We start from the raw sequence: 72,089 nt of genomic DNA, 5'->3' as shown, positions 1-72,089 counted from the left end.
TCTGAGTAAAAAACTTACCCCTCATATTCCCTTTTGAATCCACCTCCTTTCACCTCAATGCATGCCCTTTATTATTAGACATTTCAACCATGGGAAACAGATACCGCATGTCTACTCTGTCTATGCCTCTCATAATCTTATAGACCTTTATCAGATCTCCCTTCAGCCTCCGCTGTTCCAAAGAAAACAACTCAATTTATTGAGCCTCTCATTATAGCACATGCCCTCTAAACCAGGTAGCATCCTGTTAAACTTCCTCTGCACCCTCTCCAAAGCCTGAACATCCATAGTTGGACACAAGGTTACAAATTTAATTAGATTTTCACAACATTTTACCAAATTGGAATGACAGCACAAAAATAAATAAGTAAATCAAAGATTACATCTATTTTCAGTGATAGTAACTGTAAAACTATTAGATAGATGTATCAGACAAAAACATTTGGTTCACTATATTTTTAAGAAAAGCTGTCTGCCTCCATAACCCATTCAGGTTGCTGTATGACCTCAAGCCTTTTTCTTCTTCATCTTTTTCTTCTTCTGAAGCTTTTTGGTGGTTTGCAAACAACCATCACTATCGTTACCATCACCGTCAGAACTGGAGTGGGGTCAGGATATCTATATATTTATTTTTGTGTCAAATTCTCTTAAAAAATGACCTGTATTTTTAAGGAACTGCACTATATATTTAAAACAATAGTCCTCTGATCCTTTCTGCAAAATATTGTTAATGTTAAACTATATTTTATTCTGTGATAACTTTAAAATCAACACTCTCCTCTCTTGATTATATCTTGGACACCTCACCAGTACATGCTTAACCATTCCTTGTTGATTACAATACTCTCTCCTCCCATTATTGTGGTTCTTTGTTAAAACAATGTACTATTTAACCCCGTGTGCCCAAACCTCAATCTCAAACTCAAGCCTACCCATATGGTTGACTTTGAATTACCTCCTCAATTCAAGGGCAATTAGGGATGGCCAATGAATGCTGTTGTTGCTAATGAGGTCCACATTATGTGATCAAATGCTCAGTACAATCTGTGGTGACGTCACAGGACTGAGTGAAGAGCTATTGATCTGGATTGATTTTGAAGGCAGCCTCTCTGCCTGAATCCCATCTCAGGGTAAGCTGTTTTTTAACAGCAGCAGGCAGGATAATGAAAAGATGATGCCCAGGCCTTTGAAGGAGAAGAGAAGGACAATGCCCCAATTCAGAGGCATGAGGCTGAACCATGAACTGAAGCATTGTTTCACTGCACTGCCTCATTTTCAAAGTTGTCCCTTTTTGGAACAGAAGTATGGCAAAGTAGTGCAGTAGAGTTTGTGGATTCATGGACTGTAAAATCTGATGGTGGAGGGGAGTCATTGATATTCCTAACTCATCAAGTGTGGGCCTTACTGGGACAACTTTGATGAGCTATTGTCCAGGTCCACAACATTTACAATAACAACTTTCGAAAAGGCATTTGGACAGGTTAGAGAGATATGGGCAAAGGGGATTAGTTTGAAAGGATGCCTCAGTCAGCCTGGACCAGTTGGGCCATAGAGCCTGTTTCCATCATGACTGACTCTATCCTTCAATCGGTTGAGTTAGATTACTGTATCTGGTTATTATCATATTCTCCCGTTGACCAGTTTCCTAGGTAACAACATAAGCATATCTACAAACTACTTCTTAGTGTTTTGAGTTGTCCTGAAACTGTGAAAGTTTTTTTTAAAATAAATGTAAGTCTGTCCCTTCAGCCATTAGCCATTAACCTAGCACTGATACCTCCTGTGGCTCTAGCACCAAGGAACTACATGTGCTGCATACAATATTCCCTCTAAGGTGTGCCCCCCGCACACAATATTTGCTACTAGCACACAAAGGAATTCAAACTGCGCACAAAAGGTTGTCACTCTCTACTTCATAGGCATGTGAAGTATATTTCATGATTGTACACGATTACTTTTACTTTTCCAGTTTCTGATGCAGATGGTGTTGACGGTGCAGAGTTTGCGAAGATTTATTTGGAGATTTTAGAACTGGCTTATTTTTACTATTTTAATAATGAAATTATTGACCCACTATGTCGCATTCCAAAGAAGCAAAGGGTGTGAAGGGCAAAAGAACTGCAAATTCATTTAAAGCAGAATGCCTTAATGAAACAGCTGAAACTGCTACACCAAAAGCTCATGAGGTCAGGTACGTGCAGCTTGGAGAAATATTTATGTACAATCCGGAAACTGGTGTTACCTGCGTGTGTCGTTGCGATGCAAAAGTTGCTGGAGAATTTGCAAGTGGGAAGAAGTGGAGTGATATTTGGAAACTGGACTTCTTAAAGCATCATTTAGTAAGCGAATCAGAATCAGGTTTATTATCACTAGCATGCGATGTGAAATTTGTTAGCTTAGCAGCAGCAGTTCAATGCAATACAAAAATATAGAAGAGAAAAAAATAATAAATAAAATAATAATAATAATAAATAAGTAAATCAATTACAGTATATGTATATTGAATAGATTAAAATCAGGCAATAAACAGAAGTAATTTATATTACAAAAAGTAAGGTAGTCTCCAAGGGTTCAATGTCCATTTAGGAATCAGATAGCAGAAGAGAAGAAGCTGTCCTGAATCGCTGAGTGTGTGCCTTCAGGTTTCTGTACCTCCTACCTGATGGTAACAGTGAGAAAAGGGCATGCCCTGGATGCTAGAGATCCTTAATAATGGAAACTGCCTTTCTGAGACACCACTCCCTGAAGATGTCCTGGGTACTTTGTAGGCTAGTACCCAAGATGAAGCTGACTAGATTTACAACCTTCTGCAGCTTCTTTCAGTCCTGTGCAGTAGCCTCTCCATACCAGACAGTGATGCAACCTGTCAGAATGCTCTCTGCAGTACAACTATAGAAGTTTTTGAGTGTATTTGTTGATAAGCCAAATCTCTTCAAACACCTAATGAAGTATAGCCTCTATCTTGCCTCCTTTATAACTGCATCGATATGTTGGGACCACGTTAGGTCCTTAGAGATCTTGACACTGAGGAACTTGAAGCTGCTCAGTCTCTCCACTTCTGATCCCTCTATGAGGATTGGTAAGTGTTCCTTCGTCTTACCCTTCCAGAAGTCCACAATCAGCCCTTTCGTCTTATTGACATTGAGCGCCAGGTTGTTGCTGTGGCACCACTCCACTAGTTGGCATATCTCACTCCTATATGCCCTCTCGTCACCACCTGGTTGTATCGTCAGCAAATGTATAGATGGTATTTGAGCTATGCCTAGCCACACAGTCATGTGTATATAGAGAGTAGAGCAGTGGGCTGAGCACACATCCCTGAGGTGTGCCAGCGTTGATAGTCAGCGAGGAGGATACATTATCACCAATCCACACAGATTGTAGTCTTCCAGTTAGGAAGCTGAGGATCCAATTGCAGAGGGAGGTACAGACCTGATAAGAAAATCCTTCATTACTTGTTGCAGCCTGCTACATATGCTGAGTGAGAGTGCAGATGAATGAGAGCAAAAGCGATCAAACCCAAAGGAGATCAAAGTTCTTATTGGCAGTGTTTTGCTAGCTGTTAAAATGAATACTTCTATATATAAAATTCAGTGCTGTTGTCACTGGGCAAAAAAATTGCTCAGCACAAGATTTTTGAGCACTCTGGTCATAACAAATTAGAGGGAACATTGGTTGCATAATAGGAGCAATGTATTGTACTGTGGCTCCAATAACAGTGTGGAGAGAGCCTGCTCACTGACTTAAATCACTATTCTCTCTGCCATGTTTTGGTGGAGCTAATAAACATTTAAGACAATTAGCAAAAGAGATCAATACGTCACAAGGACAAACTGTTTTCAGATTCAATTACAGCTCTAAAAATGCTTGGGTAAGTATTGTAAAGGAGAAAGGTGCGTTTGGGAATACTGAATTAATTGGAAAAACCCTTCAAGGATACGCTGAACAGATTGCCAAGTTCTTATAAGAATCTGAGATAGTTTCCACCTCTAGTGAAGAAGCTACATCCAAGTGTCATAAGTTATAAAACAAAATCAGCTTGTTATTAAATAATAGTGTGGCGACCCACTTCCCAGCACACTCGAACCGGCTCACAAAGTGGCGCGCGCCGGCATTGAGGCCGGTTCCAAAGAGGGCACAAAGGGGAAAAGCCCGCGCGCGGGACTGAACTGTGAATACGCGTCCCCTACAGTATTCCCGCCCGGGGAGGGCGGGATCAGGAAGGCTTTAAAGCGAGGCTGCGAAGTTTGAATAAATCTCTTTTGCAACTGCAGCTCACCGACTATGTGTCGTTATTTCAGCGCTGCATGTAGCACACCGTTACAACTGGTGACCCCGATGGCCCAAACGATATTTGGGCCAAAGATGAACAACGCTGCATCTGTTCATGCAGTTTTGTTAAAACTGCCAAGCTTCTGGACGCTGCGACCTCACCTATGGTTCCAGCAAGCAGAAGCCCAATTCCACGTTCGGACTGGACATTGGGGGGAAAGAGGAGGTTTTCACGGTGGACCGGCTCAAACCGGCCCATGTGGACATGGCGCAGCCAGTCAAGATTCCGGCACCGCGGCGCAGAGGCAGACCTCCCAAACAGTGTCCAACCCAGACTGTGGACATTGGGGGGTGTATCGCCGGTCCTGGGGGGGGGGGGGGTATGTGGCGACCCACTTCCCAGCGTACTCAAACTGGCTCACAAAGTGGCGCGCACCGGCATAGAGGCCGGTTCCAAAGAGGGCGCCAAGTCTGCTTCACCAGCAAGGAGAAAAGCCCGTGCGCGGGACGGGACTGTGAATACGTGCTCCCTACCGTATTCCTGCCCGGGGAGGGTGGGATCAGGAAGGCTTTAAAGCAAGGCCGCGAAGTTTGAATAAATCTCTTTTGCGACTGCAGCTCACCGACTGCGTGTCGTTATTTCAGCGCTGCATGTAGCACACCGCTACAATAGTATTATTAGCTTTTTTCAGTTTGTTACATTATCAAATCAAATGTTACGTTATTTCTTTTCATCTCATTAATATTCCCAGGAAGGAAGTGAATAACTGAAGACCCACACTCAAACGTTTGAAAAACAGCTTCTTCCCATCCACCACCAGGTTTCTGACTGCTCCATGCACCCATGAAAATTACCTCATTATTCTTCTTTTCTGTAATGCAAATTTTTATTATTATTTATTCTTATTTTACAAAGCAGCACAGCATATCATAGAGCAGATACAGTACAGCATATTTACACAACCATCCCATGACAGGAAAACATATAAAACTAAGAAACAGAAAAAAACTTTAATTTATTTTATAGTTTATTGGAATTTTGATGTCTTTGCACTGTACTATTTTCACAGAACAACAGATTTCATGTCCTGTAAGTAAGTGAAAATGAACCTGATTTTGATTCTAATTTGGGGCAGCATGGTGCATAATGGCTAGTGGAAAGCTAATACAGTGTCAGCGACCGGGGTTCAATTCTGCTGCTCTCTATATGGAGTTTGTACATTCTCCCTGTGTCCATGCAGGCTTGCTCCTACTTTCCAAAGGGTTAATTGCTCACATTGGTGTAATTGGGCATCACGAGCATCTTAGGCTAGAAGGGCAAGTTGCCATTGCTGTATCTCTCCAGAAAAAATAATAATAATTTTCACACAGCCACAAACGGCTACTAGTTCAAACTCCATTTCGACATCGAGTTCTCTTTTCTGTCACACCCCACACTGACCTGGTGTACCCTCCTTGGCGTTTGATTGCAGTTCTACATATCCCCACCCAGCACTCGGAGACGGTTCACACGCAGAAAGCAGTAATTGAGCAGGAGCACTCAACACCACTTTTTCAAGGAAAACTAGGGATGGGCAGCATGTACTGAATTTGCCATTAACACCCACATAGTACATAAGATACCTTTTTTAAAAAATCAGCCAGCTAAGCATTTTTCACTTCTCATCTGTATCTGACTAAATTAATATTCAGAGACAGAAGGTTATACTCTCCAGCCTATATTAGTCATAACAGAGTGTTTATAAGCAAAAGCTAAACCAAAAGAAATTACTGAAATAAACATTGCTTCAGTAAATGAGTTTAATGTTTATTGGACTTTCCTTGCAATAGGAGGAATGACTGCGCAGGTTTTGTTAATGCAAGGTGTCATGGAACTGTGTTTATGAACGGGAGCATATTTCCATTTGATTTGTAAATTCAAACATGCTTTAGACGAACTTGTAAAGCCTGCAGGAGCTGCACAGAAGGTAAAATTACAAAGTGTAATTTGGCTGGTTAAGTGCCTGACCGATCTGTCTGGAGTTGTTTTGCTCAGTTTTAGTAGGGATACGACATCAGGACAGAATGGAATGTGACAACCTGTAGAACATTGCACAGTGACCAGAGATCCAGGTTCATTTTTGTCTGTGTGAAATGTACACGTTCTTCCCGTCACTGCGTGGATCTCCTCCAGGTGTTCCGCTTTCCTTACACATCCCAAAGATGTGCCAGTTGGTAGGCTAGTTTGACTAATGTAAGTTGCCCTATCTGTAGGCAGAAACAGATGAGGGTGGGGGAGGATGTGGACCGATGCGAATGTGGGGAGAATAATATAATAGAGGTGAGTTACGATCTTTAAAACTTTTAACTAGCTGTGTGAAACTATGTTTTGTCGATTGTATATATTTTTTATTAAATTATAATGCAGCAGTTGAGAAAATTGATTGCCAAGTACTGCTTATTTTCAACATAATTTGTATAAATAGTGAGTGTTCCCAGAGTAGTAAATGATTATGAAGGCTCCCTGGTTAAATTGTCATTAGGGAAAACACAACCAAAGTGTTCACAGGAGCTGATTACTTCTCTTAGCCAGTGTCAATGAACTTCAAGGTTTCTTCTTAAGAGAAACATAAGTTAGCAGCTCAATTGTAATTAGGAGTCATAGCACATAGAGGGGAATGGGCACTATTTTGAACGATGTTCTTCCAATAAAAATTCTAAGTTGACTCTGGAATTAACCATACGCTCAAGAATTACCTCCACCCATAGCAATCAGTACTTTGCTTATGATTTTAATTACTTGTCAAGTGTTCAAAGTCTATAGGTCAAGTTATGGTAAATGGGATTGGTATAGATCGATACCTGATGCTCAGTGTGGTCATGGTGGATCAAAGGGTCTTCAAAAATTTATGGGTCTAAAATAAATATTTCATTTGCAAAGAATGTTCAGTATTTGAACTAAATCTATAATTTATGAAAATAAACAGAATTTATTTAAATTCATGTTAATTAAAATTTCAAATGAAGGGCACAGCCATCTCCATTAACTTTTGGTCCCTGTTTAGAATCAGTTGTTGATCTAGTTGCATGTTGTCCTCACAAGAACAGAGTTAAAGAGGAAAAGAAGAAAGAAAAGAGTAATTTTGATTGTTTTTTTTGTGTTCTGAACTTTCTCAAATACTTCCATTCATTTCCTGTAGAATTAATTACTGTACTTCAAGGGGCAATGATTGTTAATTTATAAACAACTGAAGAAGTCATTTTGCCAGATATTATGGAGGATCCCAATCTGAACAACCAATTGAATCATTGATGGTGACATTGGTTGAAGAGGTAATGTTTGTTAGGACACTGGAAAAAAGCAACTGTTCTTTCTTGAGGAGTGAGATATGACATATTAGCTGACCTAATCATGGTACAGATGAACAGGACTTTACTTTCATAATATGTGAAATATTGACCAGAGATTGACCTACTGTAAATGTTTCAATTTTGATTTCCATACGTAAGGCAGCATATGCTATAACTGGTGCAATTCCAGGGTATATTTGCTGGATTTGGTCTCTAAATAATGGGAGGTTCTATAAGGAAGGGTTAAAGACCATTATGCAATGCTTGGCAGAATGTGAGTTGATCTGATTGAAAATGACAGGATTATGAGATTGACGGGTAATTACTGAGATCTGAGAGTGGAAGGGAGTTTAGTGCAGGTGAACAATGAGAAATCAGCTATTTAATACTGAGGTTGAATGAAGCTTCTTTATTCAGAGGCTTGAATATGTTTGGAATCACTCCCAGAGAGAGGAGGAGATACTAACCTAGTACACACATTCAAGGAAAGGGTTAATAGATTGAAGATGCAGGGATGATGCAGCTGATTGAACTTTATGAATTTAAGCTCAGTGGCCATTTTTTCAGGTACCTCCAGTAAATAAAGCAGCTGCTGAGTGTATCTTTGTGGTCTTCTGCTCCTGCAGCCCATTCACTTCAAGGTTTGAAATGCTGTGCATTCGGCGATGCTCTTTTTCAAACCACCGTTGTAACCTGTGGTTATTTGAGTTACTGGCACCTTCATGTCATCTTGAACCAGTATGGCCTGACCTCTCTGACCTCTCATTAACAAAACATTTTCGCCCACAGACCTGCCATTCACCGGATTTTTTTTTTGTTTCTCGCACCATTCTCTGTAAATTTGAGAGAATATTCTGCACAGAAGTCCTAGGATATCTGCAACTCTGAGATAGTCAAACCACCCTGCCTGGCATCAACAACCATTCCATAGTCAAAGTCACTTAGATCACATTTCTTCCCCATTTTGCTATTTGGTCTAAACAACAACTGGACCCCTTGACCACATCTACATGTTTTTTTCTCTCATTATGTTGCTGCCGCCTGATTGGCTGATTAGATATTTGAATTAACAAGCAGGTGCTAGGTTTGCCTAATAGTGGTCACCGACAGCAAGTGGAAAATACAGGAGACAATTAGAAGTGAAGGTTGATGTATGACGATCCATAATGAGCTTGGTTTATGACAAGTGAAGGAAACCTTACCATCCATCTGGCCTGGGTGCTGCTTCCCTAGAAGGCCAGGCAAATATTGGTGCAACAATTATGAAATGTCAGAATGATGAACAGCAGAAGTCAATGCACTGCCTTTTTGTCATTTCAAAACATTGTTGACATACAAGGTATTATGTAGGATTTTTCCATAACATAAGAGAAGAAAAATCCCCTTTGAAAATGGTCTCGCTGAATTGTTATTGAACCCCCCCCCCCCATCCACCAGAACTATTACTGTCACCGCTTGTCAGTCTGTGTCCTTCCCCAATGAATGCTCTAAATTATGTATTGTGAGAGTGTAATCACTCCCCATTTCTGAGCTAAGTTAGTTTATTCTTTTGCTAGACGTTCATTAGCCTTCTAACCATTCAATGTGTACTGAAGGCAAATCAGTCATCTTGTATCCTTAACCAAAACAAGTGGGCCAACCAGTAGCTTTTAACACTGTTTACAGTTGGCTTTCCTCTGGTCTATTCAATGATTAATTTGGGATACGCCGCTTGGTAAACACAGAGCTATTAAAACGTTGCTTCCTGATTCCAATGTATACTTGTGCCCTTGCAAAGTCTGAGACACAATATCCATTAAACCACTATGGTCTGGCCATTTAACTCTTCAAGAGTGACCTGGGGTGCACTTTAGGTAGACAGCAACTCAGTATTCTCAGGAATAAACCTTTTTAAGTTTACAGAGATATGGGAGCTCTTTCCATGAACATTATGCAGCCTCCCTGTGTCATTGGATTCTAATGGATTGTAAAGAAGCTCGAAAACTATAAAAGGACCTTCGTTAAAACAACCTCTGCATCAACAGAAGACATATTCGGTGGTTAACTGCGATTTTCTGAAATGGTCTGCCAGTCCATTTGCAGATTAAGCCAGGCGGTTTACTTGTAAACAGCATAACTTGGTTAAGTGAGTTGGTGATAGATTGATAACAAAATAGATGTAATCATGGAAGATGCACTTTAAATGAACAAACTTACAAAATGTGGTGTGGTGCATCTTAGATTTTTGACTCTGATACATAGCAAAAGGTATCAGTGGCAAAAATCTAAGATGTATTCTATTCAAGATGTCTTACAGTTAGCAACAGGCAATAGGGACTCAAATACACTAATCATACAATGATGACTCTAGGCCTGTACTCGCTGGAGTTTAGAAAAATGAGGTCTCAATGAAATCTATTGAATATCGAGAGGCTTAGATAAAGTAGATGTGGAGAAGGTGTGTCCTATAGTGGGGGAGTATAGGACCAGAGGGCACCGAATTGAAGGATGTCCATTTAGAGCACAAATGAGGAGGAATTTCTCAGATAGAGAGTGGTGAATCTGTGGAGTTCATTACTGAAGATGGCTACAGGGTCCATATTTATGCAGCATAAGTCTATGACCATGAGATAGAAAGTTAACATGATTGGAAACAAAAATATTTTATATACACTCAGTGGCCATTTTATTAGGTACCTCCTGTCCTTGAAGTAGCCACTGAGTTTATGTTCATGATCTTCTCCTACTGTTGCCTATCCACCATTCACTGTAAACTCTAGAGACTGTTGTGCACAAAAATCCCAGGAAATCAGCAGTTTCTGAGATATTCAAAGCACCCCGTCTGCCACCAACAAACATTCCACAGTCATGGTTACTGAGATCATATTTCTTTCCTGTTCTGATGCTTGGTCTGAACACAACTGAAAATCTTGACCATGTCTGCATGATTTTATGCAACAAGTTGCTCCCACATGATTGGCAGATTTGATATTTGCATTAATGAGTAGTACAGGTGTACCTAATAAAGTGGCCACTGAGTTTTTAGCAGATGGTAAGGTTGGGATACACTCCAAACGGGAATTATGATGGCCGATTGACCTGTAACAGTTAAAGAGCAATATATAGCTATCTAAAAAAAAAACTTGCAGGAAAGGGATGCAGGATTATTTTTATGTTGATAGCAGGATGGACTTGGTAGGTATAATGGCCTCATTCTGTGCTGTAATTATTGTATGATTCAATGTTTCTACACGTGAATCTTATGGAGTTAGATGAAAAAATAAGGGAGGTGGCCATCAGCACAACTTCACAGATAATTACCTTTATACCTTAATTATTACCTTAATAATTACCTTTATTTGTCATGTACGTGGAAACATACAGGGAAATGCATTGTAGGAGGCCAGGAAGCCCCCTAATGCTTAACAACTTAAAATTACAGTGAAATCAGAAACACTTGTAGCTTGTAACAATGTAATTTCTAACTAAATATTAAACAAACTATTAGGTGTATATGACACATGGCAGGAAATGGTGGAGGGAATAAAGAAAATTTCAATTCAGTTTATATTTTGGGACTTTTGAATTCATAGCATTCTGCTTTCAATATTAAAAGTGCAAAATCCAGAAGAATTTCACATCAATACCTTTCCCCTAAAGGTAGGGGGTTTCCCTTACGTGCTGTGAGGTTGGAGGTTGATAAAATTATCTTTCTCCTTGTCAGCTTTGTCAATCAATAAGGGAAGTTTATGCACTTCTTTTGTAGCATTGCTATGATTTTAATCTAATCTCTTCTTTAGATTCCAGTGTAATACATAGGGTATTTGGAATAACCCTGATAAATTTTAATCTAAAAATATATTTTAATAAACTAAGAGAGGTATTTTCATAATGGTAGTAGTTTTATTACATAACTCACACAACATTCACAAATGCTGTAAAACTTCGTATTGAGTGCTCAATACCTGTCTAAACTTGCATGATAGGACATTTCCCTTTGTATGTGGATGCCACTGAATTTCATGATGATTTCTGAGCACTGTTACGTATGTGCAGTAGGGAGCAGTAGGATTAAACTTTTTACTGAGATTAGTTAGTAGCGCTCCACACTGGGCAACTTACAGTGCGGGAGCTATGAACTAAGTCTGCCGAGACAAACATGTGGGCACACTTAAAAGCCCATTTCCAAAAGAGAGAGCCCTCCATGCATAGGAAGCCCAATCGATTCGCTGCAGGATCAGTCGGCCAAAATCGATGCATTATGATTCAAGGACTAGTTAAGAGGAAAAAATATTTCACTAAATATTTAGATTGCTGTCTTGCTGCTGCCATCAGGAAGGAAGTACAGGCGGCTCAGGACTCAAACTATCAGGTTCAAATCAGTTATTACCCTACAACCATTAGGCTCCTGAACCAGAGTAGATAACTTCACTCAACCTCACCAGCCCCGTCACTGAACTATTCCCACAACCTTCGGGCACGCTGTCACCTCTTCATCTCATGTTCTTGATATTTATTGCTTATTCTTCATTATTATTATTATTATTATTATTATTACTTTATTTTCTTTAGTATTTGCACAGATTGCTGTCTTTTGCACACTGCTTGTCTGCCCTAGATGTAGTCTTTCAGTGATTCTACTGTGGTTTTTGGATTTATTGAGTAAGCCCACAAGAAAACAAATCTCAGGGTTGTATAGGGTGACATGTGTACTTTGATAATAGATTTACTTTGAACGTGCCCTCTTCTCATTGCTACCATCGAGGAGGAGGTACCGGCTCGCTTTCAATGATGCAGTAACAACTTCTTTCCCTCCGCCATCAGATTTCTGAAAGGTCCATGAGCACTACCTCATCATCCCTTTCTTTTGTACTATTTATTTATGTATTTCATAAGTTATTGCAATTTAATGTCTTTGGACAGTACTGCTACCACAAAAGTGCAAATTTTACGTCGTATAAGGCAGTGCTAATAAACCTGAGGAACACACGCAAAATGCTGGAGGAACTCAGCAGATCAGGCAGCATCTATGGGGGGGGGAATAACATACAGTCCACGTTTCACCCCAATACTCTTCATCAAGACAATCTCTCCCTATAACTCAAGACCTCTAGTCCAGCATAATGCGGACTTCTTCATCTGCCCCTTTTGATTAAGACGTTCTTCTCCAATGCATCTTCTGATCTTGAAATAATCGAGGAGAACTATTGCCCAGGTCCTGGTTGGTAATTATACCTGAATTAGTATCACTGATTATCTAAGCTTTATAGTATCATCCTGAAACTTTGATAGTGGAATTGGTTATCATCGCTCCTACACTGCTATTATTGGATACTTCTCAGTTACTTATTGATTGCAAGCTATTTTGAAAAGAATGTGAAAGGCAGCATATAAGTGCAAGCCTTTCTCCCAATGTTTCCTTCTTGTTTCCTTCACACTGCTTAACATTTTTGAGCCATAAAGTCATACAGCAAGCCCTTCAATCTGCTATGACTATCAACTAAAAAGGGGGAAAAAAACAGCTAAAGGCACTTTACATCAAATCAAATCTGCAAGGACTGTGCAGAGGGCAGCCTGCAAGTGTCACCATGCTTCTGGTGCTGAAATAGCACACCCACAACTTACTAACCCTAGCCCACCCGTCTTTGGGATGTGGGAGGAATCCAGAGCACCCTCAGGAAACCCATGCAGCATTCGGAAGAACGTACAAACTCGTTATACACGATAGCAGGAATTACACCATCCTCAGTGTTTCCTGGGGCTATAAAGCAATTGAGCTAACCACTATAATACCATGGCACAACTACCTGTCTTTCCTGTTCCAATTTACCAGCACTCAGTCCATATGAAGCTCTCCTTCCCATGACATTCGCCTCATATTCTTCTGACTGCTGACTCAGATGTTGTTTGCTGCCCTACTGCTATTATTATTTATCACTGCACGAGGCCAACACTCCACTCCCATTCACTGACTCTAAGAACATAGAACCGTAGAGAACAGTACAGCCCATTTGGCAGGTAAAAGAACAGACTCAAACCGTTGATGCTTTCTCATCTATCTCATTCCTTTAGTGATCCATTATATTGTTTTTAAAATTCAAATGTCAGCCTTTAAGAATTAATGCTAATTAGAATGTGTCAAGTCAAAGTAAATTTATTATCAAAGTTTTTTTTTAAACTTTTTTTTTATTTTTATTGAAAGCAAACAAAAACAGAAACACTAAACATATGCTAACAAAGCCAGGGAATCACACATAAGCAGCAACAAATATATAACTATTAACTTTAAATATACAAATAAACAAGAAAATCCACTCTAAATACTATCAGACAGAAGGAACTAAATCTAAAAGGAGTCACAAAACAGAACCATTTACATAGAAAACCTGAAACATTGACAGATTTGTACAGTCTTTACAGCTTTCTGGTTATGGGAAGTTTTCAGAGTATTAACGTATAGTTTGAAGTCTGATGTAAAAAAATATGAATGAAAGTTTCTTATTGCTGTATTTGCATTTATGGATATAAAATTTGCGGTAAATTAACAAAAGATTTATAATAAATGGATGATCCCAATGAGATTATCAAAGTACACCATACACTATATACTACATTGAGTTTCATATTCTTGCTGATATTCACAGGAAAATAAATAATTCAATGAAATTCCTAAGCAACCAATGTGGAAGAGAAGACAATATCAAGTATAAATATACAGTAAATAGAAATATATGCCTTATATACATTTTCTCTGATAGATCAGAGAGAGAATGGCCAGAAGGGTTCAAGTTGACTGGATGGTATCAGTGATGTTCAGAAGAGGATCTCTGAAAGCAGAACACGTCAGACCTTGAAGTGGATGGATCACAGCAGCAGAGAACTACAAATATACACTTAGTGGCATTTTGTTAGGTACAGGAGGTATATATAATATTTGAGAACATAAGGTTTCTTCTGACTGCTGGCTCAGATGTTATTTGTTACCCTGGCGCTGTTGTAGGTTGAAGAATCAGGTCAGAGTTGACCTGAGTGAAGAGAAGTTATCTAGACCAGTTCAGGAGCTTTCACTGATACTGTAATTGAGTATATCCACAAGAAAATGAATCTCAGGGTGGTGTGTGGTGACATATATGTACTTTGATCATAAATTCACTTTGAACTTTAAGCATAATAGGTGTAGGATTATTTCGTTTCTTGAACCTGGTGGTTCGGGGGCCTAGCGCTCCTGTACCTCCTGCCTGATGCTAGTAGTGAGACGGCAAGGTGACTTGGATGGCAGGGGTACTTGAAAATGGATGCTTCTTTCTTGTGACAGCACTCCATGTAAATATGCTCAATGGTGGAAAGGCCTTTGCCTGTGATGGACTGGGCTGCATCCACCAGTTTCTATAGACCTTTCCGTTCCTGAGTATTGGTGTGGCCATAAGGCAACAGTTAGGATACTCTCTACTCTTTTCCTATAGAAGTTTGTCAAAGTTTTAGATGACATGCAGAAATTATACAAGCTTCTAAGAAGGTAGAGGCACTGTTGTTCCTTCTTTGCAATGGCAATTCCCAGGACAGATCTGTGCCTTTCAATCTATCTTTCCATGTGTCTGATTCTTGCAAATAATTGGACTTTCCCCCACCCCACAGTGTAATGCCATTATAATGTCCTTTAGATGTCATTGAACAAAATGCTGCCAAGTTAATCTGCTGACTTCAAAATTTAACCTGTTTTATTTTAATTGATCTTTCAGCATAAAGAATGGTGCACACTGTTTCCTTGACCCACCATATCTTGGTCAGCATCTCTCCTTCTCTCTTTGTTAACTTCTCAAGATTACAGAACTTATAGAACAAGAAAAGTACAACAGGGGTTTAATCCCCCCTGAGAAACACAAATATACACCCGCACGCAGCCTTTCAATGTTAAATATATTGTGCTACGTAATCTTCACCTGAATGAGGCCTTTGAAACTTTGACTTTTCTTTAGGTTACTTTTAAACTATCTAAAAGTAAAGGAAAATGGTATTAATGCAATTTCATAGAGTTACAATCCAAATTGTCACAGCATTATAGGACTATTAATATTAAATGCAAATCATTTTGGAGAGACTGTGATTCAAATAAAGCCTTAACCAAAATATTTAATGCTCAAAAAGCATTTCCATGTATCTAAAAGTTATTGTAAAAAGGTATTTTATGCAACTTCTTGAATTTTAAAAAAGCTTTATATTAGACCTATGTATCAACTATTGGATCAAAAATCTTAAATGATGCCTTTCTCCGGATGTATTTTCGTGGTTTTATGGGAAAATGATAACACAGTGTTACTCACTAGGCTGGTTATGCATTCCAAGTTTCTGTACAATAGATGGCTTCCATTTTAAATGTTGATATTAATATTTACAAGAGAAGAAAGTGCAGCCCCCTCATTGGGCTCATAAGGAAACTTGGCTTGTTGTCAGCACCGCTAACGGACATGGATTCAGGGTGAGAAGGCAACCTTTCATAAACAATAGGCATCTAAGCTTGGTATGATTTGGGTTCAAACAGACAGGAACATCATGATGTTCCGATCAAAGAAACTTTGATTTGAGCGAATGCTGCATAAATACTGCCCACACACAATTGTCGGTTGACAAGAAATAACAAGTCGTACACTGCATAAAATTACAAAGGAAGTATATTTACTTTCAGCTTTATCGAAGTTAGTAGGGAAAAGAAAAAAAAGGAAAATAAATAAAAGGGCCCATTACAGTTAAAATCAGTCTAACTGTGCACATCACTAGAGCTCATGCTGAACTTGTTTTTTTTTTCTCACACACTGGACCCACGTTCTGCATGAAAGCACACACCACATTCTGAACTTTGCTTGAAATCCAGCTCGAAGCAATGGGCTCTTCCTCTGGAGTATCGGCCCTTTCTCCTTGGAGCCATTCATCTGCACAAAACACCTTGTTCAATAGGGATGCTTCTTCCCATGGCATCTTCAGCCATCTTCCCTTCTGTCCTCTCTGCAGCTCCCAACAAAAGGACCACCAACCCCACCAGTGTCCATCACAAATCCCTCTCCACCCAGCTTTCCTTGGAACATTCTCCCAACTCTACCATCCTGATTGGTTGACACAACATTCCTAAGTTGAACGTCATAGCCCCTAATCTTTAACCAAAGACCCAAACATGATAAAAGCAGAATACACTGCTTTTACAGAGCTGCTAAAATGAAATACCTGAAGCATAGTAGTACAAATCTTAACCAGGGCATACGTCACAAGTTGGGAGATAAAAAGGAGTAATGTTTGGCCAATCAAAAATAAATAGTCAGAATTGTATTAACAACTAATCACACCTCGTGTAATTCCACTTAGCCACAACGGCAAAGATATATGGAAGTCTGTGATGTAACCATGTCATTATATCCAGGTATCCATTTTTTGTTTTATAATCCAGAGAGCCCAGTGACAAAACAAAGGCACTCTGATGAGAGTGTTTGGACGCACAAGGCTTCAGACACCCCAGTCCTCTGCCAGGGAGGCCTGAATTGCAAGGAAGATCCCATTCACTTGCACCAGCCCTGCTGAAAAGGTTGTGCACCAATAAATGTGTGTTATTTTACTTCATTCTGGTTTTTGTAATTGTTTATTAATATTTTGATGTTTGTAATTATATCTTTGAATGATTTAAATTGCTTTTATTATTCCCTTCACTATCAGAATCACAGGTATAGATTGTGCTGATAGTTAATCAGGGATTGCATTAGTAAGGTTTGGACTACCACCTCTGTCTGTTTCATTCCTGCACTCTCCACTGTATCCAGAGTCACTTCCTGGAAATACCGAACCAAGGATGTACTTCACACCTGGCCCTTTAGCTTTAAACCAGTTGGTACATCAGGCATAGTTCCATTCCGTTCAGTGAGTTACCAAATTTTAACAATAAAAAAGGTAAATTAAGATGATTGTTTGAAAAGCTAAGAGGAATAAATTTAATTCATTTACAAATGGTGGAAGTATTTGAAATAATATTTTAAGTAGCTTTTAATTTGTTTAATTACATTCAGTTTCGTTCATTTATAGCATGTACATTGAAAAATACAAATAAATGCGTTATTTGTGTTAACAATCAACACAACCTAAAAATGTGCTGGGAGCAGCCCAAATGTGGTGCCTCACATTCTGGTAGCAATGTAGCATGCCCACAATGTTCAGCTGAAGTACATAATCAACAACACAACTGAACAACAGTAACAAAACATCAACAGCAAGCCCATTTCCTCTCTCCCACCCACCAACTCATAGACATAGACAGTCCTCCAACCCCAAGACAGGCTGCCTCTGGGCTTTCAGCTGCCAATAGACTAGTGACCTCACAGACACTGAGCCTCTAACTTCCCCAGTATGCTCACAGACCCAAGGGCCTCAACTTACAGGCTTCCAATCGACCTTCAGGCTTCGGTATTGACACCACGCTTCACCAACGACGGCACATTTTTGTGCATATACGGGATTCTAAATGTTCTTGATATTTAGAAACACTGGTACACCACAAGTGAGCTGTGGGCCATCAGGACGTTTGGGAGACTGTGGACTATGGACCGAATGCTGAGGCATAGTCATCACCAGTAGACCACTTTGCCTTGTAGAGCGGTCAAGGACGTACAATCTCCATGATGCTGAACACTGCAGGGCCACAAGAGGGGATAAAGCCACTGAGAGTCCATGGGAGGTGAATACAAAATCTATCCTAGGTCCACAGCTATCCAGCCCAACCGAATAATCTTAATAAACATCTGACAGCTTACACATTCAGGATATGACACCTGAGGCCCAGTTGCAAATTGGAGCCTTCCTGGACTTGCTAAACACCTCTTGGATGCGGAGGTGGGGGATGATGGGACAGTCAGCGACCTTTAGCCCCCACCCCATCCACTTTCCTCAAATGTAATTGTTCAGCACTGGTGGTGGCAAATCTGCACAGTAAGTGGAGCTGAGGGCATTCTGACCCGAGGATTACTTTCTCCTCATGTATTAAATGGAAAATACACCCTCAATTAGAAATCCTTCCTAAAGAGAGAGTGAAAATCCTTTCCAATGTATTAGCAGTAATTTGAAATGTCAGTATCACTTTCCTGTATCTTTCTGTAGTGAATTGTTTTGTGTATGAGAAACTGTACTTCCACAATCTGAACAGTGAGCACAGGAATCCTCTCTTCTCCCTCAGAAGGTGATAGGTGGAGAGGACTAGAGAAGAAGAAACTGATAGGAGAGGAGAGTGGACATGGGAGAAAGGGAAGGAGGAGGAGGGGCACCAAGGGGAGGTGATAAACAGATGAGGAGAAGAGGTAAGAGGCCAGAATGTGGAAATGAAGAGGGAAAAGATACTACCAGACATTAGAGATATTGATGTTCATGCCTTCTGGTTGGAGGCTATCTAGATGGAATGTGAGGTGTTGCTTCTCCAACCCGCGAGTGGCCTCATCATGGCAGAAGAGGAGGCCATGGACCGGCATGTCAGAATGGGAACGGGGATAGGTATTAAAATGGTTGGCCACTGGGAAATCCCACTTCTTGCGGATGGAACAGAGGTGCTCAACAAACTTAGTTAGGTCTCACCATTGTAGAGGAGGCCGCACGGTACAGTATACATACCCAACTGATTCACAGGTGAAGTGAATGCCTCACCTAGAATGATTGGAGACCTGAATGGAGGTGAGTGAATGGGTAGGTGTAGCACTTCTGCCACTTGCAGAGATAAGTGCCAGGCAAGAGATAAGTGGGGAGGCATGAATTGACATAAGAATCACAGAGGGAGTGATCCTTGTAGAAAGGAGAGAGTGGAGGAGAGGTTAAGATGTATTTGGTGGTAAGGTGGACTATATCATAAAAATAAATATGTTTTAAATCTAAAAGCACAGCCAGAAGTTAAACTATTCCACATAGTGTCAGTATAGACAAGGAAAATTAGCAAAATGAAACCCATCCTCATTGAACATTCACACTGGAATACTGCACTGTAACACTTGTTCTGCATTCTGTTATTGTTTTCTCTTGTACTCCTCAGTGCATTACTGTAATAAATAGTCCTCTATGAATGACACACATTACTAGTTTTTCACTGTTGCCCAGTACATGTGGCAAAAATAAACCTTTTTACCAATTTACTGAGCAGTTATCCAGTGTATGCAGGATCTATTTCCTTCTCCAGAAGGGCTTTTTCTCCTAATACAAAATATCTGATGATGGGTCTTCAACCTTAAATTTTTACCGTTTCTTAGCATAGATGCTCCCTGGCCTGCAGAATATTTACAGCCTTTTCCATTTTCTTTTACTTTGTTTAGGGTCTGAAACGCATTGGCTGGAAAGATGGTGGAAGATTCTGATGTGATATTCATAAGAGAATTACAGAAATAAAGGAGTTAACGTTTTAGGTCAAATAATGTACCTTTAACGTGAAACATTTCAAGTTTCTCTTCCTACGGATGCTGTCTGTGTGGCTGAGTGCTTCCAATGTTTTCTGCATGACTTTAGATGTGGTATTGGTGTTGGTTCTTGGTTTATTATTGTCACATGCTCTGACATATAGATGAAAGCTTTTATTTGCATACCATCCAGACCGATCATTCCACGTATCAGTGCATTGAGGTATACAAATGAAAACGGATGCAGAATATGAATGAGCAGAGCAGATCGACAAATGTAGGGTGCAAAGGCAATGACAAGTTAGATAGGGAAATCCTGAGTTCAAATGTTTATCACTTATCATATGAGAGGTCTCATCAAGAATCTGATAACATTAAACAAGAGACTGTCCCAGCATCTGCAATTTATTTTTGATTTTCATTGTGCTGTTTCTAAGTTCTTCACTCCTGATAAAGGTGAAGAGAGAGTAACACATACAAAATGCTGGAAGAACTCAGGCAGCAACCGTTTTGTGTGTGTCACTATGGATTTCCAACATCTGCAGGATCTCTTGTAGCAATAAACTAAAAAGCAGGCACTTTTTTAAACTAAATAGAGTACATTTCCTTTTTCGTTGTAATTTTGTTGGAAAATATTCATATGAAAATATCTGTATAAAAAACTTGTAAAGAATCCACAGGCACCTATTAAACTGATGAAGCCTGATTCCATACTAATGCTGCAGGAATGCAAGAAACTGCAAAGAGTTGTGGAGTAGCCCAATGCCTCATGCGTTACATACATCCCTCCCCACCATCAGTACCACCTACATGAGGCAGTTCCTCAAGGAGACAACATCTATCATCAAATCCCCTCACCATCTGGGCCATGCCATCTTCTCACAGACGTTATCAGACAGGAGGTACAAAGGCCTGTAGACCCTCACTAATAGGTTTATGCACAGTTACATCCCTTCAACCATTCAGTATCTGAACCAATCTGCGCGGACTTAATCACTAGCTCCACATTGCAACATTATGACCACTTCAACCATTTTACCGCACAATGGTCCTAGTTTCTCTTTGGTTTTAATTGTATTCATTCTTTTTTTTAAATGAGTAAAATTTATGTTTAATATGTTTCCCAGTGAACATTGTCTATCAGATGCCATGTACCTGTGAACCAAGTAAGTTTTTCATTGCAGCTCTGCATACTGTACACGTACTGGTGGCTATGCCAATAAACTCAACTTTGAATTTGCCTTCATTCAAGAACAAACTTGTAGTTATACTGTATAAATTTTAAGTCTCAAGGGAATTAATTTGAAAATTGATTTGGTTAACCAAGCAGGTAAGCAATTAAGGTTAAGTGTAAACAGAACATGGAACATGTGGGCAGAAGAGTTTCGTGAGCTCATATTTATATTGAGTGAATCAAAGGAGAACAGCCAGGGGAGAACTGGAACAGTCAGAATCAAAATAAATTAGTTATCAAAGTACAGATATGTCACCATATACACTATCCTGAGACTCATTTTATTTCAGGCATTTGCAAGAAAATAAAGAAAAACGTGTGAAAAAATAGTGAAAATTATAGTATATTTCTAATATATATATATCACATACTGTTTATACTGAGAACTTGAGTCTGCAGGTTGCAAAATCAGTTCAGAGTTGAAATGACTAAAGTGATCCATGCCAATTCAGGATACTGATGGTTGCAGGGTAGTAACTATTCATGAGCCTGGTGGTGTGGGTCCTAATGCTCCTGAACCTCCCACCTGATGGTAGTTTTGAGAAGAGAGCACAGTCCTTGATGCTGGATGCTGCTTTCTTGTAGCAGCGCTCATTATAAGTGTGGTCAGTGGCAGGGAGAGCTTTCTTTGCCTGTAATGAATGGGTTGTATCCACCACTCTCTGTAGACATTTCCATTCCTGGGAATTGGTGTTTCCATACCAGTTGGTGATGTAACCTGTCGGGATACTCTCCACTGTGAATCTACAGAAGTTCGTCAAGTTTTGTGGGTGACAAACCGAACCTGCGCATACTTCTAAGGAGGCAAAGTTACCACTGTGCCTTCTTTGGGATGGCACTTGTGTGCGGGTCCCAGGACAAATCCCCTAACATGATAATGCCATGGAATGTAAACTTACTGGCTCTCTCCAGCTCCAGTCTTCTAATTAGGACAGGGTCATGGACCTGTAGCTTCTTCCTGCTGTAGTCGATAACCAAGTTTAAACATGAATGGTCACGTTTCATGTTAACAAAGGTATGATGAGTTTTATAGCAACAGATGCATTCAGGCCATAATTGGGAAATACCTTTTGGGGTAATTATAGGCAATTTTAATGATAATGATATTCAGTAAAAGAAACAACACTTGAGAGTGAGTATGCAACAGATGATGCAATATAACTCCCATATGCTTGTATAGTGGTTGTCACTGGACTAGCTTCTAAAGGCACAAGTTTAAATTCCACCATGGCAATTTACAAATTCAAAGTAGTTAAATAAATCTGAATTGAAAAAAATGAACATTCATAACCCAGGGAATGTTTTCTTCTCAATACACACCAAATACTGGAAGAACTCAGCAGGTCAGGTAGCATCTATGGAAATGAATTAATGGTCAACATTTGGGACTGAGATCCTTCTTCAGGCTTTCGTTTAATTTCTTCCATCAGACGGGAGTTACAGTTAATACTTTACAACCATCAGGCTTTTGAACTGGCATGAATCACTTCAATCACCATGACTCTGAACTGATTCCATGACCTACAGACTCAATTTCAAGGACTCAGCAACTCACATTCTCAACATTATTTTGCCTTTGCACATTTTGTCTTCTGTTACACATTGGTCATTTGTTAGTCTTTGTTAAAGCATTGTTTTCCCATAAATTCTATTTCTTTATTTTCCTATAAATGCGTGTAAGAAAACAAGTCTTAAGATAGTATAAGTAATAAATTTACTTTGAACTTTGAGCATAGAGCTACCAGATTATGGTAAAATACATCTGATTTTGTAATGCTCTTCCATCACTCACAGTCCATTCTTATCTGGTCAAGCCCAGTTGAGTCTTTCTGCCTCCTCAGTCAGACTGAACAATAAAATATTGCTATTGCCTCGAGACATTTACATCCTGAGAACAAAGTACAAAGTAGATTCACTATATAAAGGACAAAAACTGGGAAATGGTACTCCTACACTTTACAAAATATTAATAACTTTTCCTTTTATAGATTACAAATGAACCACAAGCACAATCCTTTTTCTGAATTATTTACTTATATTTGTAATTTATAGTAATTTTATATCTTTGCACTGTACTGTTACTGCTGAACAACAATTCTATGTCATACATGGCAGTGATAATAAATCTGATTCTGATTTTGAGATATTACTTTGCAGCCTTTTTTTAGCTATTCTCCGATGGAATTGGAACTGAAATGGGAATTGGTTTATTATCATAACAGATACCAAGGTACAGTGAAAACCTTGACTGGGATGCTGTTCATACAGATTAAGTTACTACACTGTGCATTGAGGTAGTGCAAGCTAAAACAATAACCGAATGCAGGATAGAGTGCAACAGCTGGTCGAAGTGCAGTGCAGATGGACAATAAGAATCAAGATCATAATGAGATAGATTGTGAGGATAAGAGTTCATTTTGTCACACAAAAGGTTCATTCAAGTCTTATAACAGTGGGGTAAAAGTTGTCCTTGAGCCCGGTGGTACATGCTTTAAGGCAATGGGAGAGAGAAGAAGAAAGAATGTCCAAGGTGGACAGCGTCTTTAATCTTGCTGGCTGCTCTACTGATGCAGTGATAAGTAGAGATGGAGTACATGGAAGAAGATCTAGTTCTTGGTTGTGCTGAGCTGTGTCCACGCCTCTGCAATTTCTTGTGGCCTTGGACGAAACAGTTACATGCGAAGCCATCATGCACCTGGATAGATGCTTTCTAAGGTGCATTACAGTGCCTATAAAAAGTATTCACTCTTCTTTTATTCATTTACAACATTGAATCATGATGGGTTGAATTTGTCTTCTTGACACTGATCAACAGAAAAATACTCTTTAATGTCAAAGTGAGAACAGATCTCTACAAAGTGATCTAAATTAATTACAAATACAAAACACAAAATTGATTGCTTAAGTATTCACCCCCTTTAATATGACACAACAAATCATCACTGGTGCAGACAATCAGTTTTAGAAGTCACATAATTAGTTAAATGGAGATAACATGTGTGTAGTCAAGGTGTTTCAATTGATTGTGGTAAAAATACACCTGTATCTGGAAGGTCCAACTGCTGGTGAGTCAGTATCCTGGCAAAAAATACAACATAAAGGCAAAAGAACATTCCAAGCAACTCCACGTTATTGAAAAGCACAGTCAGGAGATGGAAACAAGAACATTTTCAAGTCACTGAATGCCCTTTGGAGTACAATAAAGTCAATCATCAAGAAATTGAAAGAATATGACACAGCTGTAAATCTGCCTAGAACAGTCTGTCTTCAAAAACTGAGTGACTGTGCAAGAAGGGGACTAGTGAGGGAGGCCACCAAGAGACCTGTGATAACTCTGCAGGAGTTACAAGCTTCAGTGGCTGAGATGGCAGAAACTGCACATATGACAACTGCTGCCTGGGTGCTTCACCAGTCACAGCATTATGGGAGAGTGACAAAGAGAAAGCCTCTGTTGAAAAAAGTTCAGATGAACTCTCGGCTAGAGTTTGCCAGAAGGCACGTGGGAGACTTTGAAGTCAGCTGGAAGAAGGTTTTATGGCCTAATGTAACTAAAATCAAGCTTTTTGACCAGATCGAATGACATGTTTGACATAAGCAAAACACCGCACGTCAGAACCACATCCCTAACGTGAAGCATACTGGTGGTTCCATCACGCTGTGGGGATGCTTCACTGCAGCAGGCCCTGGAAGGCTTGAGAAGGTAGAGGGTAAAATGAATGCAGCAAAATACAAGGAAATCCTGGAGGAAAACCAGATGCAGTCTATAAGAGAACTGCAACTTGGTAGAAGATTTGTCTTCAAGCAAGACAATGACTCCAAGCATAAAACCAAAGTCGGAGTCCAGACCTCAATCTGATTGAGAATTTGTAGCTGGACTTGAACAGGGCTGTTCACTCACTATCTCCATGTAATATGATAGAGCCTGAGCAGTTTTGTAAAGAAGAATGGGGAAAAATTGCAGTGTCCAGATGTGCAAAGCTAATTGAGACCTATCTACACAGACTCAAGGCTGTCATTGCTGCCAAAGGTGAATCTACTAAATAACCATATAACCATATAACAATCACAGCACGGAAACAGGCCATCTCGGCCCTCCTAGTCAGTGCCGAACTCTTAATCTCAACTAGCCCCACCTACCCGCACTCAGCCCATAACCCTCCCCTCCTTTCCTGTCCATATACCTATCTAATTTTACCTTAAATGACACAACTGAACTGGCCTCTACTACTTCTACAGAAAGCTCATTCCACACAGCTATCACTCTCTGAGTAAAGAAATACCCCCTCGTGTTTCCCTTAAACTTCTGCCCCCTAACTCTCAAATCATGTCCTCTTGTTTGAATCTCCCCTACTCTCAATGGAAACAGCCTATTCATGTCAACTCTATCTATCCCTCTCAAAATTTTAAATACCTCGATCAAATCCCCCCTCAACCTTCTACGCTCCAATGAATAGAGACCTAACTTGTTCAACCTTTCTCTGTAACTTAATTGCTGAAACCCAGGTAACATCCTAGTAAATCGTCTGCACTCTCTCTAATTTATTGATATCTTTCCTGTAATTCGGTGACCAGAACTGCACACAATATTCTAAATTTGGCCTTACCAATGCCTTGTACAATTTTAACATTGCATCCCAACTTCTGTACTCAATGCTTTGATTTATAAAGGCCAGCATTCCAAAAGCCTTCTTCACCACCCTATCTACATGAGACTCCACCTTCAGGGAACTATGCACTGTTATTCCTAGATCTCTCTGTTCCTCTGCATTCCACAATACCCTGCCATTTACCCTGTATGTCCTATTTGGATTATTCCTGCCAAAATGTAGAACCTCACACTTCTCAGCATTAAACTCCATCTGCCAACGTTCAGCCCATTCTTCTAACTGGCATAAATCTCCCTGCAAGCTTTGAAAACCCACCTCATTATCCACAACACCTCCTACCTTAGTATCATCGGCATACTTACTAATCCAATTTACCACCCCATCATCCAGATCATTTATGTATATTACAAACAACATTGGGCCCAAAACAGATCCCTGAGGCACCCTGCTAGTCACCGGCCTCCATCCCAATAAACAATTATCCACCACTACTCTCTGGCATCTCCCATCTAGCCACTGTTGAATCCATTTTATTACTCCAGCATTAATACCTAACGATTTCACCCTTAATCTATGACCTCAAGTTCCAGACTCACCCACCTTCAATGGAAGAGGCCTGCTTGATTTTACCCTATCTATATCCTTCATAATTTTGTACACTTCTACCAAATCACCCCTCATACTTCTACATTCCAGGGTAAAAAGTCCTAAACTTTCCCTATTTTGCAGGCCCTCAAGTCCTGACAACAGCCTTGCAACTTTTCTCTGTACTCTTCCAATCCTATTGATAACTCTATTATGCTTTTTAGTGAAAGGAGCAAGTTAAAGGTGAAGAAAACAAAATAAATATCAACCTGTAATTATTTTAAATTAGTATCATTCCTGCGCTGTACTTAATGAACAATAAAAGCTCTTATTTTCTTGGAGTGTAGGGTAACAAACATATTATTGTAACCAGCCTCCACAAATCAGAAGGTGCAGTAAGTTTTTCTTTTCCTGAGAAATGCTCTGTTTAATGATTACTACATCGTGGAATGCTGTGAAACAGCTTTTGGCTGCTGAGTGAAAATAATCAGCTTACAGGAATGGCAAGGTCTTCCCACAATCACGGAGTAAGTTCAGCATGTGGCACACCCATGTACCCTGCTCATCAGCTCGGTCCAGAACTGATGACAAGCTAGCCAAAAGCAGCTACAATTGCTTTGACTTATGCACCCATACTTAGTGTTACCCAAGTGCTTCACAGTGAGGTTTCAAGGACAGAATCCCTTTTGCCCATGTCAGCTTTATTATAGACCTTTTCAGGGGCATGGCTGTTTTAAGCCAATCTTTCAAAATGTTTACTTTATAATTTAATGAACAAATGGGAGGTTTGTTCAGAAAAGCTGCAATGGACCTTAACTGATTCAAGATTAGAGTTTATTTATCACGTAGAGATCGAAACAAACAGTGAAATGTGTCATCTGTGTTAACAACCAACATACCCAAGGCATTCCACAAGTGCTGCCTCACATTCTGGCACCAATATTGCATGGCTACAATGCTTGGTAGAACAACAGAGAGCACAACAAAACAGAACGAGAACTGCATAACAGCCTCTGTTCTTCTTTTCCACCCAGCCACATACATACGCAATCCTCCGTCTTAAGACTTCAGCCTCCAACAGTCTTGGACTCAGACTCATCGACATTGGGGCTTCGACTTCCACTGCGACTGCAGAGATTCACTGCAGGTTCGGGCCAGCCCATGAGCAGAGATTTGGGCTCCACCCTATGGGCCTCTATGTCCTGACTTCTGGAAGTCCAGAAAATGAAGGGTCTCGTCACGAAATGTAAACCACTTATGGATATTGTCTGACCCGTCAGTCTTTCTTTATGTACAGTTTTTCATAAATTCTAATGTATTTCTCTATCTTCCTATAAATGTCTGCAAGGAAGTGAATCTCAGATGGTATATTTTAACATTGGGTCCCATGATAATAAATTTATTTTGGGCTCTACGTTCCTCCAGCTCTTTTTGTGTGTTCTGGTAATCTTTGCCTTTGCCAAGTATAGTTCCCTCACCTGTTTGGCGAGTTGCTGCAAGTCCAACTGCTCCTGTGGAGCAGTTATGGGTTTCTTATCAAGCAGACTGCTATTTCCTCACTATTGATTACAAAAATTACAAATCATTGCCGATGTATTATAACAGTCCCAATGCAGCACCATAACCACTCGAGGTGCAGAAGGAACACTCAGGGTAGTATCGAGAACCGCAAGGCCTTGCATGAGGAGCACACGAAGTGGAGGAGCAAATATTCTACCCACCAAAATCTGCAGATTCCAGAAACCTGAAATAAAAACAGAAAATGCCAGGAACACTCAGCAGGCCAGACAGCATCTGAAAGGTTAGCGCCAGGTCTTCTTCCACATATGCTACCTGATTTGAATTACAGGGAATGGTAGAATTGGTTAAGATTTTATTTTCTGAAGTGTAGAAGTATGAACGGGGATTTGATAGAGGTATATAAGATTATGAGGTGTAGAGGTAAGGTAAATACAAGAAGAGTTTTTTGGTGGGTGGGATGAGAACTAGAGATCATAGGTTGAGGGTGAAAGGTGAATTATTTAAAGGAAACCTAAGGGGGAAGGTCTTCACTCAGTAGCAGGTGTGTGGGGGAGGAGCTACCAGTGCAAGTAGGGGATGTAGATTTGATTACATAAGTATGTGGATGGGAGGTGTATGGAAGGCTATGGTGCAGTTTTGGGTCAAAGGAACTAGGCAGAATAACAGTTCAACACAGACTAGATGGGCCGAAGGTCCTGCTTCTGTGCTGTAGTACTGAGCACAGACTGTATGAGTGTTTCCAGTATTTCTGTTTTTAGGTTTGGAAAAAAAAAATTAAATGCTGGAAAAATGGTAAATTTGGGAACATTTTGAGAGTGCAAAGATGATTAGTGTCATCAGAAAACATAAAAGCTGTTTGAACTGAATATTGGTGAGTGTGGGATGTGGTCTGTACAAGAGAGAACAAATGTAAAAATGCCCATTCTAAATAACCTTTCTTGTTCTAACTGAAAGGGGGATGGCATGGCTGCCTGCAGATGAGTTTCCTACAGCACAATGGTTCAAGGAAGTTGATTACCATGTCCTTCTCAAAAACATAGATTGTAACAGCAAAATGAAGTTAGAAAACTCAACAGGTAAAAAGTGAAATAAATGCATCACTTTTTATTCATCTATGCAACAAACGCATTGAGGTCAAAACTGAAATTTGCTGCCCTTCCCAAACTGTCTTGAGCTGTGCCCATTTCAACACACACTTATCTATATCTTAGTTCTGGATTCACATATAGGCCAGACTAAATATTGTGGGCCACTTCCTCATCTGAATGTCATCAACAAACCAGACGGGCCTTTATCAACAACCCCATCATGGCCCCACTACATCTACTGGCTTCTTATTCTAAATCTGTTTAAATAATTCAGTTTTAAACTTACATCTATGATGGAAGAATTTGAAATTATATAACTTCTGGCCTCTAGGTTAACAATCCAGTAATATCGCTACTGTGTATGATTGGCTTTAATTGAATATGTTACCCCTAATTATTAACACTATTTTTTAGCAGTGAAATAAATCTCAGAATTTCCAGTAATTGAAAACCAACAAAATTCAGATGCTGGAAATCTGAGATTAAAAATTAGCTTAGTTTGTCTCAGATACTGTACATCGAAACATATAGTGAAATGCATTGTTTTGCATTAAATCAAATCAGCAAAGATTGTGCTGGGGAGTCTGCAAATGCCTCCAAGCTTCTGGCACCAACATATCATGCCCACAACTTACTAACCCCAAGTGTCTTTGGAATGTGGGAAGAAGCCAGGACACCCAGTCTAAACCATGTTGTCATGGAGGATATGTAGAAACTCCTTAAGAACCTCAATGGTCACTGTTACTGTAAAGTGATTATGCTAACTGCTGTGAAGATATTGTTTGAATATCATTCCCCTGTCCACAGCCAGGCAGCAGAAATCTGTACCTCAATCAATTCTTCCAAACAATCTTATTGACTGACAAAGTGTACCTCAAAAGAATTATATCATGCTACATAAAAATAAAAAACATTCTAATGTTGGATATCTGAAATAAAAATTCAAAAGTTCAAAGTGAATGTATCATCAAACTATGTACTTTGAAAATGAAATTCATTTTCTTATGGGGATTCACAGTAGGTACACATAGAGTTTGCTCCTCTGGTTCAACAGGTGATATATTGGTGCTGGTTGTTCAGAGACTTGCTGGTTGAAATCTCCCATAATGATAAGGAAGGCTCCATGCTCAGCTTCTCCAGTGTCTGACTGAAGTTGCCCTGAGGTGGAATGTACACCACACTCAAGATGATGGCGAAAAACTGCCTCAGCAGGTAAAATGGATGACATTTGATTGCTAGGTATTCTAGGTCACGTGAGCGGGACCAAGCCTAAACTGCCACATTTGTGCACCACAAGAGTTAATCGTAAAGCATACCGTATCTCCTCTGCCTTTAATAGATTCAGCTGTCCTGTCTTTGCAGAGAATTTTGAAGTTATTGAGCTGCTGTACTGCATCTGAAATGTTGGATATGAGGCCATGTTTCTATGAAGCAAAGTACACAGCGGTCCCTGATGTCTCTCTGATACTGCAACCCAGAGTCTGTACGTATGCCAGCAGGATAGTCAGGGGAGGGGAGGTCTAAAGCCTTTATGTTTTAATCATACATGCAGACTGTCTATTGTCTATTGACAGACTGGCATGCTATCCCCACTTCTGTTTTGTTAGAGGGGAACTGCACTCACAACCCAAGTCTGCCATCCTAGGCTCATCTGACACCAACTATCATTCCACAGTCACATTTTTTTCCCCGTTCTGATGTTTGGTCTGAACAACAATTAAACTTCTTGACAATGCCTGCATGCATTTATGCATGAAATTGCTAAGACATGATTGGCTGATTAGATATTTGCATTAACAAGCAGATAAAGGGGCCACTGAGTGTATTTAACAATGTATTCTAAAGGCTGGATGACCCAACCATGGCTGACAAGAGAAACTACATAAAAGCCAAAGAGAGGGTTCCACAGGGGTGTGTGCTGGGACCACTTCTTATTACATTATATGTCAATGATTTGGATGATGGAATTGAGGTGTTTGAAGCCAAAACTGTGGATGATACAAAGATAGGCAGAGGGGAAAGCAGTTTTGAAGAATTAGAAAGGCTACAAAAGGACTTAGATATATTAAGAGAATGGGCAAAGTGACAGATGGACTACAATGTTGGGAAGTGTATGATCATGCCCTTTGTTGGATGAAATAAAGGCATAGACTATTTTTTAACTGGAGCGAAAACTCAAAAAGTCAAAGGGACTTGGGAGTCCTCATGCAGGATACCCCTAAAGGTTAATTTGCAGGTTGAGTCGATGGTGAGGAAGGCAAATAGGATGTTAGCATTTGTTTCATGAGGACTAGAATATAAAAGCAAAGATCGAATGTTGAGGCTTTATAAGGCACTTGAGGCCTCACTGAGTACTATGAGCAGATTTGATCCCTTTTCTGAGAAAGGGTGTGTTGACGTAGAAAAGGACTCAAAGGAGATTAACAGAAATGATTGTAGGGTTGAAGAGCTTATAATATGAGGAACATTTGATTGCTCTGGGACTGTACTTGCAGGAACTCAGAAGAATTAGGTGGGGGGGGGGGGGAAATCTCATTGAAACCTAGCCACCTTGATAGAGTGGTTGTAGAGCTGATATTTCCTATGGTGGGGAGTCTAAGGCCAGAGGGTATAGCCTCAGAATGGAGGGCTATCTGTTTAGAACAGAGAAGAAGAGAAATTTATTTAGTCAGGCAGTGGTGAATCTGTGGAATCCATTGTCACAGGGGCTTTGGAGGCCAAGTCATTGGGTATATTTAAGGCAGAGGTTGATAGATTCTTGATTAGTCGAGGCATGAAAGGATATGGGGTGAAAGCAAGAGACTGGGGATAAGAGGATCAGCCATGATGAAATGGTGGAGCAGACTTGATGGGCCAAATGGCCTAATTCTGCTCCCATATAGTTGTGGTCTAATATCTTGGAATCTGTGGTATTAAGTGTGATGAAACAAATAAGAAGGGCTGGAATAATAGCAGTTAAATAAATAATAATAGCAAAGAAAAGGAAAAAATGAGGCAAATACAGAAACATACGGGAAAGATCAGACATTTGGAGAAATGTCAAACAGGTGAGTTAGGATTAAAAGATTAATTCAAAAGTTCAAGGCTATTCATATGTTAATATTGATGTCATTCTAATTACAGAGCCATCCACTAAAAGACTTGTTCTGAATAGAATGAGGTATTTCCTTTGAATTACTTGCAGCATCTGATGTGTTTAATTTGTGAAAACAATTACTACATTGAGCTGGTCGTATTAAGATATAAAATGAGATCAACGGAAATGCCATTGATTACTTCAGTCATACCAATAGAAGCTCCTTGCTTGGGTTTTATGCTTTGAATTCACTTTAGAGTCCTGTTTATATCGGTATCCTATTGGGGCTGGCTCCCAATTCACAAATCCAACACAGTCAGTAGCAAACAAAGTTTGAATTGGTTTCACTAGAAAAACTATTCAAACAAAAAGCACACAGAAGTAAGGACTGTCCCCAACCTCCTCACTCACGACAGGTCTCTAGATCTTTTAATACTGTAATTTTTGCAAGATCTGTATGTTGCTAGTGAAATCAGTGCTTACTTGCCTACATCCATTACTCTTGAGAAGGTGGTGAAGAGCTACTGTATGTGTTGCCACAATGACATTGGAGAGGGAATTGAACATAGGACATCAAACAGTACAGGCCCTTCAGCCAAAAAAGTTGTGCTGACCTTTCAACCTACTCCAAGAACATACTAATCCTCCCCTCCCACATAGCCCTTCATTTTTCTTTCGTCCATTGACCGACTGTTTGTCCATTGCTTCTCATGATGACAGTTTCATGAATAAACCTGTGTGGAAGAGCTGTTTAAAGTAGGAAAAGCATTTCCACCCTATTGAACTCAGAAGTCCAAGTTCAGTGGTAAAAGTTGCCGTCACAACTAAGGTCTTCCTTAGTAGCAGTGGATGACCATGATTTCTTCTATGCTGTGTCTTTCCCTTCACTCTCCGCGGAGCCTTGCAGAAACACCTTCTGGTCACGCTAACACAGCTATATCCTTATTTCACTGAAGTATGAGGCCCACCGGCTACCTTCACCTGAATTAGCCTGCCAGTCAAAGAGGTGCACTGGGGTGTGGCATATGTCTCATGCCAGCAGCTACTTGGAGATGCAGGTGACAGCTGAGTGTCTAGTGGGGTCCAAAGGGAAGTGAGCTGCCCTGGAATGGAAACAACAAACCTCTTCACCAGAAGTGCTAACCCTCTTTAGACATGCCTTCATCAATTAGACTTGAATATATTTCATAGTGTGTGGGTTTTCAAGCTCCTGTACGTTCTCTATGATGGTAGTAATGAGAAGAGGGCACGTTTCTGGATGGTGAGGCTCCTCAGTGATAATGACACTTAGCGATGGCTCTTTAATCATGTTATGTACACGTGACACATGACAGTGGAGCCCTTGTCATGTGACTGGGGTTGAAGCTGTACTGGACTTGAGGTGATGGTCTTGTGATGGAGGTGACGTCATTTTCCCGCCAGTAGAGATCATGTGACGGGTTTTTTTTACAGGTTATAAAAGGTAGACCCCACCCTGTGAGGAGGGGCAGTTCGTGGCTGGATTTGCCAGGTTGACTTCATGCCACTGCGTGTTTTAAGTGATGACACAGTTTAGTTGAAGGATGAAGTTTTTATTTAATGCCTAAAGTTTAAGAGGTCATTGCCAGCAGGTTCTTTATGATTCTGTTAGTTCAAAATTAGTGGAGAGTGAAGATTCGAAGTTGGAAGTTAAAGATCGAGGAGAATCGCTTTCTACGGTGAAACGGGGGCGACCTTTGTTTCATCCTTATTTGGAAGGATTTCGTTGACTATCTTCGTGTTAATCCCTAGGTTTAACTAGAAAAGATTGAAGGTAGTGGAGAAGGAAAGGTCAGGGCCTTTAAGCCGTTCTGTTTCGTGAATTCTTCGTGGGAAGTTCGACGTCGGGGATCGAAGCAAGCGACATGAAAGAGAACCTAAATCATCTTATAAAGTCTCTCCTTTTAAATGGACTGTGAGCATATCGAACTTTTGGCAATACCACTTTAAAGAACTGTTTTTGGAATATCACTTTACGAACTGTTTGGGCTGCCGCTCAGCAGCTGTTTCCGGTTACGGTAGTGTTTGTTTACTTTTGGGGGGTTTGTTTTCTGTGTTTAATAAACGTGTTGTTTGTTATAAGAAACCCTTGCCGAACTCATATATTTATTGTTGCCTAAATACGTAACATTAAATATGGGGGCTCGTCCGGGATTGAATCATTTGAGTTTAAATGCTTGCTAACTTTTAAATCGGTGTTTTGGAAACGGGGATTACTCGGTTTTTTTGTTTGGCTTGTTGTGGTATTCGGCAGCAATGAATATTGATGAGTTTCTGGCTTCGCCAGCTGCGGAGGTGTTGGCGAAGGGGAAGAAAACTGAGGTGTTTGAGATAGCTAGTAGATTGCAACTTAAAGGTATTTTGCAGACTACTTTTAAGGCTGTGATACAGAGAAAAATCGCGTCACACTATATGGATTCGGGTGTTTTTGATGAATCGATTTTAGAGTCGTTTCAAATAAGTAATCTGGAGATGCAGTTGCAAATCGAACAAATGAAATTGGAACAAAGTAAAGCTGATTTGGAGAGGTGTAAATTGGAGGCGGAACAAAAGAAGAGAGAATTTGCATATGCAATGGAGGAATTAAGGTCTGGAAATCAGTCTTCTGGTTCTAAAAAAACGTTTGTTGCTAGTCAAGAAATTAAATTGGTCCTTCCATTTAGTGAAACAGAAGTGGGAAAGGTATTTTCAACATTTTGAAACTATTGCTCGGATGTCAGAGTGGCCGAAAGATAAATGGTCAGTGTTGTTACAGAGTGTAATTAAAGGCAAAGCACAACAAGTTTACACAGCTTTAACAGCTGCGCAAGCACTTGATTATGATATTGTAAAGAGGCATATCTTAAACGCATATGAGTTAGTCCCAGAAGCATATAGGAAAAGATTCAGAAGTTTGAAAAAGTCTGTGGAAAAAACTTATGTGGAATTTGCCTATGATAAAGCTATGTGTTTTGAGAGATGGGTTTCTTCTAAAAATGTAAATGGGGACTATGATACATTGAGAGAGCTGATTTTAATGGAGGAATTTAAAAGAAGCATTCCTGTTGAAGTAAGGACCTACTTAAATGAGAAGGATGCTGATAAATTGCAGGACTGTGCTAGATTAGCTGATGAGTATGTTTTGATCCATAAAAACAAATTTCCTCAGGGCAGAATTTTTAAGAGGAAAAATAACATGGAGACTCCAGGTAAATCTGAAATTAAATCGGAGGTTAATGAGAAAGTTGATGAGAAAGGAAAGCCTGTGAAGGAAAGACAATTTGGTCTTATTTGTAACTATTGTAAGAAGCCTGGCCATGTAATAGCTAACTGTTTCAAATTGAAAAAGAAAGAGAAGGAAGCAGTTCCAGATGCTTGTGTGCAACATACCGAAGCACCTGTAAAGTTACAGGGTTTGATAAAAACAAATGAGGCTTTGTTAGAGTCTGAACAAGTTAGAAAGGGATATGATCATTTTATAACTGAAGGGTTTGTATCCTTGAAGGAAGGATCTACTCTGGTGCCAATAAAAATCCTTAGGGATACTGGTGCTTCAATCATTGATGTTAGACAGTGTGTTGAAGTTTAATGAAGAGTCTGATACTGGTGAGGTAAATTACATAAGAGGTGTTGGAAGTGATTTTATGCCTGTACATTTACATAAAGTAAATTTAAAGTCAGGGTTAGTTACAGGATTTGTTAAAGTAGGATTACAGCATAGCTTACCTGTGAAGGGTATTTCTTTATTGTTAGGTAATGACTTGGCAGGTGGACAAGTTTTTCCTGAAGTGCATTTGACAATGGAGTCAGAGAAACCAGAGTTGAATTCTAACACAGATTCTTCCTGTGTTGTGACTAGAGCTATGGCTAAAAAAATTGATGAGCAGAATGAGGTTGTTATTCAGGACTGTTCAACTCAGGATTCGAGTTTTGAGGATGTGTCAGAGACTTTCTTATCTTCGTTGTTTGAACAAGATTCTGGGAGTAAGTCTGACTATAAAGATTTATCTTTGTCTCGGAAGGAGATGATAGCAGAGCAGAATAGAGACTCTGAGATTATAAAATTAAGAGAGCAGGTTTTACTAGATAGTGAAATTGATAAGGTGCCAGTAGGATATTACTTGGAAAAAGGAGTGTTGATGAGGAAGTGGAGATCGCCTACAATTCCTGCAAGTGAGGAATGGAATGTTGTTTACCAGGTAGTTGTTCCAAAAGCTTATCGAAATGAGATTTTGACTTTAGCTCATAGTGTGCCTTTAGGTGGACATCAAGGGGTAAGGAAAACTGTGGACAAGATTTTAAAACATTTTTACTGGCCTGGTCTAAGAAAAGATGTGGCAATGTTTTGTAAAACGTGCCATACTTGTCAAATTGTGGGTAAACCAAATCAGGTTACACCAGTAGCTCCATTACAACCTATCCCAGCATTTGGTGAACCATTTTCTAAAGTTATTGTAGATTGTGTTGGTCCATTACCAAAGACAAAAACTGGTTATCAGTATTTGTTGACTATCATGTGTACTTCTTCTAGGTTTCCAGAGGCAGTACCACTTAGGAATATAAAAGCTAAGACTGTGACAAAGGCCCTTATAAATTTTTTTACTTATTTTGGATTACCTAAGGAGATACAAACTGATCAAGGCAGTAATTTTATGTCTGGATTGTTTCAACAGATAGTTTATAAATTGGGAGCTAAGCAAATCACTTCGTCTGCATACCATCCAGAATCGCAGGGTGCCTTGGAGAGGTTTCATTCTACCCTCAAGAATATGATTAGGACATTTTGTGTGGAAAATGAAAGTGACTGGAATGAGGGTATAAACTTACTTTTATTTGCAGTAAGGGAATCGGTACAGGAATCTTTAGGTTTTAGTCCATTTGAACTTGTGTTTGGGCATAGAGCTAGAGGACCTTTAGCTTTGTTGAAAGAACAGCGGATTAATAAGGAAGTACACACTAATTTGTTGGACTATGTGTTGAAATTTAAGGACAGGTTACATAAAGCTTGTAGTTTAGCTAAGGAAAATTTAAAGTTGGCTCAGGAGAAAATGAAGACTTGGTATGATAAAGAAGCTAGGATGAGGATGTTTAAGCCTGGAGATAAGGTGTTGGTTCTTTTCCCAGTGCAGACAAATCCTTTACAAGCTAGATTTCATGGTCCTTATGAAATTGTGTCTAAAATCAATGATGTGGATTACGTGGTAAAGACTCCAGATCGTAGAAGGTCAACACAACTTTGCCATATAAATATGTTGAAACCATATTTTGAGAAACAATCTGATACTGTGACTGTTGTGGTTAGTGAGAATGAGTTTGATTTAACTAGGAACATGATAGATGATTCATCTGACTTTCATTCTAAATCCAACATTGTTTCTGTTAGGTTACCAAATTCAACCATTCTGGAAAATATTGATGAAAAATTAGCACATTTACAGTTAGAGCAGAGACAACAGATGAAGGAGTTGATTTTTAAATATAGGGAGTTGTTTCCAGATGTTCCAAGAAGGACGACTATAGCTTCACATGATGTAGATGTTGGGGATGCCAAACCTATTAAACAACATCCATATAGGATGAACATGGAAAAATGTGAACTTGCTGAGAAAGAAATTGAATATATGTTAGAGAATAATATCATTAGACATTCTAACTCGAATTGGAGTTCGCCATGTGTTATGGTGCCAAGGCCAGATGGTAGTATTAGGTTTTGTACGGATTATAGGAAGGTGAATGCTGTAACGAAAACAGATGCATATCCAATTCCTAGGGTAGATGATTGTGTGTAGATAAAGTTGGAAAGGCAAAGTTTCTTACAAAGATTGATTTATTGAAAGGGTATTGGTGTGTTCCATTAACGGACAGAGGTAGAGAGATTTCTGCATTTGTAACTCCATCTGGGTTATATGAGTATAATGTTCTTCCATTTGGGATGAAGAATGCCCCAGGTACTTTCCAGAGGATGATTAACTTTGTGATTCAGGGATTGAAAGATACTGATGCTTATATTGATGATTTAGTGACAGGAAATGATACTTGGGAAGCACACATTATTGCGATGGAGAAATTGTTTGAAAGGCTTTCAAAAGCTAACTTAACTATTAATTTAGCTAAGAGTGAATTTGGACATGCCACTGTGACTTACCTTGGTTATGTTGTGGGTCAAGGTAAGGTAGCTCCTGTTCAGGCAAAAGTTCAGGCAATTTTAGAGATTCCCACTCCAACGGGGAAAAAGACTCTCAGAAGGTTTTTGGGAATGGTAGGATATTATCAGAAATTTTGTAAGAATTTTGCTAATGTTGCCCTCCCATTAACTAACCTTCTGCGGAAGAATGAGAAGTTTGTATGGACGGTGCCTTGTCAAGAAGCATTTGAAAAATTGAAAACAATGATATGTCAACAAACTGTGCTTAAGGCACCTGACTTTGGAAAACCTTTTTCATTGGCTGTGGATGCTATGATGAGGCTGCAGGAGCAGTATTAATGCAAAGGAATGAGGGTGATGAGGTTGATCATCCAGTAGCTTACTTTTCTAAGAAATTTAATAAGCATCAAAGAAATTATTCGACAATAGAGAAAGAATTGTTATCTCTTGTTTTAGCTTTGGAATATTTTGAGGTATATGTTAGTACAACTCAAAAACCACTTATTGTTTACACTGATCATAATCCGTTAGTTTTCCTGAGTAAGATGAAAAACAAAAACAGAAGATTATTAAATTGGAGTTTGATGTTACAAGAGTACAATATTATGATAACTCATATTAAAGGTAAAGATAATGTGGTTGCTAATTGTTTATCTCGATGTTGAATGTACACTATTTTTTTTTATGGAGTGGTTTTTTTTTTCAATTGTAACACTACTACTGTATTGTGAGTTATAAGCTGTTATATGATGGTGTTGTGTATTGTATATATTATAAAATTTATACCTTTGTTTTTCTTGTAAGCAATTGTTAAAAATTTTTGTTCTTGTCAGACCAAAAATGTTTTTTTGGAGGGAGGTGTTACGTACTCGTGACACATGACAGTGGAGCCCTTGTCATGTGACTGGGGTTGAAGCTGTACTGGACTTGAGGTGATGGTCTTGTGATGGTGGTGACGTCATTTTCCCGCCAGTAGAGATCATGTGACGGGTTTTTTTTACAGGTTATAAAAGGTAGACCCCACCCTGTGAGGAGGGGCAGTTCGTGGCTGGATTTGCCAGGTTGACTTCATGCCACTGCGTGTTTTAAGTGATGACGCAGTTTAGTTGAAGGATGACATTTTTATTTAATGCCTAAAGTTTAAGAGGTCATTGCCAGCAGGTTCTTTATGATTCTGTTAGTTCGAAATTAGTGGAGAGTGAAGATTTGAAGTTGGAAGTTAAAGATTGAGGAGAATCGCTTTCTACGGTGAAACGGGGGCGACCTTTATTTCATCCTTATTTGGAAGGATTTCGTTGACTATCTTCGTGTTAATCCCTAGGTTTAACTAGAAAGGATTGAAGGTAGTGGAGAAGGAAAGGTCAGTGCCTTTAAGCCATTCTGTTTCGTGAATTCTTCGTGGGAAGTTCGACGTCGGGGATCGAAGCAAGTGACGTGAAAGAGAACCTAAATCGTCTTATAAAGTCTCTCCTTTTAAATGGACTGTGAGCATATCGAACTTTTGGCAATACCACTTTAAAGAACTGTTTTTGGAATATCACTTTACGAACTGTTTGGGCTGCCGCTCAGCAGCTGTTTCCGGTTACGGTAGTGTTTGTTTACTTTTGGGGGGTTTGTTTTCTGTGTTTAATAAACGTGTTGTTTGTTATAAGAAACCCTTGCCGAACTCATATATTTATTGTTGCCTGAATACGTAACAATCACAAGAGATAATTCCACTCAACTTCACTCACCCCATCACTGAACTGTTCCCACAACCAATGGACTCACTTTAAAGGACACTTCATTTCATGCTCTCGATATTTAATACTTATTTATTACTAGCGCAAGCTGGTAAAACATGAGGGACTGGCATAACCAAGTACACTCATTTGTCAATTAATCAGAACTTCTGGACTATTCTAGTGGTGTTTAATATTGTGGCTTTCTGAAGTTTTACATTAAAATTGCTGCAAAGGCTTAATTGTTTAATGCTATTGCTTAGTGTCTTTGGGATGATACCAGTTGTAGATATTACTATTGGGACAATGTTCATGTTCCATAGTTTTTCAGTTTCCTCTTTTCATTCAGCGTATTTTATCACTAATTAATATCTGTATGTTTTGTGTGTTTGGAATGGCTATATCTATTAAGTTGTTCTTGCTTCTTTATCCTGTAATATTATATCTGGATGGTTATTATGGATTGTTCTATCTGTGACGATACAACAGTTGTAATATAATTTGTAGGATTCTGACTCTAAAACAGGATCAAGTTTGTATTTGTAGTAAGGGATGGTGTCTTTTTATGAGTTTGTATTTTAAAACAGGATTTTAGCAAATGATGTTTGCCTCTTGATTTTGCCTGTTATAAGTGATCAGATTATATTAAACTGTTGCAGGATACTGTAATGTGTTGATTGGTTTTCTAATCCAGGTACTTTCCTGATTCTAAATCTTCTACATCCTTTCTATAATGAGGCAACCGACACTGAGCACAATATTCCAAGTGTGGCCTAACCAGAGTTTCATAGAGCTGCATCATTACCGTATTATTCTTGAACTCAGTCTCCTGACTAATGAAGACCAACACGCCATATGCCTTCTTAACCACTCTATCAACTTGCTCAGCAACTTTGAAGGATCTGTGGACATGATGATTTGTGAGCACGGTGAATGAATAAAAAAGTGGACATGAACCAATCTTGTTGAACTCTAATAGACATGTCAAAAATATAAACAGAAAAATTCAAGCCTTTCTTTGTGATTTATCAAAGCACCAATCATCCCTGCACTGTTACAACATGAAAAGCTATCACCTCCGGCTAGGAGATATTTCTGGCGTGTGCTGTGAATTCTGCCTGGAAATTTTAACATAATTGTTCTAATAATCTTACATGTTGCCTAATTCACAGGACTGCTTCCTTCCTTCCTTCCTTCAAACCTCACGTCTGAAAAGAAATAAAATTATCACTAAGAAGAGATGACAACTTTGATAATGGCTTTGTGTTGTTGAGCGCAAGATTAACTGATTGTGACACACCTATATCGTTCACACATTTGCTTCCAGTCAGGCAGTGCACATTAGAAAGTTCATTCACAGCGGCCAAGTGCAGGCAAACGTGAAAAATGGCAAACATCTTCCTGACCTGGGAGATCACCGTGTTTTCACTGTGCTGGAAACATATGATAGGTCAGGCAGCCATTTGTGGGAAGGGAATGGAATAAGATCAAGGAAGAAGCAGAGAAAGGAGGGACAGTGCAGAGAGACTAAAAGGACCTATCACATCACTGCTTGTGGGACCTTCCTGTGTGTAGATTGGCACTCCACTGTGTTTTCTGCATAACAGCAGTGACTACACCTTAAAAGTATCCTGTGATATTCTGTGATGGTCTAGAAATGACAAACTCTTTTACATTTTTTAAACACAAGAGGTGCTCAGATGCAGGAAATCCAGAGCAACAAACACAAGATACTGGAGGAACTCAGCAGGTCAGGCAGCATCTATGGAGAGAAATAAATGGTTGACCTTTTGGGCTGAGAGCTTTTATCAAGGACTCATTTTCTAAGTTCCTATCAGCCATGACTTTGTAGCTCATTGTGAAAGTGTAGTACCTATCTAAAATGCCATGCGAATTTAGGTTTGACTGTGCAAATATGGGCTCTGCACACATTTACATGTGTTCACATGTGCAGGTGATGTTGTGTGTGCGTGGGCATACATAAATGGTATTTTGGTGCATGCATGGTTTATATGTACAGTATGTATGTGCATGCTGTTTATGTGTGTGTATGTGTTCATGGTATTTATATGTCTGGTGTGTGAGTACATGTTAACTTCTTATATGCATGCATTTCAGTGTATACTATATTTGCCTCTGTATCCATACAGGCATGCATATGTATGCATTGGTGACGTATACACATTGGCACCATGCATTGTGCAGAAGTGAAAATAATTGAGCACACTCCTAGCCCTACTAACATTATAAAAATTTCTCGGCCCCAAGAGTTATATAAATTATAACATCCCATGCGAATCCTTTCATGAATTTTACTGCAGTGAGGCTACAAATTTTCAACCCAATGACCTTTCACTCGAAACTATATGGATGCAGAATACATTGGTTCTTACTTTAGCTCAAGACCGTGAGAGGAAAGTGATTCTCAGTTACCATGAAGGGATTTGGATGATTGACTCTGGGGTTGCATAATGGAATGGAATCTGAAGGTGTTCAATGCCTGTGTCAATGTTTTGAAATACATCATAAATGGTATTTTTTGTTTTGATAATACTGGTGTCAGTGCTGGAAGCAAAAACATTTCATTCACAATTGAGGAATGTACTTAAGGACTTATTGTCCAATTCATTTTCATCATTAGTAGAGGGCAGACATAAGGGGGCAATATTGCATAATACTTTATCTAAAACTCTAAAACTCATCCTTAATAATGGACTCCAACACTGAAGTTAGGCTAACTGGCCTATAATTTCCTTTCTTCTACCACCCTCCCTTCTTAAAGAGTGGAGAGACATTTTGAATATTCTTGTCCTCCGGAACCATTCCAGAATCTAATGATTCTTAAAAGATCTTTACTAATGCTTCCACACTCTCATCAGCTACCTGTTTCAGAGCCAAGGATGTAGTCCATCTGGTCTAGGTAACTTACCTTTCAACTTCCCAAATACCTTCTGCTTAGTAACAGCAACGTCACTCACTTCTGCCCCCTGACACTCTCGTATACGCTGATATCTCCCGATGCACAAATTCAAGATTCAGATTTATTTATCACGTGCAAGTTGAAACCTACAGTGAAATGCTTCATTTGTGTTAGCGACCAACACACCCAAGGGTATGCTGGGAGCAGCTTATAATAAATAGAAAAAAAAAGCTCAAAATAAACACAAAATATATAGCTCAAAATATACTTAGACTTGAGAAATGTGTGTCATTTTGGAAGATTTAGCCATCATTTTCTGTTGGAGAAGGGAATAGCACTTGAACAGGTACATGGAAAGATGGCAGTTTGAAAGATAAGTGATAACTACAGGTAACTGGGACTAGTTGGTTGGCAGCATGGACATGTTACACTGAAGGGACTTTATCCCTAGTGCTTTATACCTTTGTGACTCCCTAATAGCTGACTATGAAGAAGCTTTGTTAATTTCACCATCCCTAATCTTACACTCTTTTCCACACCATCAATATTTGGATGAAGGAAGGGGAATCTTGGCACACAGTAGAGTGAGAAGAATAAAGGGTGTTAGCTAGGAGGTTATCACTGGGGTAGCCGAGGCAGCCACTACCCCGTAAGCAAGAATTCAACATAAGGGCAGCATGGCAGCACAAGTAGAAATTGATCATGAAGAGGAAACGGGAGAAGGCAGGAGATTGGGGCTGAGTGGAAAAATGAATCAGCCATGATGAAATGGTGGAGAAGGCCAAATGGCCTCATTCTGCTCCTATGCTCTTATCTCTGCAAGCGTTTATGCATTCAGTTGCTGCCACATGATTGGCTGATTAGAAATCTGCATGAACGAGCGGGTGCACTGGAGTACCTAATAAAGAGGCCACTGAGTGTAGAGTTATAAGCCATTCAGTCCAACACTGATCATCAAATACTCATTTATACTCATTCTATTTTACTTTCTCATTCACATCTATATCCCCTCCCTCTCCGCCTCCAGATTCTGCCACTCAACTACATACTAGGAGCCAATAAATCTGCCAATGAACACACCTTTCTGATGTGGGAGGAAGTTGGTTCACTTGGCTGTCACAGGGAGAGAAAACATGTTAGCTCTGCCCAGATGACACTGGAGATTGGGGACATGGTCACGAGGTTTAGTTAACGTTCTGATCAAACATCAGAATGCCAAGAACAATGATCTAAGTGACTGACTGTGGAATGATTGTTGGTGCCAGATAAAGTGCCTTGGGTACCTCTGAAACAACTGATCTGCAGGAATTTTCATGCACAGCAGTTCAGAGAGTTTACTGCAAATGATGTGGAAAAACATAAATTATCTAGTGTGTGGCAGTTCTGTGGGCAGAAACACCTGGTTAATAAGAGAAGTCTGCAGAAAATAGCCAAACTGGTTCCAGGTCATTTTAAAAAGTGAGCGGGGCTTGTTGGGACTTCTCTGTGTGAAGTGGGAGCAAGTTGGAGACAGTTCTTTGTCAACTTTATGTGCCATTTTTAAAAAAGCTAGCGGGGCTTGTCAGGACTCGTCTGAGGAGCAAGTGATTGTTTGAGTTAATAGTAACTCTGGTTAATTAGCAAGGGCAAATAAAAGGAAGCAGGGTTTGAACGGAGTGGCCATTGTGTGAGTGGGCAGTGTTAGAGTGGTTAAGCTTAGACAAGAACAGGCACAGTCTAGAAATTAATTCTGAGAAGTTAGAGGCATGATGAGTGCAGGCATGATAGTAGTTCAGGCAGCAGAATGCTCCTTCAGTGAGATGTGGGATTTCAGAGAAGCTAATGGTCTCCCTGATTCCCACATCTGCAGGAAATGCACACAAAACTCCACTCCTGTCTGACAATGTCGAGGAACTGGAGCTGGAGCAGGATACACTGAGGACACGGGGGGGGGGGGGGGGGGGGGCTGAAAATTTCATAGACAAGCCTTTTTCTGAGGTGCTCATACCCAGAGTGCAGGTTTCAGATGGGTGACCACTAGAAGTAAGTGGAGAAAGCAATCAGTGCAGGTATCTGCTGTGGACATTCCTCTCAGCAAACAAGTATTCCCCTTTGGAGACTGCTTGGGGGAGGGGGAATGACACAGCAACAGCAGCCAAACCAGTGTCACAGTGGCCGGCTTCGAGGCTCAACAGGGAAAGGTAAAATCAGGCCAAATGGTAATGATAAGAGACTTGATAATTAGGATATCAAACAGAATATTCTGTGGTTGTGAAAGAAAAGCCAGGATTGTATTTGCCTCCCATGTGCTAGGGTCCAGGATGTGAATAGAGCAACTGCAGAAATTTCTCAGGAGGGAGGGTGAGCAGCCAGAGGTTATGGTGCACATTGGCATCAGACACGTAGTTAGAAAGAGGCAAGAGGTCCTGTGCGGTGAGCACAGGAAGCTAGGGAAAGGCTGAAGTACAGGAATTCCTGAGTTAGTGATGACTAGATGACTCCCAATGCCACAATCTAGTCAGGGCAGGAATAGAATGATGGCACAAATTGAAAAAGTGGCAGAGGAAGTGGTGTAGGGGTAAGGGTTTCAGACTGTTAGATCATCGTGATGTCTGATAGGAAAATTGCAAATATCACTCTATTCTTTAAGAAGAGAGGGTAGCAGAAGGAAGAAAATTATTGGCCAGTTAGCCTAACTTCAGTTTTGGAATCCATTATTACTGATGAGGTTTTGGGGTAGTTGAAGGAGCATGATAAAGGATTCCAGTCAGCATAGTTTCCTTAAGGGGAAATATTGCCTGATAACTCTCTTGGAATTTCTTGTGGAAATAACAAACAAAATAGACAAAGGAGAGTCGGTGGAGTTTGTGCAGGACTCCCCAAAGGAAAACTTGCAGGTCGCGTCGGAGGTAAATAAGACAAACGCAATGTTAGCATTCATCTTGAGAGGACTAGAATATAAAATCAAATATGTGATGCTGAACATTTCTTTTCAGACCACACTGAGTATTGTGAGTAGTTTTGGGCCCCTTATCTGAGAAAGGATGTGCTGGTACAGGAGTGGATCCAGAGGAGATTCGCGAGAGTGATTCTGGGAATGAAAGGGTTGACGTATCAGGAGAGTTTGATGGCTCTGGGTCTGTTCTCACTGGAGCTCAGAAGAATGAGGGACGATCTCATTGAAACCCATCAGATTTTGAAAGGCCTAGATAGAGTGGATATGGAGATGATGTTTCCTATAGTAAGTGAGTCTAGGACCACAGGGCACAGTCTTGGAATAGAAGGCACTCAGAACAGAGATGAAAAGGAATCTCTTTAGTCAGAAGGTGGTGAATCTGTGGCATTCATTACCAAAGCAGCTGTGGAAGCCAAGTTATTGAGTATATTTAAAGTAATAGTTGGTATGTTCTTGGTTAGTCGGATCATCAAAGGTTATGGAGAGATGGCAGGAGAGTGGGGTTGAAAGGGATTATAAATCAGCCATGATGGAATGGCGGAGCAGACCCAATGGGCCAAGCGGCCTAACTTCCCTGCTGTGTCTTATGGTGTTATGGTTGATGCTGACAGGAATGTGACAGTAACTTAATTAACCACATGTTACAATAGCGGTGAGCAGGAGATCATCTCAGAACATACAACACATCGAACCTTGAAGGATAGATTACTGCAGCAGAAGACCACAAACATAAACTCAGTCACTACTTAATTAGGTACAGGAGGTACTTAATATAGTGGCAACTGAGTGCATATCCACAATATGTCATCACTTTAAAGTTGTTTTTGTACATGTAATCTTGAATCTGGAAACTGTATATAACACAGTCTGTGGTCCACTTCTGAGGCCAGTTGGTAATAAAAGCCATTCACATACAAAGGTACAAACTGCCCTGAACCTAACAAGCCATCCACTAACTGGTAAAAGCAGTTTGTCTGTTTACAGAAAGGATCAGATTCTGCTGCACAGTTCTCAGAGCTTAAGGAAGGACAAGGGACAAGCTACATCAAAACAAGAAGTTCCACATATTTTTTGTGTCATAACAAACGGAAAAAGAATGTACACTCCAAGCAACAGCCAGAGAATGAACAATTCATTCCAAATTCTAATGGTCTTCAGCTGCTGTAACCCATAGAGCAGATAGAGAGGTACAACACAGTACCAGGCCCTTCTGGATCGATGAGGCCGTGCCGCACAATTGTTCCCGTGTATCCAGTTATCCTACAAGCTCACACATCAAGGAAACTGGAGCACCCTGATGAAACCTATGTGGTCACAGAAAGGCATGTACAAACTCCTTACAGACAGTGGCAGGACTGAACCCAGGGCGCTGGTGCTGTAACACAATTGTGCTAATCGCTATGCTACCTACTTCCCCAATTTGTAATGTAGAATGGGATGTTTTGAAGTCAGAAATATAAACATTTGATTTGCTGCTATCTTTTCAACTGAGATGTTTTCCTTACAAGATGTGAGCTTCAGTGGTAAATTACCATTGAGTTTGTTAACTCCACTGGTATCCAGAAACTCAGATTATTAGTCTGAGATGTGTGTTTAAGGCCTCCTAGGGAATTAAATTCAGTAAATTCAATAATGTAGAACTCTAAGAGTTTTGTGACAATGAAATTACTAGGGTTGTCATAAAAACCTATCAAGTTCATTATTTTTCTTCAGGGAAGGATTATCTGCTACCTTGGGACTACATTTTAAACCTGATTTGTCAATGTGATGGACTCATACCTGCCTCTGAAGTGAAGTTAAGTTCAATTGTCATTCAACCACACATGCTAACCCGTGAATACAGACAAACATAACAGTGTTCTTCTGGGGCCAAAGTGCAATACGCAGTACCAACAGTCACGCACAGGACAAGGCACGTATAGCACATATAATTCCAATAGAGTAAGACAAAAATATAGCCCAGTTCCCTGAGTGTTGTGTCCTATAGTTTGATGGTGCACGGGGTGTTGTCAGCAGCAGTCCGATCATCACGCGCTAACGCAGCTGCAGGCACGGGCAGTCCAGCTTGTCTTCCACTGAGCGAACACTGGAGAGAAGCACCGACAGGAAGGGCCGGCCATGAGAGCATGGGCGCCAGCCACGTCACACCGTCTGTGGCACATCCTGTCTAGGTGGCTGCAAACAACCGAGGCATATCAGTGAACTAGTGAAGCAGACTTGCAGTAATCTATGGTGAAATGAACAGCAAGTTGTTCATTTTAAGGCTTCTGGGAAGTCAGAATATATTGCTCAACTTACTACCAACACCCAAATAATAAGAAACCATTGACTTGTAGTGCAGGAAGTTTAAATCTATATTAGCTATGTTTACTCAGCAAATATGAAGCAGCATCTGATGAAAGTCAGATAATGAAACTGTGTCACACTGAGTGAACATTACTATCATCAATCACCTTTCAACTTGTTTTTATCTTAAGCTGACATTATAGTTCATGCTACAATGAAGAGGAGCCATTTTAATCAGACCAATAATATAATGTATCATAATAATCAGCAGGCAGGTCTCCAAATTTCCTTGGCATGCAACTGGACTTAACCAGAATCAAACTAGGTCTTAAATAAACATAATATAAACAAGTATTAATAGTTGGTGCCTTCAATAGCTGAGTATAAAAGTTGTGTTGTCTCTTTGCAGTTGTTTCAGACTTCAATTAGGCCACATCTGTGAGTCTTAATGAAGGGTCTCAGCCCGAAATATCAACTTAGTATTCCTCTTCATAGATGCTACCTGACCTGCTGAGTTCCTCCCACATTTTGTGTGTGTTGCTCTTGATTTCCAGCATCTGCACAATCTCTTGTCTTTATACCTGGAGCACTGTGTCCATTTCAGTTCACCACATTACAGGAAAGCTGTTGAGGCTTTGGAGAGGGTGCAGAAGAGATTCACCAATTGCCTAGATTGAAGGGTGTTAGGAAGTTGGACAAACTTGTATAATATTTCACTGGTGCATCAAATGCTGAGAACGACATGATAGAAGTACATAAAATTAAGAATGATATATAAAGGATGGATAAAATTTTACAGGGTGGAAATGTCAACTATTAGAGGGCATTGATTGAAGATAACAAGGGGAAAGTTTGCAGGAGATCTTGTGGGGCAAGTTTATTTATATATATATATATATATACAGAGTAGTAAGTGCCTGAAACATGCTGCAGGGGGAAGTTGTAAAAGTATTTACAATAACAACAAGTAATTGGCATTCTGACAGATACACAAACATGTGTGAAACAAAGAGGTTAAGGCTATGTGCAGACAGAAGGGATTAGTTACATTTGCATTATGGTATAGACATGGTATTGTGCTATGCTATTCAATATAGTATATTCTATAATAGGGTGACATTGAACAACAGTTAAAACTGCTTAACACTGATTTCACCACTTGTCTATTGATATTTTATGATAGGTGGTAATGAAAATTTGGGAGAGAATGGAACCCAGGTTTAATCCTGGCCTCAAGTTAGAACTTGGAAAAAGAACCTTCTGGCAATATTGTCCATGCCAACCAAATTGCCTAGCTAAGCTTGTCCCATTTGGTTGCATTTGGCCTATATCACTCTAAACCTTTACCATCCATGTATTTATCCAAATTCTTTTGAACATTATAACTGTACCCACCTCTTCTGCTTCCTCTAACAGATCATTCCATATACACACCACCCTTTTAAACATGCCCCTTTATATCTTTCACCCCTCATCTTAAACCAATGCCTCCTACTTTTAGACTCCCTAACCCTGGGAAAACGACTGTAACCATCCATATATATCCACTCCCCTTCTGATATTGTATATCTCTACAAGATTACTGCTTGGCTCTTCTGCTCCAGAGAAAACAGCCCCAGACTGTCCAACTTCTCCTTGTATCTCAAGCAGGTATCAGCAACATAAATCTAAGAGATTCTGCAGATGCTGGAAATACAGAGCAACATACATAAAATGCTGGAGGAACTTAGCAGATCAGGCAGCATCGAGGGAGAGGAACAAAGACTCAAAGTTTCAGGCCGAGACATTGAAGGGTCTTGGCCCGAAATGTTGCTCTTTATTCCTCTCCCTAGATGTTGCTTGGCCTGCTGAGATCCCAGCAACATCCTTGTGAATCTGCCCTACACTCTCTCTGGCTTAATGGCGTTCTTCCTATGTCAAGGTGGCCAGAACAATACACCATGTGTGATCTCACAAGCAGCTTGTACAGTCGCAGCATGGTGTTCCAACTTTTGTACTCAGTGCCTTGACCAATGCAGGCAAGCCTTCAGCACCGCCCTCCCTTTCTGTGCTGACAGCCTTTGGACCAAATCCCTCATTTACTTGATAATTGCAACAGAAAAGTAGGATTAGATTCTTAGATGGAGTGGCTCAGTACAACTGATATTTGGATATCCTGCCTCAAAGTATTGAGAGATTATGATAGCCTCGAGCTGACAGTCAACACAGGTGTGGTTTGATGATGTGTGCTTTTCCACTGCTCTAATCCATGACTGTGTGGTTGAGCACTACTCAAATGTTATCTATAAATTTGCTGTTGACACCACTATTGTTGGCAGAATCTCTGACAGTGACATGGAGGTGTACAGGAGTGAGAATAATCAGCGGGTTGAGTGCTGTCACAACAACAACCTTGCACTCAGTGCCTGAATGGCCAAGGAACTGATAATTGGCTTCAGGAAGAGGAAGTTAGGAGAAGTCACACCAGTCCTCATCGAGGGGTCAGCAGTGGAAAGGGTGATTGGCTGAAAGTTCCTGGTCATCAACATCAGAGGAGCAACATAATAATGCAGTCACAAAGAAGGCAGGCCAGTACCTAGACTTCCTTAGGAGTTTGAAAAGATTTGGTATGCCAGCTAGGACTAGCAATTTTTTTATGGACGTACCATAGAGAACATTCTGACTGGTTGCGGAGTACCACCTGGTACGGAGGCTACAATATACAAGATCAAAAGAGGCCACAGAGGGTTGTAGAATCAGCCAGCTCCATCTCAGGCACAACCCTCCGCAATATTGAGGTCTTTTTCCAGAGGTGGTGTCACAGGAAGGTGACATCCATTATTAAGGACCCTGCCAGCTCCTTCTTCCCCCTCACCTCCCTACTCTGGCTATCTCCACTCTATACTCTCAGTCCTAATGCAAAGCCTCGACCTGAAACATTGACTATCTGTTTGCTCACATGGATGCTACCTGACCTGCTGAGTTCCTCCAGCCATATATTTTTAGAGACTCAGAGGTTCTGCCGATGCTGGTAATCTTGGGCAACACACACAAAATACTGGGTGAACTTAATAAATCAGGAACCATCTAAGGAGGGGAATAAGCAATTGACATTTTGGGCCAGGGCCCTTCACTAAGACACAAAAGGTAAGAGGAAGAAGCCAGAATAAGAAGGTGGGTGGAGGCAGAGGAGTTCACATTTTCAGGTGATAGGTGAGTTCAAGTGAGGAGGGAGGAAAGGGAATGATATGATAAGATGGAAGATGATAGGTAGAAGAGGCAAAGGGCTGGAAAAAAAAGAACTTGATAGGATAGGACAGTGGGCCATTGAATAAGGCAAAAGAGTTGGGGAAACAGAGGGAGGTGATGGCCAGGACATGAAGGAGAAGAGAAGGGGTGAGAAGACCATCAGAACAAGGAAAATTAAAAGGAGAAGTAGTGAAAGCAATGGGGACTATTTATCAGAAGCTGAAGAAATTGATGTTCATAGCATCAGATTGGAGACTTTCCAGAAAGAATATGATCAACCTGCATCTAACATTTCCTTTTTTATTTTGCTTTCAGCTTGTCTTCAATTAGACAGCTTATCTAGTTTTCAGATTCCAACAAGTTTATTGTCATATGCAACAGAGTGAAAATAAATTTCCTTGCGTATACGACAATACAAAATACAGCAATGAATACAGCGATGAGGGCCAAAGTGGTGGAGTGGTGCAAGATAGAGCAGGGCAAACTAAGGAAGTGCAGAAAGAAAAGACACAATGGAAGTGGTAGAAATAAGGGTCTCAGGACTTGACGGCACCACTAAGAAGGAGCTGTGAATCTGGTCATTTGGGCTTCACCTCGAAGTTCAAAGGTCAAAGTAAATTAATTATCAAAGTACGTACATGCCACCATGCAATTACCCTGAGATTCATTTTCTTGCAGGCATTCACAATAGAACAAAGGTAACTAATTGAATCAATGAAAAGCTACACACAAAGATTGAAAAACAACATGTGCAAAAAGGTGAACTGTTCAAATATAAAAACAAATAATATACAAATAAATAAGCAAATAAGCAAACAAATAAATACATGCAATTATACATAAATACTTAAATAAGTAATACAGAGAACTTGAGTTCTAGAGTCCTTCAAAGTGTCGCCATAGTTTGCGAATGAATTCAGTGATGAGGTGAGTAAAGTGGTTCACTCTGGTTCATGAGCCTGATGGTTGGAAGGTTGTAATGGTTCCTGAATCTGGAGTTGTGAGATCTAAGGCTCCTGTATCTCCTTACTGATGGCAGCAGAGAAATGAGTGCATGGCCTGGATGGTGGGGTCCTTGATGATGGATGCTGCCTTCTTGTGGCAGGGCTCTTTATAGATGTGCTCCATGGTGGGGAGGTCTTTTCCTGTGATGGACTGGACTGTATTCACCACTTTTTGTCGCCCTTTTTAATTTTTTGGCATTGGTGTTCCCATATCAGGCCATGATGCAACTAATCAGGATCCTCTCCACTGTGTATCTGTAGAAGTTTGCCAAAGTTTTAGATGACATGCCAAATCTGCACAACTTCTGAGAAACCGGATACCACATTACTGCTTCTCAGAGAGCTGGTTGTCTGCACACTAGCTGGTACATTATAACAGCATTTCAGAAAATACTTCATTGGCTGCAAAGCAAATTGAGGAATTTATAAGTTGAAAAAAAGTTACATAAATTCCAGGTCTTTCATTGGCTTTGCCCAGGATGTTGAAGAAGTTGAGCACTTGGCTGAGCTGAATGATACTTTCAAGACTGACTCATAAAAATCATTATGGGGACTGTTAAATATTAATTAGCCACTAAAAAATACAATGAAGCAACTGTTAACTGGTTATCTGTAGCAATGACCTCAGTGGACCACTTAACTCTGGTTCTTTTCTAACTATGTCACCCATCACAGATCTGCACAGAAACCATTTTCTCCATCCTTTGGCCTAATGAATATTGATTGGTAGTCCTAATTAAAGTACCAGCTCCAATTATCTGATAATTTTGCAAGGAACTGTTTATTTAATTGTGTCACTGTCTTATCATATGACAGAATCCTGCCTTGGGAAATGGCTTTGAAGTGAAGATTAGGGTCACAACTAAATGACAGCTGTTCTTCTGAGTGACTTTTTTTTACGTCAGATTGCAGTTATTTTTAGTTACTCTGAGAAGCAATGTTAGATAGAAGAAAAGGCTTGGGAGCTAAAACAGTTGTTTGAAGTATGAATCTGAGATTTTGTAGCAAGTACAAGGAGAAATGGACGAGAAATAAGGAACCGATATTCCTCAACAACATCAGACATCCTAACAGGAATAGCTAAACCCCCTAATGCGGGTATGGGCATGCTGGTGCCAGAATATGTGGCAACACTTGGGGGCTGTCCCCAGCACATCCTTGCGTTCTGTCAGTTCTTAACGCAAATGGCACATTTCATTGTATGCTTTAATGTGCTCTCAGCGGCTGCTTCATTGGGTACACTTGTTTGTTGAGGTAACTATCTAATTAATCAATCGCATGGCAGCAACTCAGTTCATAAAAGCATGCAGACATGGTCGCGAGGTTCAGTTGTTGGTCAGACCAAACATCAGAATGAGGGAAGAAATGTGATCAGAGTGATTGAACATGGAATGATCACTGTTGCTAAACATTGTAATTTGAGTTTCTCAGAAACTGCTGATCTCCTGGGATTTTCACACACAAAAACCCCTAGAGTTTACAGAGAATGGTGTGATAAACAAAATATATCCAGTAAGCAGAATTTCCATGGGTGAAAATCTCTTGTTAATGGGAGAGGTCAGGGGAGAATGGCCAGATTGGTTCAAGCTGACTGGACGGCGAAAGTACTTCAAATAACCATGTGTTATAACAGCGATGTGCAGAAGAGTATCTCTGAATGCACCACAAGTTAAACCTTGAAATGGATGGTCTACAACAGCAGAAGGCTACAAATGTACAATCATATATGATAAATAAATGAATCCAAATGTGAATTTGAAATCCCTCCCTGTGGTCTAATGGAAAATGAACCCTCTAGCTCTTAACTTAATGGCAAATGCTCTTCCAAATGAATCACAGTTCAGTGTTGCCAGTGTGTTATGCTGTTGAAGGTATAATCTTCTGGCTAAGACAGTAAGCAGAAACTCTAACTGCACAATTGAATTCTCAATTTTTTCTTTAAGCAGATATATTTCTGTTTGTGGGTGCTTGTTCTGTACAAGTTAGCTGCAGTATTTCATATATGAATACTTTTCTCAGGGATCAATTGGCTGTACACCATAATTGGTCATCTTTAGTTATTTAAAGCCCTTATGGAATTGAAAGAAAATCTGCCCCTCATAAATTTGTATATCTCTTACAGGACACTGCTCCATTGCCTCCAGTCTAAAGGGCAAAAAAAAAAGTGAATCCTGTGTGTGTTTTTCCTCATAATTGAAACATTTTATTTCAGATAGCATCCTGATGAATCTCCTCTGCACCCTCTCTAGTGAAATCACTTTTATCGATTGTGCGGCAACAAGGCCATCAGGGGATTGAATTCAAGAGTGGCATGGTAGTGTTGCTACTCTATAAAACCCTGCAGAGTGTGAGTGCCAGCTGCCTATCCTTTAGTGGCTCTGCTACAGAGAGAGAAAGGTCTGCTGCTAAGCCCAAAGAATGTTGCCCAGGTTTTCTGAGTTTTGGATGTAGACTTGGACTTCAGAATATTTTCCATTCTTATTGTTTTTATATTCTGTCTTTTCTGACCAGTCTTTGTTTATTTTGTGCAGGGAGGGGGACTTGGGGTGTCGATGTGCCTGTTCTGTTTCATTCACTTTTTTGTGTGGGGAGGGGAGATTTTGGGGGTTGATGATCGTGCTGCTGTTCTTTGCTTTCTTGGTTTCCTGGCTACCCAGAGAAGAAGAATCTCATGTTGTATAGTTTGATAATAAATGAACCTTCAAACCTTTGAACTTGGAGGATTGTGTTCGGTTCCAGTCACCTCATTATGGGAAGGAATTGGAAGATTTAGAGAGGGTGCAGAGAAAATTCACCAGGGTGCAATCCGGATTGGAGAGCATGTTTTAAGAGGGTAGATAGAGTGAGCTAGGGCTCCTCCCTTTGTAGCAAAGGAGGATGAGAGGTAACTGGATAGAGAAAATAAAAGGCCACTGAAAGAGCGGGCAGCTAGTGACATTTTCCTAGGGAGGAAATGGATAATATGAGAGGACAATGATAAGGTGATAGGAGGAAAGTGTAGGGGAGAATATCAAGGGGAAGAGATTTGTTACACATTGAGTTGTGGGTGCATGGAACTCTGGCCAGAGTGCCAGAGTTGGTGGTAGAGGCAGAATCATTAGGTACATTTAAAAGACTCTTGGATAGGAATATGGATAATAGAAAACTGGAGGACTATGTGGGAGGGAAGAGAAGGGTCTGATAGATCTTCAAATAGGTGAAAAGGCTGGTACAAGGTGGGATGAAGGGATTGTACTGTGCAGTAATGGTTACTATTTTTATTTAGAGACACAGGCCCTCTTGGCCCAACAAGCAGCACTACTCAGCAACTAAGATCTTTGCTGTAAGCTCTAGAAATGTCCATATCTGTGGTGTAATCAATATTTTATAATGCTATTTTGTGGCCTTTTTGCTCTTGATTCCAATGTCCGGGCCAATAAATGCAGGTTTTGCATATGCCTTCTATCTTATCTTTACCTAACTATCTTATTTACAAGTGCACCTGTCTTCTGTGGTCCTTAAACTTTACCTTCAGGTTCTTTTGCTCTCCAATATTCCTCAAGGCACGCCAATCAATTATCATGTCCAAATTGCCTATTTTCATATTGATCAGCATTAAGTTCTGTTTGTTGTTGCTTTGCCGACCTTACCAACTAATAGGTAGTATTGTGTAGCTTTCAAATTTCTTCCTTACTCTCTATAATATGACCAACTTTTAAAATAATTCCTCTCACTTCTTCCAATGTGTCCTTGTCAGACCTCAAGAAATATTCATAAATCAGAAAGCCCAGTGATTTCAATTTTCTAGACTATCAAACTTACTATCTTCCCTTTTCTACTTATAGTATGTCAGCCAGGAGTGTGGTTTGATCTCCCCACTGAACTAAAAGAACACAGGACACCTCATTATGACAAGCTGGTTCTTAAAGTATTTTCACTTTTTTGGGAGGATTCAACAAGTCCATGAAGATCGCTCAAACTTCTACAGATTTTAGTTATTTTGAGATAAAGTACAGTAACAGGCCCTTCTGGGCCAATGAGCCCACACAGTCCAATTACACCCCATGTGAGCAATTAACCCACTACACTGAATGTCTTAAGAATGTGGAGGAAAACCAGAGCACCTGGAGGAAACCCATGTGGTTACAGGGAGAACATACAGTCTCTTTATAAAGTGTGATGGAATTGAACCCTGGTCACTGGCACTCTGGTAGAGATGCACAAACCACTATGTCACAGTGCTGCTCCCAGATATGTTACAGAAAATGTCCTGACAGGTTACGTCTGAGCCAGGTATGGCTCTGTTCTTCACTGTTACAATCTGTAGAGAGTGCTGTTCATCGCAGTTTATCACTTCCTTCCATTCAGTCCATCTTTACAGTGTTTACATAATCTTTACATAAAATTCTGGAAGAACTTCGAGGGTCAAGCAGCTTCAATAAAGGGGAATTTTGGGCTAAGATCCTTCATCAGGACCTAAGGAAGAGTCTTGAACCAAAATGTCAACGGTTTATTCCCCTCCATTGAGACTGCCTGATCTGCTGATGTCCTCCTGCATTTTGTGCCACTCTGGATTTCTAGCATTGGCAGGATCTCTTATGGTTATCACCTTCACAGTGTGCTGCTTCAGGAAAGCTAGTAGATTCATTAAGGATGCCTGCCACCCTGGCCCTGCCACTTTTTCTCTCATCTAACTTCTGGGAAAAGAGCTTGAAAGCCTTGTGCCAAGAATTATTGCGTATTAGAAAAGTCTTAGAGAGACTTGGGTCAAACATGGGCAAATGAGACTTGCTTGGATCAGCATCTTGGTGGGCATGGACAAGTTGGGCTGAAGGGTCTACTTCAATGCTGTATGACTCTATGACCCTAATACCATTCGGCTGTTTTGAGCATGTCACCGTATGTATTGATGTGTTTGATATTACTGTGTGCGCTGTTTACTCCATGAGCTTCACGCGAAAAAGGATTTCAGGAGCATTAAGACTGATTTTTATTGTTTTAAGAGCAGCTTCTTCCCCTCCTCCAGCAAATTTCTAAATAGTCCATGAACCCATGAACAGGACCTCGCTATTCATTTTTTGCACTATTTATTTATTTATTAACTTATAGTAACTTTTACGTCTTGCACTGAACTGTGCCGTAAATAAAAAAACATCGCAGTGTACATCAGTGATAATAAATATGATTCTGATTCTGATTTTAGCAAAGACAATAAACTAACCTAACCTTACCCTGGTGAGAGAGGTACATACCTGTACTAGGGTACGAGTTCAGGCCCACTGAACGGTGCGAATGAGCTCAGCAGTGAAATACAAAAGCCAGGAAGGCAGACCGGAGAGTCAAGGGCATGGCGTGGCACAGAAAAAGTCATCATCCTACACTGCAGCCAAGGAAGACTCATACTGCTGGACCCGAACTTCCAAAGTCGAAAGAGTGGAACTGTCCCACTGCAACAGATAGTCCAGTTTTAAAAACTCTCTCATACAGGTGGCAATGCCAGATCACATAGGACAGCCAACCAACCTAATCTACTGCAACATACTCACAAAATGCTGAGGAACTCAGCAAGTCAAGCAGCATCGATGGAAATAAACAAACACTTGAGGTTTGGGGCTGAGACCCTTTTTTCAGGGCTGAAATAAGAGGGGGAAGATGCCAAAATAAATAGGCTTTCAAACCGACCTTATAACCTTATGGTCTATTATGTCCATTTTGTAAAGTACAGCATTTTATCTTGTGAAGAAATCAGTTGTGATTATTCTGATCTGTTTTCCACTGGTGCAAGTGTGTAACATAAGCAAGATATTGGGGAATCGTTCTTTGCAAACACCTTTGTGGTACTTTATTTCAATCTGCCTGTTCATTGGGGAGATCACCTGACTCTGCAGGAAAACAAACACAACTGTCCAACTTCAAATTGTTCCCTCAGAAATGCCTTTCCCATTTGAACCTGAAGCATCTGACATCTACTATCAGACATTTACAATTGGACATGGAATATATAGAACTTCACAAATGCAAGAGATCCTGCAGATGCCAGGGATCAGGGTAACACAACCAAAATGTTAGAGGAACTCAGCAAGTCCAACAATCTCTCCATATCCACCATCTGGTCCTTTGAACATTCAGCGAGTTTTAATGAGATCCTCCAACATTCTTCTAAGTTCCGTTAAGTACAGGCCCAAAGCTGCCAAAGCTGCTCAAATGTTAACCCCTTCATTCCCGGAATTATCTGCATGAACCTCCTCTGGACTGTCTCCAATGACAACACATCCTTTCTGAGATATGGGGCCCAAAACTGCTAACAATACTCCAAGTGCAGCCTGACTAGTGTCTTATAAAGGCTCAGCATTATTTCCTTGCTTTTATATTCTATTTCCCCTTGAAGTAAATGCCAACATTGCATTTACCTTCTTAGCCACAGACTCAACCTGTAAATTAACCTTCTGGGAGTCTTACATGAACACTCCCAAGTCCCTCTGCACCTCTGATGTTTGAAACTTCTCCCCATTTAGATAATAGACTGCACTATAGTTCCTTTTAAAAGCTTCCCAATCATCCAACTTCCCACTCATTTTTACTGCATTACACACCCTATCCTGAACTTTTATGCAGTGCCTACCAACCCTTGTCAGCCGTGGTTGCCTAACCCTGCCATTTGAGAACAACTTCTTTTGTGGGACATACTTACCCTGTGCCTTGTGAACTAGTCCCAGAAACTTCAGTCATCTCTGCTCTGCCTTCATCCCCACCAGTAACCTGCTCAAATCCACTTGGGCAAGCTCCTCTCTCATGCCTCTGTACTTCCCATTATTCTTTTGCCATACCGTTGCATGTGACTTATGGATCTCCCTTTCAAATTGCAGTAGGAATTCAATCATAATGGGCACTGCCTCCTACAGGTTCCTTTACATTAAGCTCTCTAATAAGATCCGAGTTAATACGCAACACACAATCTAAAATAGCCTTTCCCTGAATGGGCTCAAGAATGAACTGCTCTAAAAAGCCATCTCATAAACATTCAACAAATTCCCTCTCTTGTGATCCAACACCAACCTGATTTTCCCAATCCCCTTGCATATTGAAGTCCCCCATTATAATTGTGTCATTACCCTTATTACATGCCTTTTCCTGCTCCCTTCGCAACCTCAACCCCACATCTTGGCTACTATTTGGAGGCCCATGCATGACTCCCATAATGATTCTCATAAAGGTCAGTCAGCATCTGTAGAAAGGAATAAAGAGTTCATGTTTTGGGCCGAGACCCTTCATCAGGACTGGACAGAAAGGCGACAGAAGCCAGAATAATAGGTAAGGTGACTGGAAGAAGTACAAGGTAGAATTTGATAGGTGACGGCTGGTGAGGAGAAAGGTAGATTGGAGAAAGGGTGGGTTAGAGGACGAATTTTGAAGCTGGGAGCTGATAGGTGAAGAAGGAATCTAATGGGAGAGGAGAGTGGACCAGGGGAAAAAGGGAATGAGGAGGGACAGAAAAGAGAGGTGATAGGCAAGCGAGGAGAAGTGGTAAGAATGGAACCAGAACAGGGAATGGAAAAAGAGAGAATGGGGTGGGGAAGAAATTTCAATGAATTTAAAAAATCAATAGTCACATCATCAGATTGGAGGCTATCCAGATGGAGTATGAGGTGTTGCTCCTCTAAACTGAACATGGCTTCATCCATTTCATCAGTAGAGGAAGCTGTAGATGTTGGAATGGGAATGGGGTTTCATGCTGCCTGGTGAAATGCTACGAACCTTGTATTAGTTCTCACATAGTCATTGCCTAGCTATGGTAGGTTTACAACACTTTGCCCATTTCACGTTCAGATTTACTTTCAATGGATTCACTTTCATGGACTCAGTATTATTTATTTCTTTTTTTTTGTATTTGCACAATTTGTTTTTTGCATATCAGTTATTTGTCAATCTTTGTATATAGTTTTTCATTGATTCTAACGTACTTCTTTGCTCTACTGTAAATACCTCCAAGAAAATGAATCTCAAGCGAGAATTTGGAGACTTTTACAGCAGGCACTCTGTTATTAAATTTACTTTGAAATTTGAAGATTAGTTTCATAATTGGAGCAAAGTTCAGAACCAGATAAAGAGGCCGGAAACTAATGCTGTATTTTCCATTATCCTATTCCCTTAAATGATCCATAAATAAATCTAAACCTCCTTACTTTCATTCCAAGTACTAATTCAGTTGCTTTCAACACACGTTTTTGGGGAGGTAAGCTCTGTACCTGCACACAATGCGGTGTGAATGTCTGGAGCCTTGCTCAATGAGTTAGGTCAGCAGTTCTAGCTCATCACTCACCTGAGATGCTGGTAACTGACCCTGATCTCCCCACAGAACCCTGCTCCAAAGAGGTAGTTTGCATTCTTCATCTCATCAAAACACCAAAATTAAGAAAACTATGTTAAAAAAACAAAGAAAGTTGAAAGGTATACTGCAGTGAACATCTCAGGTTGAGTGAAATAGTTCACAGAGATATTTTGAAATGCCCAGTTCTCAGACATTTGTACTATAATTGTTTGTGACATTTTTTTAAAAGTCTTTATTCATGGTTGACACCTGCCTTCATCCTGACCTCCCACAAGCGAAAGTAAGAGGAATGAGTAACAAAAATAAACTTAGCTGTTTAGAATAAAACATGTGGTTTACCTTATCTGGGTAACAGCTTGCTTTAGTGAGATAGTATCTTGTCTCCAAGTTACAAATGTATGGCTTCAGGTCTGCCTTGAGTTTATGATCTGGCCTATTACTTCAAGGTTGTGGGAGAATCATGTTCATGGGTGGGGCACATCTTCTATCTCTTAGATCATCCATCAGAAAACATTACATTTAGCGGATTAACCCCCTGCTAACAGGTAACTAACTCAATGCTATTTGGAGTAACTAGATGCATATATTTTCTCTTAGTGGCAGAGACAATAAGTTAGACCGTAGAACAGTACAAGCACAGGAACAGTCCTTTTGGGCCATAAATTTCTGTAAAATAATTAAGCTAATTGCACCTAATTAGTTTAATTGCTTCTGTCTTCTTGTGGCCCATATCCCTCCAAGTTCTGCATATTTGTGAGCCTCCTTAATGCCTATATCGCATCTGTCTCCACAATCACCCCTGGCAGCACAACAATGCACCCACCATTTTCTGTGTAAGAACTTGCCATTCACATATCCTTTGAACTTTCCCCCTCACCTAAATGTATTAGACACCTTTTGTATTAGACATTTCAACATTGGGAACAAAGTTACACCTTTCATAGTTTCATAAACATCTATCAGGTCTGCCCCCAGCCTCCACTGCTCCAGAGAAAACAACCTATGCTTGTCCCCCTCCCCCCACTACTTTCAAATCTCTTAGTATCTGTCTCTTCAGTTAGTCCTGATGAAGGGTCTCGGCCCGAAACGTCGACAGTACTTCTCCTTATAGATGCTGCCTGGCCTGTTGTGTTCAACCAGCGTTTTGTGTGTGTGTTGTAGGTTGTAGAAACAGTTCAGAGTTGGGTATTTGAAGATACCCATGCTAATCTGGAGGCTTGATGGTTGTAGGGTAATAACTGAACACATATAATTATCATCTTGGATCAGTCAGTTAGGCATCCTTCTATAAAGTCTTACTCTTTTCATTTTAGCTTTGGTTGTACTTCCCCTGATTTAATTTTAGTTTTCAGGTACCACACCCCTGAGTGACGTTCAACAGAAAAATATCCCAACCTATGGAACTATTTTTAGATAGATCTGTAAAGGCAAGAGAATGTGCAAATGCTGGAAATCTTGAGCAACCAACCTGTGCTGGAGGAACTCGGCAGGTCTGATGGCATCTACGGCGATGAATAAATAGTCAACATTTCTGGCCATGACCCTTATTCAGACTGGAAAGGAAGGGGGCAGAAATCTGAATAAGAAGGTAGAGGAAGGGAAGGAGTACAAGCTGGCAGGGGATAGGTGAGACCAGCTGCGGGGGAATAAGAATCAAAATCAGAATCAGGTTTATTATCACCGGCGTGCATCGTGAAATTTGTTAACTTAGCAGCAGCAGTACAATGCAATACATAACAAAGAAGAAAAAATAATGATAATAAATAAGTAAATCAATTACTGTATATGTATATTGAATAAAAATTGTGCAAAAAACAGAAGTAAAATATATTTAAAAAGTGAGATAGCATTCAAGGGTTCAATGTCCATTTAGGAATTGGATGGCAGAGGGGAGAAGCTGTCCCTGAATCACCTTAGGCTTCTGCACCTCCTACCTGATGATAAAAGTGAGAAAAGGGCTTGCCCTGGGTGCTGGAGGTCCTTAATAATGGATGATGCCTTTCTGAGACACCACTCCCTGAAGATGTCCTGGGTACTTTGCAGGCAAGTACGCAAGATGGAGCCGACTAAATTTACAACCCTCTGCAGCTTCATTCGGTCCTGTGCTGTAGTTCCTCCCCCCCCCCCCCCCCATACCAGACAGCGATGCAGCCTGTCAGAATGCTCTCCATGGTACATCTATAGAAGCTTTTGAGTGTATTTGTTGGCATGCCAAATGCCTAGCCACACAGTCATGGGTATAGAGAGAGTAGAGCAGTGGGCTAAGCACACACCCCTGAGGTGCCCCAGTGTTGATCGTCAGTGAGGAAGATATGTTATCATCAATTGCAATTGTGATCATACGGTTAGGAAGTCAAGGATCCAATTGCAGAGGGAGGTAGAGAGGCCCAGGTTCTGTAATTTCTCAATCAGGATTGTGGGAATGATGGTATTAAATGCTGAGCTATAGCCGATGAACAGTATCCTGACATAAGTGTTTGTATTGTCCATATGGTCTAATCCTTAGACTCTAAGGCCATGTGAAGAGCCATTGAGATTGCATCTATCGTTGACCTATTGTGGCGACAGGCAAATTACAATAGGTCCAGGTCCTTGCTGAGGCAGGAGTTCAGTCTAGTCATGACCAACCTTTCAATGCATTTCATCACAGTAGGTGTGAGTGTTATCGGCGATAGTCATTAACTGGTTAAGTCATTAAAATAGGGGGATGGTGGAGAGGCAATGAAGTGAGAAGCCAGGATGTGGTAGGCGGAAGAGGTAAAGTTCTGATGAGAAAATCAGATAGGGGAGGAGATTGGACTATGGGAGAAAGGGAAGGAGGAAAGGCACCAGAGGGAGGTGATTCGCAGTTTAGAAGAGAAGGGGTGAGATCAAAACCAAAATGGGGAAATGGAAAAAGAGTGGAGGAAGGGAAAATTTACTGGAAATTGGAGAAATTAATGTTCATGCCAACTGGTTGGAGGATTCCCAAATAGATTATGAGATGCTGCTGCCCCAACCTGTGAATCCTTCAGCAGGATTGGGGAATAGGAGTGATTTTCTTAAAGATGGAAGTAAACCCATGGATGATGGGAATGTAAATCTGAGTTATTTTAATCTAGAAAAAGCACTTAACTCTTAAAGAGTATGACAGGCTCAGCCATTGCAGCTAAATCATCCAGCTGGCAGCCAATTACTAATAAGGCGCATCACGGATTGAGACAGGGCCCTCAGACTTTTCCAAACTATGAAATGTAGCTGGATCAGGCATGGTAATATAATAATAGATAATATAGAACAGAAATCCTTTAAAGATGGGGCTGGTAGACCTGCTGCCGCACAGCTGTGGTCACTGGGTTTCAACCCTGACTTTCAGTGCAGTCTGTAAGGAGTTTGTAGTTCTTTCAAGGTAACTCTGAAAGAACTGCAGGTTGGTAGGTTAATTGAGCACTGTAAACTTTTCCTGGAATAGGCAGGAGAAAGAGGGTCAGGGTGGAGTTCATGTGTGTGAGAGAGAATAGGTTAGAGGGGAATAGGATTGGTGAGATTAACCTGAGAGCAGACATAATTTCAATGGTTCAAGTAGCCTCCCTCTACATCATAGGAAAATTTGAAATAAGTATAAGAATAAAATGTTTAACAATGATCCACTGGGTACAACACTCTGCTCTGGACCATTGGACAACAAGATCTGACACGCCAAGCTGTTGTTGATCGACTACTGATCAACATTAAACACAATCATCTCATCCAAACCCATCATTAAACTTCAAGAACAGTGTCCCTATACCCTCCTCTACAACTTGGCTTCTTCATTGGCAGAACTCAATCAGTGACAATATCTCTTCCTCATTGATCATCAATACAGGTCCACCTCAAGGCTGTATGCTGAGCCCCCTGCTCTGCTGCGTACACACACATGACTGTGTGGTGTGGCTAAGCACAGCTTCAATGCCATCTTTAAATTCACTGATGGTACTACATCGTTGTTGGACAAATCACAGGTGAGGATGATTCAGCTTACTGAAACAAGATAGGCCATCTAGTTGATTGGTGCCAGAGAAAAAAACTCTCGCCCAACGTACAGTGAAATGGGTAATTTAACGACAATGATCAACTCAGTTAGAGGACGTGCTCGTGGCAGTCCACAATTGTGCTAACACAGCGTGCCCACAACTCCCTAACCTTAACCAATATGTCTTAAGAATGCATGAGGAAACCAGTGCAGTCACAGGTTTAACTTACAAGTTCATCCTGTTTGAAATGTTTGGAATGTTCAGCAAGTCAGAAAACGGCTGAGGGAAGAGGATCAGAGCAAGAGTAGCACTGTATTGCTAAAAAGTTAGCAATGTTAAAACTAGAGGACATACATCTATGGTGAGAGGGGAAAGATTTAAAAAGGACTCAAGTGGAAACATTCTCATACAGAGGCTGGTAAGTACACAAAACGAGCTGCCTGAGGGAGTAGTAGAGGGCACACAATGACAATCTGTAAAAGACATTTTTGGACAGGTTCACAGGAAAGGTCTAAAGGCCTGTGGGCTAACCGTATGCAAACAGGGTCTGCTCAGGCATATTTTGGACAGCATGGACAAGATGGGGTGAAGAGCCTGATTCCATGCTGTATAAGTCTATGATTCAAAGCTCCACTGCAGAATCTAGAGAGTGGCAATGCACAGCCCTGTACAATTTGTTAATTGATCAGAATAGCTGCATCACAAGAGAAGTCATCTGACTGCTCAATTCAATTTTATGTCCCAATGAGCAGTCCATACAGTCCACTTGATTCGTTATCCGTGACTTTGCAACATATTTTCCAACTGGTGACCTAACATATTTTCCAAAGACATAATTTCAAGGTACTAAGTATAAAGTAAATTTATTATCGAAGTATGTATATGTCACCATATACTACCCTAAGATTCATTTTCTTGTGACATTCGTGGTAGATTAAACAAATATATTAGAATCAATGAAAAACTATACACTAAGACTGACCAATGTGCAAAAGAAGACAAACTGTGCAAGTACAAAAAAAACAGTTGTAAATATTTACAGTATCTGTGGTTCCGCCATCCAGGATATAAATACCTGGGCTCCTTGTAAAATTGATATTCCCTCTATCTTTTTTAAAGATTAGTTATATTTGTCGCATGTATGTCAAAACATCAAAACATACAGTGAAATGTGTGCTCATGATTCAATGACCAACACGTTCCAAGTATGGGAAGGACATACACACTCTTGACAGGGAGTGGAGGAATTGAACCCAGGCTGCTTGTGTTGTAAAGCATTACGCTAACCACGTCACCACCATGCCACCCACTCTTTTGCACCACTGTCAATCTTTATTTCTTGAATCATATACAATTGAGAAAGTATTTCTTCTGTTTACCTTTTCTGAACCTCTCATGATCTTTCACAATAGTGTCCAGTCTAATTTTGTTGAATTCTTCAGAACTCATTAAACTTTGAATTAATGCCACAATGCCTACTTATGTATAATCACAGGAAACTTAAAAAAGGACGCTTGCCTTTAACAATAGGACCAATAGCCTTCCACCAGAATGACTATGACTAAATTAAAGATGAACGATTAGCTTTATTTACATCAAAGCATCGAAACATACAATGAAGTGCATTGTGTGGGTCAACAACCAACACAGCCCAGAAATGTCCCTATGCTCCCAGCACCGACACAGCATATGCCCGCAACCCATGCGCATCTTGGAATGTAGGGGGAAAATGGAGCACCCAGATGAAGCACAGACAATATACAAACACCTTACAGACGGCGGTGGATTAGAACCCAGTCACTGGCACTGTAAAGCACTACACTAGTCACAACGTTACCATGCCACTGCCACCCAACCTTTTGCGCCACTCTCATTCTTTAGCTTTGAACAATATAATACTGAGAAAGACTTCCTTCTGTTTACCTGTTTTGAACCTCTTGTGATCTTTTATATTAGTTCCAATCTACTTGTGCTGAACTGTTCAACAGTCATTAAATGTTGAATTGATTTATTCAAATGCCACTGGTACCTGCTCAAGACTTTTGCCTTTAACATTAGGACTAATGGCTTTCCAGAATGACTAGGACTAAATTTAAGATTACTAACTAGCTTGTTTTGTTTGCATATAAATTCAGACATTGAAGGATAAAATGAAATGCGTAAAAAACCAACACAGTTACAGTAAGGGTCCACCATGCTTTTGGCACCAAAACAGCATGCCCACACTTATTAACCATAACCCATACATCTATAGAATGAGGGAAGAAACCAAAGCACTTGGAGGAAACACATGTGGTCATGGAGAGAATGTACAAACTCCTTACAGACAATGTTGCTGGCATTGTAAGGCTTTTACGCTAACCACTTCACTATTGTGCCACGAGATTTGACAAGGGTATCAAAAGCCAGTTTAGATCCCCAGGACCCCTTTGGAATTTTCTAAGTAATGGCAAGCAAACACTTCCAAGGAAATGTATTCATCAGTTAACCACAGTCATGCTTTTATACTTTTTATACAATTCTCCCCACAATTTTTAGTGTTTTAAAAGTAATAGTTACTAAGTGACGTAGTCTGACCGCTGAACTGTGCAAGTGTAGGTGGAATTCTAATCATTTCTCCTGAGGCGTGAAGTTTAATGACAAGACTAGTCATGTTTTAAAACTGTATTTAACTGCCTGTTGTATAAAGCTCTTTACTAGGTTAGAAATCGATCAATTTTTATAGAAGAAAAGTCAGTGTTACTATTTTTCGTCAAAAAAAATGTTCAACGCCTATATTAATCAGGATCTGCCAAGCAACAATGTTAACAAAATTTAGAAAAGTTTGTGTATAATGCACCTATCACAACAGCAGAAAGTTTCTGTGGTATTTCCTGAACCTAACCTTCAAATGACCTCATTTTTTCCCCTTCAGTGGAAAAGCCTCACACGTTATTGAGTGTCAGTGTAACCACACCCATGATATCTCCTTACCTGAAGATTGTGCAAGGAAGTTTTGAGGAGGTGACTCGCCCACAATGCTGGAAGGCAGGATAATCCTGTTTATACTTATACAGAATTTGCATATTCCGATTCTTGTCAACTGAATTCAACAGTTGACTGCAGTTGACTGCAGTGCGTTGAGAAGATGGGGGTCTCTGTTGCTTCTTTGAGAAGCCTGGGTCCGATCTTCCACTTTTTCTCAACTAAACTTTTAAGTATTAAAGATCAAAAAATTAGCCTTTATTCCTCACGTGTCCATTCAAGCATGCAGTAAAATGCATCATTTACATTAATGACCAGCACATTCTGAAGGTGTGTTGGGAGCAACCTGTAGATGTCGCCATGCTTCTGGCACCAACAAAGCACGCCCACAACTTACTAACCATAATCTTTGGAACGTAGGAGAAAAGCAGAGCACTTGGAGAAAACCTACGCAGTCATGGGGAATATGGGAAAACTCCTCACAGAGAGTGGCAGGAATTGAACTCCAATCACCAAACCAAATAGACACAAGTAAATGAAGGAAAATATACCCCAAGCCTTCATATAAACAATAAGAAAACAAAGACATACAGAAGACAATGAAGATTCTGGTTTATGTTTCATCCCCTCTGAAATTTAGGCTGTGGAGATTTTAAGGCGTGCCCCCTTCTACTGCATGTGTTTCTTTCGTTGTAGAGAGGTGAAGGAATTAAAAGAGACGTGAGGGGCAACTTCTTCATACAGAGGGTGGTGTGTGTGTGGAATGAGCTGCCAGAGGAAGTGTTTGAAACATTCAGAAGACATTTGGCTAAATGCATGGATAGGGGGTTGTTTAAAGAGTGTGGGCGAAACATGGGGAAATAGGACTAGCTTGTTGGGCACCATGGACAGTATGGACGAGATGGGCCAGAAGGCCTGTTTCCATTGCTCCATTGTTCGGTTACTCTAAATTTTTGGAGAGTAGAAAATAGGGATCAAGGTGAACACAGATAAAGAAACCCCAAAGTTGACAGGGCAATAGTGTTGGAGTTCAATTCTGAAGTGGGTGCTTTGATATTCTTTCAAACTTGTGAAGAGATTTGGCTAACTATCCAGCAAAAGTGCAGTTCCTCCAATTGGAAAACCAGGCAGTCACATGTTGAACACCAGAATCCCAAAATAGGCACATAGGAAGAGATACCAGATGGAGTGAGGAAAAGATTCAAGAATGTACCCAAAGCCTCTTGTACAAAACTCATAGTCTAACATAGAACAGTGATCCAGGGTCCACTGTGTCTCAAGACACTGGTAAGATACAACTAAAGTTGTCTCCAAGATCTTTCAAGTTCTTTGGAAGGTCTAATGAACCAATGTCATATCTGCTCCTTGGATACCTTCCCCAGCACCGAGTCTACAAATACACAATTAACTACACTGGGCACTCTGAATCTTGAATCCTTCATGCCAAGACCAAATAGATTCAAGGAATCTCTTTGAAGAAATGCAGCATCCCCGTGACTTTTGTTAGAAGGGAGAAGGTGCATTTGGCATGGAAAATTAATATAGTCACACTATCCATTCAAATCATTTCACCTCATCAATACATTGAGGTGGTGTCAGGGAAAAACCGTAACAGAATCCAAAATACAGTATTATAATTTCAGAGAAAGTGCAGTGCAAGCAGACAATACAGGGAGTAATTTTTAAGAGACTTAGAATTTAGATATAAAAAGAGTAGATTGATTGTATGAGAAGCAATGAGTATAATGTATCTTTGAAGAGCAACGGAATGAGTCACCACCAAAAAAGTTGAGGTTATAATTGAGATTATGCAGATGGCCTGTGTAAGTAGCAGAAGAGGAGGGTGATCCCAAACCTATCCATTGGATCGCAACGTCTCCAATGTGGATCCCACGTTCGCCTCATCATTCATCTCCATTCTTGTAAAACCAGAGTGTAAGCAAGTCAGTCATCACCCCAATGGACTTCCTAGAAAGAAGGTTGATCCTGAACAGTCCTTTTAAAGAGCTCAGCAAGGAAAGTTCGATAATTCTAGCCACATTCGTGATGTTCACCACCCATAAACAATTATAAAACAACATCAATGCAGAAAATACTAAAAATACTCAGCAGATCGGGCCACGCTGGTGGGAAGAGAAACAAAGGGAATGTTTCAGGTTGAGGCCCAAGAGACTGCAGATGCTGGAACCTGGAGCTAAAAACAAATTACAGGAGGAACTCAGCAGGTCAGGCAACATCTTTGCAGGGAAACGGATGGTCAGCGTCTTGGGTCAAGACCCATAATCTGGACTGAAACTGAAAAGGGGAGATAGCCAGGATAAAGTGGTATGGGGAAGAACTGGCAAGCAAAAGATGGATCCAGCTGAGGAGGGCTAATAGGCATATGGAGGAGGGAATGTTGGAGATTGTGAGGTATTAGATGGAGGCAAGAAAAGGCAACAGATGATGGAATCTGATTGGAAAGGAAGGTGGATCAAGGAACTAAATAAGGGATATAGGGAAGGAAGATGGGAGTATCAGGGAGGGGACCCAATAGGAGGAATGTGTGGATGACGGGCAGATGGAGTGGGTAAAACAAAGGAGAGAAACAGTGTAATCAGAGACTGGGAAATGGGTTTTGGGTGAATGTAGAATAAACCAGATAGTTCCTCCAGCGGTTCTTTTTGATTTTAAAAACTACAGTGATATCCCAAAATATTTGAGGTGATGTGAAGTTCAAGAGTACAGGACGTTTTGACTCTACCAGCCAAGGTACATAAGGCCAAATGGCAATGTTATAAACTTTTATTAGTCTATTTCTTAAAATATGTGAAGCTTTTTGCCCAATGAACTATTTTTTATTTGGAAACTATTTGTGAGAACGGCATTATGTGTATGAACTAAATGGGTGATTCAGACAGTATTCTCCACTCCTTCATTAGAAGCCAGTGGAGGTGAGTTTAGAAGGATGGTACCTCAGGCATTCAGGCTGATATCATGAGCAACACACAAAATGCTGGGAGATTTCAACAAGCCAGGCAGCATCTATGGAGTGGAACAAACAGTCAATGTTTCAGGCCTAAACTTTTCATCAGGTTGATAATGGACAAGGGAGAGCACAAAAATTTCTGAACGGTCCTTGAATCCATGAGCACAAAGTCACTATTTCTCATTTGCACTATTGATTTATTTTATTTTTGTCATATCATTGTAATTTTTAATGTATTGCACTGTACTGTTGCCACAAAACAACAAATCTCACAATATATGTTATTGATAATAAACATAATTCTCACTTTGATGTTATGTGAAAAATTGCAGTAATCAGTTTTCCAGAGCCAGGTGGAATAAAACGTATGACATTCTGGTTAATTCCCAAGCTATGGTGTATTCACTGTTATATTAGTTTGCCTTCCTCTGTACTCTTTTGGCAGATTGATTGCTAACTGAAGAACTAAGTGTACTGACCTAGAATATTTGCAGATCAATCTCCAGTCAGTACATAGTTGATTGGGATAAATAATGAAAGCCATTCAGTGTAGATCCCTGCCGTTGGAGATGGTGGGGTGCTTGTCTGCCTATGCATTCAGACAGCAATTCAAAAGCACAGGAACATCAGAAGCTACAGAGAGTAGTGGACCATGTCCAATACAGTACATCCTGAGCACATCCCTCCCCACCATTGATATCATCTACAGAAGGTGCTTCCTCAAGGAGGCAACATTAATTATCAAAGTAGTCCACCATCCGGGTGTTGCCATCTTCTTGAAGCTACCATCAGGCAGCAAGTACAGAAACCTGAAGTCACACACCATCAGCGTACAAGAATAACTATTTGCTTCAAGCATTCTGTTCTTGAATCGACTTTCACAACCACAATATAGTAACACTATAACTGTTTTCTTTTGCTCTAATTGCGTTCTTTCTTGTATTTTTTTTTAAAGTAATTTATGCTTAGTTTGTGCTTTTCTCATGAATGTTCTGTATTTGGTGCTATCTTCAAAATTCAAAATAACTTTACTATCAAAGTATGCAAAGTCACCATATACGTCACCATAAAATGTCACTGTGAATTTTATTCTCGTGCAGATATTGATATTATAACAAAGAAATACAATGGGATGAATGAAAAAACTACAAAGACTAAAAAACAACCAATGTGTAAAAGAAGACAAACTGTGCCAACGGCCTCGAGGTGCAGGAACTTAGAGACAGGATGCGAGCTGATGTTCAATTCCATTTGATGATTAAAATGTTCATTAATCGGCAATGAAAGCATCGAGGAAGATTGAGACATCAAGGTGAGCGAGGGTTCAGCAGTGACTGCCTTCCTTTTGGTCGCTGACAGGATCACTCTGCTGCTGAAGAAGGAGTCTATGAGCAGCCTGTCTCTGTGTGAATGCAGGCCTCTGCATTCATGTGGTATCTCTCTCTTTCGATGTTACGTTTAAGGATTAGACAATGACAATTCTGGACTGTGGACCGTTTCTGACTTATGGTTTCTATATTCT

At 40.2% G+C, this 72,089-nt stretch overlaps 1 long non-coding RNA gene across 1 annotated transcript; it reads right to left on the bottom strand.

Annotated features, from left to right (window-relative positions):
- Positions 1–52,095: 52,095 nt before the first annotated feature.
- LOC132403466 (uncharacterized) lies at positions 52,096–67,780 on the bottom strand. Its single transcript, XR_009515264.1, has 4 exons — positions 67,609–67,780; positions 62,109–62,276; positions 57,564–57,758; positions 52,096–52,587 (listed from the first exon to the last, which is right to left on the bottom strand). It is a non-coding gene; the product is annotated as an uncharacterized LOC132403466 (long non-coding RNA).
- Between the last annotated feature and the right edge of the window lie 4,309 nt (positions 67,781–72,089).

Source organism: Hypanus sabinus, chromosome 13 (assembly GCF_030144855.1).
Source record: "Hypanus sabinus isolate sHypSab1 chromosome 13, sHypSab1.hap1, whole genome shotgun sequence".
NCBI classification, from domain to species: domain Eukaryota; kingdom Metazoa; phylum Chordata; class Chondrichthyes; order Myliobatiformes; family Dasyatidae; genus Hypanus; species Hypanus sabinus.
The sequence above is the reverse complement of the archived record's forward strand: the minus strand, read 5'-3'. Positions and strand labels throughout refer to the sequence as shown.